Below are 72089 nucleotides of genomic sequence, written 5' to 3' on the forward strand. Positions count from 1 at the left end.
TCTATGGAAAAGAAACAGATTGTGGAATTATACAGAAAGTGAAAAAGGCAGAGCAGGAAGGCAGCTTTTTTTGATAACTCAAGAGGCAGTGCCCTACTTTTTGAAGCTAGATCAGGCTACCTTAGAACACGCAGCTAAAAAAAGAAAATTAATCATGAAGATGACACATGTGTAGTATGGGGTAAATGCACTAAAACAATTGACCATCTTATACTCGAATGAGATGGTATCTATCCGGAAGTCGATGCAGGCGCAGTCACTCTCCCTGAGGCCCTAGGGTTTAGAAATACCAGTTGTCAGGTGAATGCACCTGTGGTGGAAGCTAGCAGAATATGAATGGAAGATTGGTGGCTTAAAAGCAGAAAGGTAACATAATGTTAGTAATGTAGGAACAAAAATTCAATACATAGAATGTAGGATATAGGTAACTGATCTAAAACAATAATTAGGATATAGGGGAAACAAAACGAGCATGATAGCAACTGCTACCACCCCGTTTCAAAGCGGATGCGCCTATATTCCATCCATCCACCAAGCCCGCTAACCGCCTGCGTGTAAAGGTAAACAAACTGGTTTATACCCTTTTCTGTTAGACTGTTACGAACGGAACGAGCTCAACTACATTTTTATAGCGCTGCCCTTTCATGTGAAGCTCATATTTACTCTGACTCTTTTTCCCAACTGTCTATAAGAGATATCTGGTAAATAAGATGTTTGCGTGTACTGTGCGGAACCACGAATCCCGAGCGCTCACTCTTAGCCGTGAGTGGCATCCCCTTGTAGGGAGAAAGGGGAACCCGGTGTTTGAGCCGATTCTGAGCGTTTGGACCGTTAAGGCCTCTCAGCCGAGGCCACACACCACTTTGGCCCCAGTTTTATGTAAACGCCACCACCGAGATGAGCCATTTGGGGATAATCGGCAGTCGCCTTTTGTCCTGCTCTTTATTATTAACTTTCTTGCCCTCTTTCTCTTACCTTTACTTTATTTTTCTCCCTTCGTTTCCTTTTCTTCCAGGCGAAACATGGTGCGGCGAACCACTATGACTTCCACCACATTTATTTACACTTAAGGTTCCTGTTCCGTTGCATTGTTTTGCTTCATGGTGGATGGCTGCCATCGTGACCGAAAAAATACAACTTAACGCTAAATTTCAGATTTAAAACCATGGCCCTCAGAACAAAAAGGGGCAGGCTGAAGCTGCTTGCCAGTTTTTTCCACAAAAAGAAGGAAGGGCTCCCCAAGTATCACGTTGTCCCCAGTGAGCATCAAGAACAGCCTGCAAACTTAATAGCTCCTTTCTTAATATTGAAATGCCTCACGAGTGCCCTTGGCTTAGGCTACTAAATTACTAAGTTAGCCAGTGAGAAACTTCTGTAAATGCTTGACAAAGCTCAGGATTCTAAATTATCAGGCATTGGATTATTCGGTGATAGCCCAATTTCTGTGACACCTCACAGGTCTCTGAACAAAGTACGCGGCATCATCTCTGACAACGATTTCCAATATTTAAGAGAAGAATAAATGCTGGAAAATCTTTCTGAAAGGAACGTAACTTATGTCGACAGAATAAACATCAGCAAAGACAATTAAGATATTCCGGAAAAACATTTCGTCCTCACTTTTGCCTCCTGTACAAGGCATGAATTTATTGAAGCAGGACAAGCCAAAATCTCCAACCATGCCTACGTACCGAATCCCCGCCATTGCTTCAGATGCCAATGCAATGATCTGGCCACAGGGCTAGAAGTTGCCGAAGCCGTTAAACATGCTTAAAATGGACAACGAAAAACCATAAGAAAGAGCGCTACTCTCAACTGATTTTATTAGAGAAGAAGCAGTTTTTATACACAGACCCCATGTGAAGAAATCTGGGTACACGACAAGAAAGTGTACATGCGCACAAGTCAAAGAGGCTGTTGATAACACACCCTACTCAGATAGCTTATTTAAAAACTTGTACTCGTTAGAATACAGTTTCACCGAAGGGCTACTCACAGAATCAGACCCCTTATTACTCATGTGGAACGCCTTATTTAACAGCCGCGATAACACATCATTGCCTCTTCCGACAACCCGTGTCAGATTTAGCAACGGCGCACATGTCCCCAGCCGACCACATGACTTACAATAGACAAGCAAGTTTGTCCCGGTCAGAATTAGGCCATTCCGATAATCTGTGACCGGATATGGAATTGACATGTGCATACACCCACTTCCGATGTCAGCTGTCACATGAGAGATATCTAAATCACATCGAAGAGGATGGAGTGGGTCAAGCATTGCCACTTGCACAAATCCTCGGAGAGTCTTTCGGCCGGCTCATATAACTTCGACAGTGTTTATAGTCAGCGCGTTGCACGAGTAACAGGTTGAATAAGACGTTTTGCGATGTGCAAGCGTTTCTGAACGCCAGAGCAAGTAAATTGACACTCAGGCGGGGTATGCTGCAGGACTCACCCCGCAGCGACAAATATGTTGTGCAACAGAAAAATTATTGTGCCTTGAAGCCAGGCGGAGTACAAAATAAAGCCACGTTCTAGAGACATATACTGAATGCACGTCCGCCAATACATCGACAAGTGACGTTTCTTTTATTATTTTTAGCACTCGTTTTGATCTTCCTTTTTTATTTCTAGGACATGCTGCGGACTGTCTTGACGCGGTAGCAGCTACAAACGCAAGCCTGGCGGTGTGTGGTATATGTTTGATGGCTATACTTGATTTTCGTCTTGTTTGTCGCACAGATCACTGTCGCAAGGCTTAGCTACGGTAGGTGTACCTTATGGACCTGTTTGTTTACATTACCAGAGATTCAAACTTATTTTGCCTAATGTGTCGAGGTATTAGACATTGCATATTTATTTATAGTTTCAACTTCTGCAACCCACAAAAGACATCGGAAGCGAGACTGCTAGCGGACTTCGCTCAAAACAAGAACACGAACGGTGTCGAAAACGGCGAAGTGCTCACACCAAGAGGAGTACGCCTCATTCATTCCACTGAAGTTGGCTTTCGGCTGCGCGCGCGGGCTTTCGGTGAGCTGCTCTCTGTCAGGGACGCTCGATTGGAAAGTTTTGGATCAATTTAGACAACCTCTTGTCTTTTACCCTATCCTAGCGTCGCACAATACACGGGAGTTTATGAATTTCAGCTCCATCATAACGAGGCCACCATGAGCGAGTTAATATCCTGCGACCTATAGTCGGATACAATTCTTCTGCTAGCGGCAACCACCCAACACAAATCCTGTGCAAGCATTTTGAAATTAAACCAGGATCATGTCAAACGTCTAAGTAAAAAGCTATGCATCAGACGCGATTACAACGCTGCTCAAGAACTTCGATGGCTCTACTTGTTCAGCGGAGCCAAATTAAAAAAAAAAACGATTTGGTTTACTGTTTTGCAGAGTGAATTATACACAGGTCAGGTACTATAGCCAATATAATAATATAGGAACTACTGCTTCTTCTTTTTTCTTCAAGTTATGTTCCACTAGCGGCCAGTAGACAAAACCCCGAAACAGTAAACGTTAGCGGCGTTCACTGAAAAGACGTTCTCCATCTCTTACAGTCGAGCGCCCTAGTTGTTGAAGTCACAGAGCAGCTTTTTGCGCTTTATTAAATTAGGGACTCATTTCCGCCACTATAGAAGCTACAAGAGAAATGCGTTCATTTCCTTTGTTAAAAAATAAAAATCAGCAAAACATCGTCGAACATTGGCGAGAAACTGGGGGAGGGGTGTGCACTAAGCCTTTCATTATTAAGTTTTATGACAGCGTTAATGCCTGCGGTCTGCGGGCTTCCCTTGTGGACCCTCGTTATCGTACATGCGCTCACCAAATCCGTAAATTCCTTAATTTGTGGCTGTATCATTTCGCAGAAACCCATTAGCACACAGTCCTAAGTTACCTTGTGCTAACCTTATGTTTGTTAAAGGTTGAATCGTGCTAGTAGTTGGTGTAGACAGCACGTTCAGAACCGCAAGCTCTCGACAGAATTCATGATCTGTTTGTGTTTGCCAGGTATATAACGTATGCGGTTTTGTTTGCAGTTCAGTCCCGCGAATTGCCTGCTTTGTTGTGCCGGCTGCAGGTGCGATGAAGTTGCTTCTCACTAGTAATGTGCGCTTGTGGTTTGCACTGTTTTTACGTAGTAGATAGGCAGATATGCTTCGAGATATGCTGATAATGTAGAGGTACTGCGTGGATGTTGGATCACCTGTATTTGGGTCTTTCAATTTCCAAGCCATGATCACAATGCGTGCTGAACACAAGATGGTGGCATGCTAGCAGTTATTTCTAAAAGAAAAATGTTCAGGCAGCTAATGCATGTTCATGAAGATTATGTGTGCATTTCCTGCCTACAGCTATAGCCAGTAAGTATTGAGAGGCCAGCGGGTGACTTAGTGGCCTGGGCTGTTGAGTTGACGTTGAAACCCTGCTTTTACACAGACATGCAAATGTATCTGCCGCACGGCTGACTCCGGAACAAAGGGTCTTGGAAGCTTCATTGCAATCCCACTCCCACACTTAAAATCAGCTACATAGATTGGCTGCTTTCCTCTTTCTCATATCATGCGGTGTCATTAGGTCGGACAGCCGACCCGTAGGTGATTGCCAGCCTATCTCCTACTACCACTTGCGGACCCGTGGCAATGAGCTTTTGCTCACGCCGACACTGGAGTTTTGGAGACCGGGGCCTTTAATGCTATAAAACCATTCTGCAAGGCTAGTGCAGAAATACAGAAGAACTTGTTCGGTATCGTGTCAGATTTAGTGTCCCAGTACAGGCGGAACTAGCTTCACTTGACAAATCGAGGCCTTCGATTTCTGTCCACCTTTCTAGGCTTCGAAGAGATGCCAAATTGGTTGGAGACCTCTAGTACAAAAATATCATAAAATTGATATCACTAGAGTTCCTTTTGTTGAGAGTACTTTGAATGTGGAAGGGTTTAGCGCCATTCATTTGCAATGTTTCTCTTTCCGTGCAGAAACAACCTTGTTATGCACCAAGAGAACAATCTCAATCTATCTTGCTTAGTTTGATGTTGCTCTGCAGCAATCCTTCAACCTGAGTTAGGCTAGTAAGTTTTTCTACTGTGCATATGAAATATTGTTTCGTCAATTGCGCTGCGCCGCGCGGTGTATCCCATGTGAAAGAAAAGGATGAACTGAATGCGCGAAGACTGGACTTGGCACATTCCCCACACCTCCACCAAGTTGTTACGGACGGTGGGGGGGGGGGGATGGGGGGAGGGTTATTATTTACAAAATAGGCGGAGTATGCGTAAAAGCCAGGAACAGTAAGAGCAAGGCTTGTCCCAGAGCCAGTCCGCTTGCATTCAAATCATCCCCTTGAAACTGAAAACCCGGCTGCTAGTATGATGTTATTGTCATTACATTGCGCTACTCGCAGCTTCACTTTGTCGTTATTAAGTCAAGGGAAGTTTGGCTACGGTGCATTAGTGAAATTAATTTCTTTTTCAGGAATCTGCACCAAATAAAGTCCATGCCACAGCGAATTTATTTGCGTTATGTCCTTACACGCAAAAAGTTCTTGTAGCATTTTCAGGCTGAGTAGAGAAAGCGACGCTGATGTTGGATTCTGTATTTGTACTTGCAGTTGCTGTTCAGTGCAAAACTGCAATGGTGGGTATCATCACTCGACTTCCGCCTTGGACGCCATTCGCGACCACAAGTGTGCCACGGAAAGAAACCCACTCACCGGCCGTTAACTTTGACACGACTATTCCTTCTCGTGCAAATCTGAATGAAAAACACATAAGGAATGCATATGGCTACTTTTATATGGATAATTGCAGCAGCTTGTTATTTAATTTATAAACTATTTTTGACTGAAATAATTTTCATTTTGAATCTAAGACGCAGCTGTAGCCGCCATGCGAAAGCGTGACCAAATGTGCTTTACTTGGTGTACTGTATATTTTCTAGTACTCTTTTTTACTTCCTTTAACAAGCAGGACCCATTGCCTGCAAATGATCATGCAATTTAGGTATAAGTTAATATAATCGCACAATACCATTTGTGCATCAAGTGCACACTTTTATCAAAAAGCTAAACATTCATCCCGAAGATCGCAACTGTTTTATATCACATTCATATATAGCCACTTGAGCAAGGCTGCCTAATGTTAGAAGTGGCTTTTAGGCTGATTATGTATTGTTGCAGGCAAGAGCTGCAACGACTGAGCACTTGGATAAGTGCTCAGTCGTTGCCAAGAGTAGAAATAAGCTAACTCGTGAGATTGTGGAGGCTGCACAGATTAGTGCTCAGTCGTTGCCAAGAACCGAGATAAGCTAACTCGCGAGATTGTGGAAGCTGCACAAATTGCTGCTTGGCAAGATAACTGTGCTAGTACACCATCAATTTCCTTGCCTAAACAAGAGCTGGCCTTATTGGGTTCAAAACATTCCTTATTTTCCTTTTTTTACGCATCTGTTTTTTAATTTATTTTATTAGCTACTTTTACTCAGGCTCCGTTCGACATGGTTGTTTTTGGCTTTCTTCGTCAGTCGCAAGTTAACGCCCGTCTTGAGGTGTGTGTTCTCTCCCCTTTTGTCCGTCGTCCTGGTGTTACGCTTCTTTTATGGTATAGAACACTTATCTGCAGAGGTTTGTCAGCGTACTCACAACTCTAAATTACAGAAATGCAGTCATACCACTGCTTGGTAATATATATTGTCACCACTCAAGTCACAGGGAGCCGTGAAGGTACACGTAGCCGAGGACCCGAGAATAAGGTCGGCTTATAGTTTCGATCACAGAGTCCAGCACCAGCGCTCCGCTCGTGCCAACAACCGCTTCGTCGCCGTCGGCACCAAACACGGCTGTCGCGCGGCGCTAGGCACGCGGCAATATACACATTATAACAAGGATCTTAACTAGACAACATAACATAGCATTCGGTTGGATTCCGCGTCACATAGCATTGACGGAAATGAGACAGCGAACCCGTGCGCTGCTCAAGCTCGTAGAAAAAAGAAAGAGAGAAAATAAACATGGCACAAAAATAATGCGTGACGTTATTACAGCGTAGACAGGAGAACACGTAACAGTGTATGAGGAATAACCAGGTAAATAATAAATTAAGTGTCGTAAAGCCCATGAAATGAGAATGGAAATCGAGCACATGTACACATTACGAACATTTCATGAAAGTGATAGTATGCTGTCGTTTTATTGGACCCACGAATCCTACCCACAATGTTTTACTAATGAAACATGATAACCCAACCTGCGAAGAATGCAGAGAGGTGTTCACACTCAACCACGGCTTACATTCCGAAACTGCATACATACGGAGGAAGCAGACTACTGCTTTTTTACAATCATGCCATCCCATTCCGCCCCAGCCTTCATTTAGGTGAAAAATCAATCCCACATTTCTCACGTGTTTTACTTTCAAAACAGAAGGACACTTTCTCCGCACGGTAGTGTTTCCAACACACTGATTTTTCTTATGACTAAAAGAGCTCCTTCTAACCTTTTCTTGACGTGTGATACATTTAGCTACTTATTCAGCAGCAAAAATATAAAGTCCAGCAAGTTCAAACATCTTTTTCCCAGTTGATTTCAGCGCAAGAACTAGGCCGAGTGCAAGGAGCTTAAAATTCTTTTTGCCTTTACTTGACCACCGTTCAGAGTCTTTCCCCTTTCTAGGTAGGTGGCTTCTCTTCCATATACTTGCAGCAACTAATCGCATTTGAGTATGGTGGGCCTATCTCCTAGTGGCGACTTACAACAGAAGTGATCCAGCGACCGCGTAATCACACCTCACCCTCTCCACCGCGCGCCAAATATATACATCGCGTTTTTCATCCCTGGCGCTATTCCGCCACCGCCTACATAGGAGAAGAAAGCTGCGTTCCACTGTTTGTCGCCATGCCCATCGTCCTTTACAATTTATATGGCAGCCCGCCGTGTGGCTTTGTTCGATCTCTAGCCCAAGAAATCGGTGTGGAGCTTACTCTGAAAAACATGGATTACGCGAACAAAGAACACCTCTCTGTGAAATTCATCAAGGCAAGTACAACGCATTCAAAGCGTGCACTTTACCTTCTTTTAGCTGTGGCTGCTATTTTTTTGCTCTCATGGCTGTCTGTACAAACAATCAGCATACCTTTAACAAGCTATTGCAGAAGGGCTATTTGCACAGGGGACTGGAGAGAGAGAGAAGTTTTTTTTTTCTTTTTTTTTTTGTAAGCCAGATAATTTACCAGGGTTTAGGATTCGCTAAACTGGAACCATAACTTGGATAGGTCCGCCGTGTAAAATATTACACTAGTTATTCGAATGATTATCAGTCCCCATAACTAAGTTTTTTTGGCTTGGATTAGGTGGTGGAAGTGACATTATTTCCTTTTCATTATTTCCACGGTAGCTCATAGGGAAGATAGTGTATTAAAATAATTGCTATGTCGGCTTTTTTTACTGCTCATGCATGTCTAGCTAGGCTGGTTGATGTAGCTAGCTCATCCATTCCCACTGGGGGCCATCAATGCAATGTGGGTAAAATGTGCCTACGCATAGAGCACGGTCAAATATTTAGTGGAATCCCTCAAGGGGAAGTAGATTTGTAATAAGAGGGTAATTACTCATTGACATCCACCAAGCGCAACCATACAGCTACAAAATAATGCCATACAGCTTCCTCAGAAACTTCGTAGTGAAAGAAAAATTCGTTCTGGTCCGGGGAGCAAACCCGGGAGAACCGTCTTACCGGGGCAGTCGCTCTACCAAAAGAGCTGACCAGGACGGCCAGCAGAACACGTAGTAGGGCGAGAGCAAATTGATCTACAACTCTAAGTAGGAATGGTGTTGGTCAAATATTTAGGGGAATCCCACAAGGCGGAGTAGATTTGTATCAAGGGAGTAATTACTCATTGGTATCAACCTGACTGCGCTTGGATGGGTGTCAATGAATAATTACTCCTTTATTAAAGAGCATGGTAACGGAGAAATATTTTTGCTTCATTACTATCGACATAAACTTTGACGTGGATCGCAATGTCTGCTGTATACAGTGCCGCCACTAAAATTTTGCCGCGAAACCCAGTAGGCCTACAAGACAAAGAGCGAACATCTGAATGTCTAAAAAACGATTATTTAAGAATAAAAGGCAGATCACAACAGGTGTATATTTTCCGAAAGCCAAACCAGACCTAAAGAGCTGAGTGTTCCTAGGTTTTCGGTACAATTTGTCACAATCGTGTAATGAATTGGGATTGTGTCATAATAAAAATGCTAATCATCAGATCAATAAATCCAATGCTGGTAAACGTGCTTACCATATCGCTCTGATTAACTATTTTTTGTGATAGTTAAAGTCACACAGTTCACAAAATTGCCTCCTAACATTAGCCGCATTCCTGAATCTGCTGCTCCCTGCTATGCGTGAAGTCTATTGAGTTGTCCTAAACATCAGTTATCTAGCCTTCGTTCAAAGCCATGCTCATGCGTATTTCTTCTTCACTTTGGCTGTTATGTCTATAATTCGTTCACAGACATACTTTACACTTTTCCGTCTTTCAACGTTATCCTATTCTTTCTTCTGTGCATAGTTCCGTTCGCTGTTCTCATTTTATTCTCGGTCCTTCCTGTAAGTTGCTAAGCTTCAATCTGTAGGTGAGCACTCTGAAGGTACATCCCTATATAATTCTGTTAGATGGTTAATTGCAAACTGCCATCACATATCCTAGCATCCCGGGCGCAACCTCTGACTCATGCTTATTCTCCTTGTTGTTGCATACTCCTGGCCTAATCTGATCTCTAGACTTTCTTAAATAGAAACATTCCCTTCTACTCCAGATGCGTCCTCACCATAGTAAACTGCATTTCTTCTCCGTTTGCTTCAGCGTCAGGTTAGATTTTTTAAATTAATTTATACCTGGCTTTCTTCTTTCCCTATTCAGGTTATCGTCATGCTTTGATATTCGTTGCTCACCAAGAAAATATCATCGGAACATTGGAAAACGCTTAAGTAGACCCCTTTAAAAATTTTATCAAGTACTGCTGTCCATTTCTCTCAATACTATCAATAAATAAGCGGTGAATAATACAGCAGGAATCGCGTCTGCCTCATTGGCGTCCTTTATTCAGGAATATAGGCGCTGTAATAAATTTATATCAAGACAATGCACTCCACCCGTCTTGTTGCTGTCACATCGCAACTGTTATTTTCAATAATTTAGAGGCTCGCTTCAATGTTCTAAACCTCCATTTAGCTGTTCTGCAAATTGCATCGTGCTTACAAATGCACAGGGCTCTAGAGATGGTAAAAACTATTTTTGTTTTGAGTTGGTGATTTATCCCGATTGCAATGTCTGATATACGTCCTATACAGTTTTCTTCACACTATGCAAAAAAAAAATCAAGTTTTATTATCCCACTCTCATGCTGGGTACGCCTCAAGGGGGGTGGGGGGGCGTGGACTTCTCAAGCCGCAGGTACGCGGCATTTTCCTCTGCCTCCTTCTGTTTTTCTCGTGAAAAACAACAGCGCAAGTGTGCGTATTTGTGTAAGTGCGAAGCTGTAGGTCGATGTGGTGGCATTTCCTCGAAAGTACGTGTGGTCATTGTTCGGAAGCCTCTTGATATTATTTCTATTCTTGCCCCCATCTCTGTTTGTCAGACCCTTCGGCAGCGGGGCAAAGATTGCACGTGTAACTAGCTGATAATTGGACGAGACGAGATAAAGGTCAAGCATGTGTCCCGCCAGTTTCTGTGTACCATGCACTCGGTGTGTGCCGTTGAAAAAATGACAATGCAGACTTTCCGGACAGCGCGGGGAATATCACCGAACCATAGAACAATACGCGCCCCATGTGGGCCTACGTCCGCGAATAGCAGAGAAAAAACCTGGCAACTGCAGGTCCTATAGGTACTGAATACTACCAATTAAATGCCAAGAGCCACATAAGTGCAAGTTATGCCAAGCTCTGCAATAATCAAGGTGTCCACGAGTGAAAAGGGATGCGGGAGCTCGGTTGGCTATTGCAGTAATAATTAAATGAGGTTTTAGCAATGAGTGAGGTGCGAGTTCGCGACACTAAGGGATACTGGCCAAATTTCTCGTGTGTGCACAATGACTCCGAGCTTTATAGACCGTTTTATCATGGGTACCATTTTGTGTATGTGTCGCCATCTAACGGCTAAAGCGAGAACAACCGCCATGCCGGTATGTGCGGTCGCGTCCGCGAAACAGGAGAGAAGTAGTGCGCATCGGCAATTCGAAGTTTCGAATTAAGTTTTATGCGTTTTTAAATACATGACAGAAAATAAGACTCAGTATCAGCCAAGGCATTAGGTCAAAAATGGCCGGGATTTATTTATTTATTTACGAATACCTCAAAGGCCCCATTAAAGGGGTATTACATGAGGGAGTGGTACAATCAGCACATTAAATTTTCTATTGATGATCTCAATGATGATGGGTCGGTGTCGTTCACGATAGCATCTGGAAGGGCATTCAATCCCTAGCTGACTTGACAATCGGGCCTTATCGGGCTGAGGACTACAAGCCTGAATAAGGTATAAAGTGTGCAACTGTCATGGGGCACAAAGGGGAGGTGCTGCCTCACTTGCGTCGAGGGCGGTAAAGCAAGCAATTCAAGGCAGTTTTCTACCTACGTTTTACCGTCGAATGGCTAATGTAGACTAACATTTTGAGCAATGAAAGCAAGCGAATGGAGCCAATTTAGCCATTTCAAGATATTTTATGAGCAATGCTAATCGCGCCACATTTGTGCCCCCGAGGGAGCACAACAGCAGGGTTAGCAGAGCCTCTCCCAAACGCACACCCCTGAAAGAGCCGGGCGCCAGACCGGGGGACGTTTGTACCCAATTTTACCGGTGGGTGTACGGCGGCTACTGCATGAAAATCTCGCATTCTCGCACCCCTTCTGGGTTTCTGTTCATAAGGATCTGTTTTCCATATCGGATCCATTTACTATACCCCAAGCCACTGTTTTTGGGTGGCAAATCGCTCAAGTGTCGTAGCATTGGCTATCTGGCGATGTGGTTTCAGCATTGTCTCGATGTTTCAGCCACCGGTTTACCAATGTGAGTGGAAAGTGGCGGAGACTATTGTCGAACTGTGAACTGTGACTGGCCGCTAGTGGCGTTCGTCTGATGCTGCCGTCATGCTGATGTCCGGCCTGCAGAAACAGAAAATCGACAGTTGATCTAAATGACCTTATTGAATAATGTCCCATAATGACCTCAACGAAAGTTGCTTTTATGAAAATTATTTTATAGCTCATTTGGGGTCGCAAACTTTGCTTACTTTAAAGAATGGCTGACGTTCCCATGACGATATTCACAGTTATTATCGGTAGCAAAAGCTTGCGAAATGTGTGTTTAAAAAAAATTTGTAATGTAGTTTCACTGAATAATAAGCTGATAATCATTATAGTAGGCCCCGTTGTAAACAAATCGCAAGGCAATGCGGTGAAATAGTTTGTTTTCGCTTTACGGCATCTCGTTAATTTTTACCACAAAGAAAATCATCCGCTTGTTAAGTTTTTCCTGTACCTTATTTACAAAGGCAGTGTTCAGGGCTGACACGAAAGGGTGTCAAGGCGAAACACTATCGGTTGGAGGAGGAGGAGGAAGAACATTTATTTCTGCCGAATATGGTGCAGCAGCCACCTACGGGTCCGCAGGCGTCCGGGGAGGCAGTCTGTCGCACCGCGGCCAGAGGACACCCGGCCTCGTCTAGGAGAAGAGGTCTTCAGCCTCGGCCGCCAGGAGGACGGCGAATCGCTGCGTTTTTTCATCGGAGCTTCTTAGCGTGGTCTCCCATTCATCGCTAGTTTTAATCACGTTGCGCCCTGGGGCACGAACGCAACTCCATATTATATGATGTAATGTTGCCACATGGCCGCAAAATTTACAAATTTCGGTTTCTGCACCGTCCCTCTTCCGCCCTCTGGCACCCGTCCAACTCCTCCACAGGGGCGAAAAGAAATTTCGAGCTTGGAGTCTTCTCCAGTCGTACGATTCCTTCTTACTCGGGGATCTAACCGGTGGCGGATATATCCTCCGGTCTTTCTTCAGGTTGTCGGTTACATCCCTAAAGGTACCAATACATTCTTTGGTTTTAGATGTTGTGGAGGCGTCCGCAGCACCCCGAGGTAGCGAGGAGCGGGCGAGCATGTGGGCAGCCTCGTTACCGGCGAGACCGGCGTGTGCTGGGGTCCACATTACGGTCACGTTTTCGGCGAGAGACGACTCGTTCAGAAGTTTTGCAGCACGATTGCTGACTCTACCCTTGCTAAAATTTCTAACCGCCGCTTTGCTATCCCTGATGACGTGTTTCACGCCTGGTCGTGCAATGGCTATTGCAATCTCCTCCGCCTCTACCGGCGGTAGATCTCGGTTTCTTTCTATTCCTATGGTGATCCCAGTGTCTAATAGGGCGACCGAGGTTACGTCACCTTCTTTCCCGATCGCTGCATCGGTGTAGGCGACCGATCCCGGCGGGAGTTTGTCCAGTTTGTTAGCGAGGTGCTTAGCTCTGCTTTTCCTCCTCCCTTCGTCGTGTACGGGGTGCATGTTCTTCGGTATGGGCGAGACTATCGGTTGGTGCTTGAAATTCAGAGGTTGATCGTTATCGCCCGACTGAAATAGTTGGAACCTACAGCGACAAACGTTCATACTGCCGCTGTTCATTTTTTCTCTTCGGTTAATCATTTATTTATTTTCGGCTGTTCATCACTTGTTAATTCGAATGGCACAGTTGGTTGGTTGGTTCACAGGAGGGGAAAGGCGCAGTATCTGTCACACTTGCTCTGTGGACACCTGAACCGCGCCGTAAGGGAAGGGATGAGGGTGGGAGTGAAAGTGGAAAGAGAGAAAAGGGAGCCGTAGTGGAGGGCTACGGAGTAATGTCGACCAGCTGGGAATCTTTAACGTGCGCTGACATCGCACAGCACACGGACGCCTCTTCGTTTCGTATCCATCGAAACGCGGCCGCCGAGGTCGGGTTCGAAACCGGGTATTCCGGACATATAATATGGTGAGGCTTCCCCAAAAAAAAACAAAATATTTTGCCTCTGCCCGTGCCAGTAGTTGGGCGTCTTACCACTGCACCATCCCGGCGGGGCGAATGGCACAGTAAAGGCACAGTAAAGAAAAAGATTTTGGTAGCCGCGGCCCATGTTGTTAGCCGCTGAGCTGCTGCTGGCGGAAATGAAACAAACAGGGAGGAAAACGAAAGGCATCTAAAAGCATACATAATATAAAGAACAATAAAAATAGCGCACCGCTCATATCAGTCGACGAGCGTAGTCACTGTTCAGCTATTTAAGACGATTTGTGTGCAAAATACTGGGCAGCGCGCGTGCTTTCTGCTCAGTATGCCATGCCTCCTCCGCTGCTACCCCGCGTCCGTGCATTCCAGAGAGGAGGACTGAGGCTGCACGCTCCGGTTCGAGGCTATTTTCCTCCTCACCGCGATAACGGTCTATAAAGAACCTCGCGCCAAATTAAGGAATAATACCTACATTACTGCCCGGCACCTAATAACACGATGTAGTGCCCTACGAAATAGTGATTTTTCTCGCTACAGCTCCACTTCAGCTATCAGCGGCATACGGGTATATTTATCTCTGGTTATTAATAGGCTGGGCGACTGTATCGTAATGCCCTTTAAGAAGGAATAGGCATTAGCATTATTTTTCCAGAAACGAATATTACGGCTTTTCCAAAGACTACAACTGCAATAGTGACGTCGATATGCTATATATAAACACATCCTGTTCTGAGTAACTAAACCAAAAAGTGTTATACCAATTCTTGCATGCTTTCAATTGCAAAACATGCTCGATAAGAATTCTGGGACCGATAGCTCCTCAAATGGGTGAAGGAAATAAAGAATTGGGGACCACGACATCGAAGGCTGGCTGAAGCAAAGACCAATGAAGCGCTTATTCCATTGATTTTATATTCATTTTTCTCTAGATTTATATCACATTACCCTAAAGGCCCAACGCTGCAAAGTGGTCGCACTCTCTGTAATATCAATCCGGTTACCTCACTCGTGTGCTCTTTCTGAAAATAATAATAATAATTGGTTCAAAGCAGGGGAAAGGCGCCGTATCTGTCACACTTGCTCTGTGGACACCTGAACTGATTAAACTGATTTATTTATAGGAAGGGAAAGGCGCGGTAACTGTCTCACTTGTTTTCTTGTGACACCGCAACCGCGCCGTTGGGGAAGGGAGGAAGGTGGGAGTGAAAGTTGAAGGAGAGAAAGAAGAGCCGTAGTGAAGGGCTACTGAGCAATTTCGACCACTTGGGGATCTTAACGTGCGCTGACATCGCACAGCACACGGACGCCACTTCGTTTCGCCTGCATCGAAACGCAGCCGCCGTGGTCGGATTCGAGCCCGGGAACTCCGGCACAGTAGTCGGCCGTCTTACCACTGCACCACCCCGGCGGGCATTGCAAATGTGATATAAAACCAACTATACGAGGAGTTCGATATTACCAAGCAATCAATATTTTTTTGTATTCCTCAACGCCTGAAGATTTGGAGCAATGTCTGCATTGAACTCAATGCGACATGCTGGTTGTATTTTTTATCGCTGAATCTGACCAATACGTAAACACACTGTCAACAGAATAAAACAACTGTTACAGAAACCTAGCAATCGCCTCAAGAAAACTGCTGTATACTGTACAATAGTGTATATATATCTTTTATTTTTACCTACCCTTTTCTTTCTCCCTATCACTCACCTCTGATTTCCTCTACCTTTTCCTCGCTATCCCTTTATTTCCGCCGCCCCAGTTCAGGTGCTTCAGATATCAGATAGCAGATACTGGGGCTGGCAAGCATCTTTTCTTTCCCTTTGTATATAAAATAAGTAACCACTACCACCACAACCACTGAAAAGAAAGTATGCATCTTAACGGTTTCACTGGATGCGTGCGCATATTTCAGCCTACCTTACTCTGTGTGCTCACTGGCAATGGAGCAGTTTTGTGTATTACGAAGACCACCACCCTTAGACTAAACATAAGAAACACCCAAACAATTTCCAAGGCAGACTAAATAAAAAAACATCATTGCTAAATCCCTTCCCCCTTACCACAAACACTCATAAACGATTAAATTCCACTGCAGAGATATCCACTCTGCAGGCGCATTTTCTCCACAAGTCACCGCAGACTCTGAGTTAATTTTGTTGTAAGCCAGGTTTCGGGATATAGGTCTACGTTATACTTCTGGATACATAGCATCCCTTCTAAGATTCAGTTACTTGAGGACAATTATTTCACGCCTGGCACGGTGAGCAAGTGGCGAGCAGGACCGAGGTCAATTACTTCAGCTCTACTAGGGAAAGGAGGGAGAGGCCGGAATGTGGCCCCTGAGAATAGAGACTAGAAATTTGGCGGAGCGGAAGGACGGAGGCGGACGAAAACGTAACGTGAGGGTGGTTTTGTGACAGACTGCGAAGCTATAAGGACAGGCTGAAGTTATAAAAGTTCAGGGTGATTCGTGCATAAAGCCATTAAGCGCACTCCTGCTAACTGCATAGGAGTTAACACATGAGCTAGTTGTTAGTTGATTGATCTGAATAACCTGTTAGTATGCCTACTAACTGCTTTTACTTCACTTTCTTCATTCCAGATCAATCCCTTCCACATGGTTCCCACGATTGACGACGATGGCTTCGTAGTTTACGAGAGGTGCAGTCACGTCATCCATATTTTTTTTCATTTGCAACCTAATAAGTGATTGGAGCAAACCAATATTGCATGCCCTTTCTTGGTGGGACCAAAGCGCGCCAAGTGTAGGTTGTGTCATAATGCTGGAGGCACTCATGTGCTAAACTAGTTCCAAATTTTTCTGGCTAATTAATGTTCGAGCTGTAAGCGCTCACAAGACTGTTCACATTAACCTGCAGTTGCGGCGATCTTCGGTTCTTAGCAGCAGCAGGGCCTTCCAACATTCATTTCGATATCTTATAAAATTTACTTGTTTCTTTGAACACCGCGAGTATTCGGTAAAAAGAAATCTATTGATGTAATACGCATGAATAGGAAGGCGAAATTGGTTTGCAAGAATTTATCGTGCACCTTAAGACCATCGCGAAGGAAGCGAACGTCATAGGAGACAGGCAAAACAGCGGCCTGTTCTTTCCTCGATGTCTCGGTTTTTATCACTGGATTTATTTTTCCATGAATAGGCAACTGCTCAGCATTTGCCAAGTGAGTGCAAAATTATTCTTGGCAAGCTGTGGGCACGACGCCTGCTTCTTGGCTAAACTGTAGCTTACACCGAGTCGAAAAAGGCTAAACCGGGTTAAAATAAGTGAATATATTCTACAGTCCTGTCGTACTGTGTTGCAGTCAGGGAGGAATTTTATGTAGTTCTTTACTGTAGCCTGTAGTTCTGCAGAACTTTTCCGCTCTAGCTATTCAAAATCATCATTTCACAACAATATTCAATTGTCAGCTGAGATTTAGTGTCAAACACCGCAAGTAAATAGAGGTCTGACAGCAGAAAATATTGTGCAGTTTTTTCGACACTGCGTGTACCTCTAAAGTGCACATGCCCCGCCAGGGTGGTGCAGTGGCAAGACGCCCGACTACTGTGCCGAAATTCCCCTGTTCGAACCCGACCACGGCGGCTGCGTTTCGAAGGAGGCGAGACTACGTGGCGTCCATGTGCTGTGAGATGTCAGCGCACGTTAAAGATCCCCAGGGGCTCGAAATTGTAGACCGAGCAATGCCGCCCAGCCTCACCGATCCCCTTTCATTAAATGCAGACACTGTTACATAAGCAAGTAATAGTTATTTCCTGTTCAGTGAATTGTAATTTACACACGAAGGCTCTTCGGATTTACTAAAGATTTTTACTTCGCTATATACACTCGACCGCCAAAAGTTCTCACTGTCCTTTCAGAGCCAGAGCAAGGGGGATCCTATGCCTGCCTCTATACTCGAGAAGCATATACTCAGTGTCATCGGAAGGGGACTGCCGCCGTCTCGAATAACCTGCAAAATGTGTTTTTTTTTTTCATTTCACTTCTTGATATCAAAAATAAGTGACAAATAAGCGCAGCTATGCAGATTACTGTTTCGTGGCCATTATGGCTTTCGTTCGACTTTTGACCTAGCCGAGGTAAGCCAAAAAACCGTCCGCCGAACGGTGTTGCTTCCTTGAAACACCGTCACATTACAACGATGGCTGGCCCTTTATCGCCTGGCAAACTGTTTCGGCCTAATAGTAAAACTTGTGACTCAACCACGATATCCACTGATCAACTTAATGAACGCTGGCTGGTCTGCTTTCACGAAAAAGGTCTTGTGTCATCTACTGCTGCGCTACCGATGAGTCTCCATCGTAGTAGCATATCAGGACCCTTTGTAGAGACTTCGATTCTCTATGTTCATTCTCTTTCTATTCCCCCGTGTATCAGATGGAGTGTTTTTTTCTTAAGGTAGTCCACTAAGTCACCCATATCTGTACATTGCTGAATCATTGAAGCCGCAACAATATATCTTTTGAGCATTTTCTGCTTTTCAATGCTTTGTTTTGACTGCCACTTATTAAGAAGGAATACCATTTTATGACCCTTTATGGCTTGAGGACTAGGCGCCTCAGCGAATTTAAGCAGTATTTTTTGGCTATTTACGGCATTCCATGGTAATGTATGTATTTTGCAGCCTCAGCAAATTCGCACTATCTGACGTAGGTAAGCACTGGTCGTTCATAGTTCGAAAAACAAATGCTAGTGATTAAGCAATGTGGGCAAATATTTACAGAATTACGATATTTTGCCCATGTGTTGTGTATAAATGACGTCTTTGGGTTTTCACGAACTGCAGTTCATATACCCTGTACCTACAAATAAGCGGAAAGTTCATCGCCAATGGCACAACATGCATGAAATTGCGATTTTTGCTGAGCGTGTGAAATCTACCGAACAAGATGTTTATGTCCAATAATAAACCGCAGAACAAAAATATGAAGTGAGTATTGGGCCATTTACATACATTTCCCAATGCAGCTTTCTGCCACTGCAGTATGTTTTATTTTTAAAAGCTCCGGAATTCACTTCTTTCTATTGAAACCGACGTGTTTCATGTCGTTCAAATATCAGGGCAGTGAACAATTTTTCAGCTTAGTCCAATAGGTGCAGAATCTATATAAAAACTTAAATCTTACCTTTTTTTCTTCGCTGTATATCTACGGTGTAACGAAAAATTTGATGGAAGTTTGCGCTCACAATGTCTCTGAGTTGTGCACAAGCCTTCTATTAACATGATAGAACTATAGATAAGAAGAGCAGAGTTGCGCGTTACACAGCTGCCATTGACTTAATCTTGTTCATTCGATGTCCGGGTAATCTCATCATCGTCATTCCATCCGTTTGCCACGCGAATGGATAGGCACAGTGGTAGCAGCAGTCCGCGCGAAGTATAGAACATATACTGGAGGCAACAGCTAATAACACTGTTCCAGCGTCCAACAAAGAACAAGCAGCGTGGAAGCAAGAAGAAGAAGAGCGTTTATTCCAGATTGCATGCTGGTATTTATAGCCTACAAGCGGCTGCATGATAACGGCTAGAGCGCATGCGCGACTGATACATTACATCTTCCTCGGTGTAATCTTTAAAAGTCTGAGAGCACAATACGCGACACTTGTTGGAAATTCTGGTCGTAGTGAAAACGACTGGGCTGTCTCTCTTGTCGGGTGGATCGCCTTGGCACAAATTGAATGGGCTGTATTCTAGACTGCGACGCTTCCACGCTTTCCTGGGAAATGTCTTCGCTGCCAGAGTCATCTTCCGTTAAGTCGCTTCGGAATGGCTCACGTGTGGCTGTAAGATGTCGGTTGCGTCGAAGCACTTTGTTGTCCTCTGCAAGGACGCGATAGGACCTTGGTGCTACCAGGCCCATGACTCAAGCCATGCAGTCCCATGCATTCCCTCGTACTCTTACAGCTACATCTTTTTTTAGTTCAGGCATATTTTTCCCTTTTGAGGGCCTTTGCTGGCGTGGTTGGCGCCGGCATTTCTGTTGACTAGAGCATGACACGAAGTCTGGTAGCCGAGTGCATAACTTTCTGCCTTGAAGAAACTCTCCAGGGGACCGGCCTTCGGCTGGTAGAGCAGAGCGATAAGCGAGAAGGCCCAACCAGAAGTCCTCGTTGAGTTTGCCAGTCTTCTTCATTATTCTTTTCACAATTTAGACTTCCCTCCCGGCGAGGCCATTGGACCGTGGGAATCACGAACTGGACGTGACATGCTTGAAGTTGTATCTAGAGGCGAACAAAGCAAATTCATGTTATGAAAACTGAGGACCGTTGTCGGTGCAGATTTCCAACGGAATCCCATACCGTGCAAAAATTGAGCTAAGCTTAGCAATGACAGTGCATGTCGTTGTGTCAGTAAGCTTTTCGACTTCAGGGAAGTTTGAAAACGCATCGAACACGCACAGGTAGGAGTTTCCGCCGTACATAAAGTTGTCAACACCCACCCTGTACCAGGCATGGCCTGGGATCGGCCTAAGCAGCACTGGTTCGGTTTCTTGTTTGTAAGCATATTTCTGACAAACAGAACAGGTCTTCACCAATGTTTCCATGTCCGTATTCAGTCTCGGCCAGATACCAAGCGACGGGCTCTCGCTTTGCACTTATTTATGCCTAAGTGACCTTCATGAATACGACCCAGTATTTCAGCTCTCATATTCTTCGGAATGACGACCTTTGTCCCCTTCATAATAATACCCTTAACTTCTGATAACTCAGGACCAAAAGGTTTCATCGAGCCTTCAATTTCTTCTCCATTCCTTAGTTGCCGCAACACTGTTTGCAAGTCTGGGTCAGAGGCTGACGCTTCTGCCAGTCGATCAAACATTTTCTTGCTCACCAGCTCTAAAATCACGCTCACTGCATGAACGTCGACGTCTTCAGTGAAGTCATCACGTTCGCTTGGAACGGCTGGCGACGATCTTGAAAGCATATCAGCCAGGAACAGCTGTTTGCCTGGAACAAAGTGAAGAACGTAATCATATCTTAGCAAGCGCAGGAAAAATCGTCGCAGTCTTGGTGGCATGTCACCAATAGCTTTCGAAGCAATTGCTATCAACGGTCTGTGGTCTGTTTCGATGCGAACTTGCGGCCGTAAACGAAATGAAAAAATTTTTCACAGCCGAAAGTAATGGGCATTGCTTCTTTCTCGATTTGCGCGTATCTTTGTCCTGCCTCCGTCATTGTGCGTGATGCATAGGCGACCGGCCGCCAACTACCACCGTAGTTCTGAAGAAGGGCAGCACCAATCCCATTTTTCGAACCATCAGCAACGACCTTGGTCTCTTTAGCAGGATCGAAAATGGCTAGCAAAGGAGGACCACCCAGTGCGTCACAGACAGCTTGCCATTCCTCACAGTGGTTTGCAGACCATTCAAAAAGGGCGTCGTTTTTAATGAGGCTCCGTAGAAGCGTCGTCCTTTCCGCTAGATGCGGTATATACTTTCCTAAGTAGTTCAGTACCCCGAGCATTCTGTGAACGCCGGCTTTGTCCTTTGGCTGAGGCATTTCACTTAATGGTACGATCAGTGCGGGGTTAGGTCTTATTCCGTCTTTGTTTATGATGTCACCCAAAAAGTTAATTTCCGTGACACCGAATTTGCATTTCGCCGCATTGAGTGTCATGCCGGCCTTTTTGGCTAGTTGCAATGCGGTGCGGAGGCGAGTATCGTGCTCTTCCCTTGTGCTCCCCCATATCAATATGTCATCGACAAAGATTCGGACCCCTGGACCCTGGTCGAATATTTCATTCATAGTTCTCTGGAAAACCTCAGGCGCCGAAGCAATGCCGAAGGGAAGTCGCAAGAAACGGTAGCGTCCGAAGGGTGTTCCGACTGTGCATACCTTTGATGTAGCTTCATCTAAGGGGATTTGGTGGAACCCCGAATGCCGTCGATGCGAGAGAAAAGGAGGCCCCGGCAAGCTCAGCCTCAATGTCATCTCGCTTAGGCATTTGATAATGTTCTCGCTTTAGGCACTCGTTAATTCGTCTGGGGACAGTACCTATGCGCAGTTTCCCAACCTTTTTTCTTGCTGCAACAAACGGACTCACCCAATCAGTGGGTTCGGTGACTTTGGCCACGATTCCAGCCCGCTCCATCTGATCCAACTTCTCGCAGGGGCTCGAGCATCGCCAAGGGCACCCGTCGCACCGGCTGGACTACCAGTGTTGCATCCTCGCGCAGAACCATGTGGTAAGGGCGTGCTAGGCAGCTGATGCCCTGAAACAACTCGGGAAATTCCTTAACAACTTTGTCAGTGCTGTTCATGTGCACAGTGTTCACAGAATGCGACAACAGACCTAACGCTTCACCTGCAGACAGTCCCAATACGGCCTGGTTGCCCTTTTTTTACAATGAAGAAGTCGAAGTACCCACTTTGGTCGTTCACAACCACTTGGAGCGTAGCCACGCCGATGCGCTTTATAACGTCACCGGTGTATGAGCGGAGGACGTAGGGGCTTGCTCGTAAACCAGACTTCGCTTTGAGCCTTTGAAAAACTGAGTAAGGCAATAAATTCGCTTGCGAGCCTGTGTCTACTTTCAGAGACACTACTTGGGAAGCCACTCTCGCGTGAATGACCCAACCAGCTCTGCTGCCTAAGTAGACGTCGAGTATTTCAAAACCTTCCTGCTCGCCGCGTACTTCGCTTACTTGAGACACGTTTTCGCAACAGGCCGAAAAATGGTTAGCGCCACGGCACCGGAAGCATGTTTTGCCGAACGCTGGGCATCTGCCGCGTTCGTGGACAGGGTTGCACTTGGAGCATTTGAACTGCCGGTGTGTTTTTATACGAGTTGCAACTTCCTGTTCTCGTTGAGCCTCGTCCTGCTCTGAACATTCTGCACACTGTTCACAGGCTGAAAAGGTGCCTTGCTGGCGCGTTTCAATTCGTGCTACTTGCTTCTCCGCTTGAGCCCATGTATTGTTTTGTTCGGCGCATACCGCTTCAGACTTGCAAATTTCCTCCGCCCTCACTAAAGTAAGGTCCTTAACTTTCAGCATCTTTTCGCGCAATTTCGGATTATTTGTGCCAACGACAACCTGGTCCCTGACCATGGAGTCACACAAGGTTCCAAAATTGCAGTTTCGTGCAAGTCTCTTCAAGTCCCGTGAAAAGCGGTGGAAGGGTTTGCCCTCAGCTTGCAGTTCTTGAACGAAAGACATAGCGTTCGTACACTTCGTTTTGCTGCTCTTTGCAGTATTCCTCGAACTTCTTTGTAACAGTTTGATAATCTTCCTTGCTTTCGTTCTCTGAAAACAAAAAGTTGTTGAATACCTCTAGGGCGTCTTCCCCGGCTAGGGTGAGCAGCAGTGCGGTTTTGGCTCCTTCCGTCCGTGGTTCTTTCGCCGACTCAGTGGCCTGCAGGAACAGCTCGAACCGCTGCTTGAAGAGGCTCCAGCTCTCCGCGGTGCTACCGGACAGCACCAGCGGCTGCGGTGGCTTCACTAAATCCATCGTGCAGTGCACAGTGACACCACCGCTTCGATCAGCGCATTACTGCATACGTGAACGCGATCCTACTTCTGACACCATGTTCCAGCGTCCAACAACGAACAAGCAGCGTGGAAGCAAGAAGAAGAAGAGCGTTTATTCGAGATTGCATGCTGGTATTTATAGCTTACAAGCGGCTGCATGATAACGGCCAGAGCGCATGCGCGACTGATACATTACAAACACAACCACAAGTCAGTAACATACTCAACAGGCCACTTACTGCCTTTGACACCGGGCACCTAGAGAAGAGCTTTTTGTGGTAGCCAATCACTTTGAGGCCACCGTGGAATGCTGCAGAATAATGCTATGCACATAGTGATGGTTATGGTCAGAGGTTAAGGCTCATAGGAAAATGTTATTCCAAAGGCCTTTGCTGCGCTGGCACCGAGTAGTAAAAGCTGCAGCAGAAAACCCATCTACTGCGTCCCTGAAATCATTTTTGAGGCAGGTATAAAATATTATCACTTTGATGAATGTGTTATAAGAATCCAATATGCAGAAAATGTTTCATTCTGAAGTTTGTTTCGCGTTAACAGTGAGTAATTAAGACTTTTATAAAGAATCGATGGGGTTAGTTTTGAAATTATATAGAAAAAGAAATTAGCCTGGAGAGAAAGGTTGTGTGCAGATATCCTATTTTATAAAATATGTAAATAGGCTATGTGAAAAAAACTCAAAATTTATCCAAATGGTGTAGGAAAATAATATATGCGTATACACGGACATGCCCGATCCCAGATTAATCATTTTCGACACTTACATGATACCTGAAACTATGCATCAAACAAAACTCCTGAGAATCAATATATCCACTCCCCTGAAATGATAAGATGGGTGACTTATTCTTTTGGTTTGCTGTGATTTATAAGAAATGAAAGGCGTAGTATCTTTCACACGTCGATGCACACAGGAGCCGTACCTTAAGGGAAAAGAAGGAGTTGAAAAGGGAACGAGGTAGCGTAATAGAGGGCTTCGGAATAATTTCGCATATTTAGCATATTTAGCATATAGCACCTAGCATATTTATCTTGCACTGTAATCGCAGCCCATAGAACCTATCGCGTGTCGCCTCCATCATGACCGCTATGGTCCGGTTTGAACCCGGGTGCTGTGGTTAATTATTCGAGTGTCCTAACCACTGAGCCACCGTAGCGAATGCTAATTTTGTGACTACATCGCTAGCTACTATTAACGAGAGATATAACCTTAAAGGTCATCTTTGTTCTCTCGGCTAGCGTACGTAATTCAATTTTGTGCAAGTTCTCAACAAAGCAGCATAGTTTCAGAAATTCCCACAGCAGTCGCAATACTTCTACCTATACACTGTAACTACAGCTTTCATAATATTTGTGCGCTCTCGCAATGCAGCAATGCCATTGCCTACTACCTACTTCGGAAATACGCACCGACATCCAACCTCTATCCATCTAGCATCGAGGATCGCGCTCGTATCGACCAGGTGCTGGGCTCAGCTTCCTGCAGCATTCAACCTCACCTCGTCACCTTCCTAGTGAGCAGCTTTTGTTACCTATAGTGTGACTACTATATTTTTATACCATTATTTGTTTGTTTTTCTTGTTACGAGTTGGGTGTATGTCCAGTGTGCAAATGCATTTTCTCGAGAGAAGGTACGCTAAGTTAAAAAATTGCTGACAAATCAGCTTACTATGTGGTACGTATAACGAACATACTAAGGTAATCGCTAACAGAATGAGGACAACCTGAGACTTCAATCAAACAGAAGACCAAGAAGGTTTTCAAAAAGGGTACTCTGCTTTCGATCGTATCCATACTATCACCACGTGATAGAAAAATGCTCGGAAAAAAGCCAGTCCTTATAAAAAGCAGTAATTGATTACGAAGGAGCATTTTATTCAGTAGAAACCTCGGCGGTAATGCAGGAATTGCGAAATCAGGGTGTAGACGAGCCGTATGTTAAAGTACTGGATGACATACGTTGTGGCTGCACAGCTACGACACGTCTACATAGCGTAATAAAAATGATATAAAGAAAGGCGTTAGGTAGGAGACACGCTCTTTCTAGTACATTTCACAGCTTGTTTAGAGGAAGTATTCAGGCCCTTGGAATGGAAGCAGTTAGGGATACGTGTAGACGAAGAATACCTCAATATTGTGCGATTCGCTGTTGAGATTGCGTTGCTAAGTAGCTCTGGGGATTATCTGCGCAGAATGATTGATGACCTAGAAAGGAAAAGTAGAAAGGTAGGCTTGAAAATTAATATGCCGAAGACTAAGGCAAACTTCAACAGCCTCGGGAAGAAGGAATAGCAGTTTATGTTAGGTAGCGAAGCACTGAAAGTAGTAGGCGAATATGTCTACTTAGAACAGGTAGTAAGCGCAGATTCGGACAGTGAACGGGAATTATCAAGGAGAATAAGATTGGGATGGAGCGCGTTTGGCAAGTAATCGCAGATAAGGACTAGCAGCTTATTGTTATCGCGCAAGAAGAAGGCATATAATGGTTGCATCTTATCTGTACTCATCTATGCATGTGCTGAAACGTGGAGGCTCCGAAAAGGAATCTACTTATGTTGAGGATAACGCAGAGGGCTATGGAACGAAAAATGATTGGGGTAACGTTAAGAGATAGGAAGCGTGCAGAGTAGGTCAGACAAATAACTCAAGTTACTAAATTCAAACATCAAGAAATCAAGGTGAAGAAATGGGGATGTGGAAGACATGTAGTGCGAAGAGGGGATAACAGATGGTCGCTTAGAGTAACAAACTGGATTCCAAGAGAAAAAGGCGTAGCAGGTGGCGGCAGAGAGTTAGGTGGGCGGATGAGTTTAAAAAGTTTGCAGATGTCAATTGAATGCAGCTAGCACAGGACTGGGTTAGCTGGAGGAATATGGGAGAGGTCTTCGAATGCAGTGGGTATAGTCCGGCTGAGTGTGATGATGGTGATGATGATAAACACATGCGTTCTTTGACTACTAGTAGGCAATTCTTCGTAGACAGTTTATAGACTAATGGCGTTTATGCCAATAGACTTTAGAACATTATTATGCAATCTGTAGATTTGTGCCATTTACTTTAAGTATAATTATTCCTATAGATTGTCCACGTGCAAATGTCTATGACATCAGTAGGTTTCTGTCCATTGACAGGTTATATGAACAGTCTATGCATCTCAAACTTGTCTTCAGACTTTATGCAAAATGGTTGCCATCTATCGACCGCCGCACGCGTTTCCGCCACGTTTGAGGGCAGCTAGATTGAGGAGCGGCATGTGACATATAGAGGGTAGAGTGGCCGGCTGATTTATTATTCGTTGTCGCCGATAATGCCGATATACTGTTGTGTCACTTGTACGCACAATAAATAAGGATGATAAAGAAAAGCAGAAAATTATATATCTTCTGATTTTGTTTTGTGACCTTGAGGTAATCTGCTGTCGTGTGGTTGTAGCGCTGTAGGCGCACTTTTGATCAACGGCACTCCTGAATTGTAAAATGTGGTTGTAGGGCGGTGCATGTCGTTGTGGTGAAAAAAGGAGGAGGGAATGCAGCAACGTGAGCATATGTCGGCGCTGGGCGAGGTGCAGGAGGGTCAGGTGCGACTCTTCTTTAATAATGATGCGGAGGCTGGCGTCATTAGAAGGAGAAGAGTGATCGCACCCGTGCCAGCAGAAAGGGCTGAGGGATTAGAGCTCCTCGCGGATTATCGCTCGGATTAGGGCTCGTAGATCGAGGTCGGTAGAGGGCGGGCCAGTAGAGAAGCCGGGCTGCAATCGGGAGGACTGCAGCTGTTCGAGGCGTTGGCAGGTCTAGTAATGGAATCAACACTTGATGGATTCTGAGCAAGTAGGGTGTTATAAGCTATATAATTGATTCCTTTCATGACATAGTGTACGCGTTCAGGTTCCGGCATGGTGGGACTAATACGCCGGCAAAGTGCAAGTATGGCCTCTATGTAAGACGCATATATATACGACTCATCGGGACCTTGAAGGCGGGAAGCGAGCTTATTCTTCGCGATCTCAGTCCGAACTGCCGGGTCGGCGAAGTATTGGTGGAACTGCAGTTTGAAGGTGAGCCAGTTAGTGGCGTGGGGCTCGCGGTTGATAAACCAATTCCTAGCGACCTCAATCAGGTAGAATGAAACGTTGAGGAATTTTAAAGCGTCATCCCACCGGTTGTAGGCACTTCAGAGTTCATAAGTGTCAAGCCAGTCATCCACGTCTTCGTTGCGACGACCAGCCAACAGAGGCGGGTCGCGTTGTCGTGTGGGCACAGTGGGCACACTGGAAAGCGGCGGAGTAGCCGAGGTAGAAGGCCCGGCCGGGTCAGGACTGCTCTCGGTCAACATAACGCTGGTGGATGTTGCCAAACGGCGACTGGAACGTGGCTCCAGCGAGAGGCAGGGCACAAGGCAGCAAGGGGATCAATTTTCACCTAGACCACTTCTGAAAGAAGGCCAGGTCGAGACAGCAAAGTAGTGACGGCAAGGCAATTACGCCGTGTCAGTGTCTGATGGTGAACCCAGGTGCGTACCGAAGCCGACGCCGCGGGACGATGACTATGGTATGTAGAAAAGAAAGAAGAAGATTATGGTATGTACAAATGAAAGGAGATCCGTGGAGGGCTCACCGTATTTATTTAGCCTGCTTTGAAATATTGCAAATTCATACTCGATGCCAAGCCCGACGAAATATATTATTCATAGTATGTTACATTCTTCTGTAGATGTACTGCGCATCGGCTTTTCGAGTAAAAAATCTGCAGGGGTGTTGCTCCTGATATTCTTGTTGCGTCAGTTCATCTCAGCTTTCAGAGTTTCATGCATACAAACTGTAAACATATGTTCTACATCAGGTACACGTTCAGGCATTCAGATAGAATACGTTGCGGCACATAAAGGCGCTAGACTGAAGCATTCAATTCATCGATGAATCTAATATAGCCTACTATGCCAAGGCTTCAGTTATTAAGGTGCGTATCCAGAGCACAACTTGCAAAGTGTATGACGCAAAGTAAACGTGGTAGCAACTGCTTCTACCATTCAACTGCTCGTCTAGCTCGAGTTCGCATGATTGTTGCTGCTGTGACGGCGATCATCGCGCTGTATAATTTTGATTTATTAGTGCTAGATTTTTTTCTCATTTTTCAATGGGTTATGTGAGATACATCGAAAAAGTGTTCCGTTTATTATTTTGGACCACGTCGATTTTGTTTTCACTCATCCGTAAAGCTGAATAATGCCGTTTTTTCTTTAACCTTCATGACGCGTTATCAAAGCAGTATATATGAGGTAAAGATTGAAACTGTCACCCATTTGCCGCTACCGACAGAGCAATAGAGGACCTTCAATACAGGACCGCGGAAAGTGCGTGACAATATTTTATAGAGAGCCTTATCGTGTTTACCACTTGTTGTGAGGATTGCTATATTGCTTCTACCATAGCAGGATAAACAGGAACGAGCGCACATATGTGTCTTACAACTTTTATTTGTCTAAAAATACCCAGGCCTATAAATACATGCAGGACATTTTCTGTACGCGCAATGCTTGGTACACTGTACTACTTCATTGAATTGCTGCTGCAAATAATGTTTGTTGTTTTGCAGTATTGCAAAAAAACTTCATGCATTGCAACTCCCCAATGATGATATTACGGTTATTTTAAGCGTCAACCACGGCGTTCCTCATAAATTCGGACTATGCAAAATATGTTCGACAGCCATAAAAAAAAATCCGCCATTCAACATTGGACAGCCCGTATGTGTTCGCTACGTCTTTAGAAAAGAATTTCATGTGTATTGCTAGTGTAGGATATGGCAGGCGAATGCATTGCTATCAGTTTTTGCATAAAAAAGCTTCAGAAGAAACGAAAGGCACTTAAACCTCATTCGACCCCTCCCCCCCCCCCCCCAACCCGAAATATAGAAGGCTAAAGCCAACTTTTCTTCAATGCTAGAAACTAGTACAGACTCTGAGTAGGCTCCAATGTTTGATGCCTGCTTCACTACTGGGCCCGCCTATGGAATGGCCAATGAAAAAAATTATTGAAGCACTTCAATTCCGTCAAGAATTAAGGCAAATAAATATGAAAGGCAGGACTGGAGAGAAGATTGGCTACCCTGACCAAACTGCGCGTTTCACAACAACTGCTCGAATACGCATCCGCAGAGGCGCTTGACATTGCGTCTGGGTATAAAGCAGACCACTGCGATGTGATTAACAGGCAGCAGTACGTATATTATAATTATAACAACAATATTAATACATAAATGACAAATACATGGTCAGAAATAATAAAACGCATATAAAAATAAAGTGTAAATGATTATAACAACCTGTTATGATGAAAAACGTTTTGTTTCTCGAAGAAAAGTTTGTACGGCACAGCATACATTCCCATCCCAGTCCCAGCATAGCAGCGCCAAGATACAGACAAACCGCTGACGACAAGTGCAAGCTAAGTTTCTGTAATGGCATTAACAACAGTCTCCTCAAAAGTAAACACCGCTCCCGGAATTGGATCCTGCATGCGCGCGTACACCAGTCGACCGTCATAATCACTGTACTACTACGGCGAGTAAAAGGTAATATATCACAAGACAGGTCAAAAGGCGAAAAGCGTACCACGCACAGAAAGAAACAATACTGCAGAACGGATACTTTAAGTGAGTACTATTAGCGTATTTAAATAGAATGCGTCATAAATTGATGTGATGAATGTGCCAAGGCCTCTGTGGACTCATCTCGGCTGGAAAAGAATCAAACTAGACATTCGTTCGACTACAATTAATGAAGATTTTGTGGTGGTGATTTATGTACGCTTATAATTCTGTAAGTTGCGCTGGAAGTTTCCGTCTATAAAAATATCTTGAAATAATACTTTATTTAGGATATTTTAGAATTTTAGATCAGCTAAATTAAGGTCAGATTTGATGAATAAAACACTGCTTGAAAAAGAATAATTGGAAGCTAAAAAGCTAGAAGATGCATTATTATGGCTATCAGAAAAGCATGACGAGCAGGCTCTCAGATTGCTGATGCATACTTAAACATTGAAAGAACCAGATAATGATACAATTTTAGTTTGGGGTGTAAAAGAGATAGAAAACATTTTGCCTAAGGTAGCCGAAGAGTTAAGTTCACATTTTGTATGGTGTAAAATGTGACGTGAATACTTCAAGAGGTGTCTCTGAATATGTGGAGTCCCAAGTTTTTATATGAATTAACATAATATAAAGGACCATCATTAATTTGGTATTCTAATATTTTGGCAGAAACTGAACGACGAGATAATGTCAAGTGCCTGAATTTCTGATAATACAAGTATATAGCCATCTTCTGCACCAATTTGAAAGAATATTGCGGTTGGCCTGTCGAAGACGACGTTCCAGAGGGGTAGTTACTGCGCGCTAAAGAATGCCGTCGTCAGCCAACTGTTAAATGTTAGTATTAGCACCTCAGGGAGGTCATTTATATATATATATATATATATATATATATATATATATATATATATATATATATATATATATACACACATAAATACATACATATGGTGCACGAATGCACCTGTCACGTGATAATTTTTGCATTTCGCAGGCTTTCATAAAGGCTTGGAAAAACGATACACGTGAGGCTTTCTTTATCGAAAATAGATGGAAATGTGGTTTTAGAAGATGCTCTCCAACTCAGAAAATCACAGTATAATTTCTAAACGCAATAGTTCGCAAATTAAAAATGTCTTAATTACTAATGAGTTAAATATACACACACACACACACACACACACACACACATGTATATATATGAAGGAAAGAAGCCAACAGTCGGCAAGGCCATTTTTGATTGTACTTCGTCTTTTTTATTACTTCGATAATCAGATAAATGAGTAGTGTAATCTGTTTAGGGGAAAGTTAATAAACGCAAAGTAGAAGGAAAAACGACGTGCCGATGGTGGGAACCGAACCCACGACCTCCCAATATCGCGTCCGGTGTTCTTCCAACAAAGCTACATCGGCCGCTGTCCCACCTGCTACTTTCATGGCTATTAATGTTGTCTGTATACGAACCTTGAGAGTGTACACCAGCGCCACCCTCTCTCTCTCTCTCTCTCTCTATATATATATATATATATATATATATATATATATATATATAGTCTGCAGGTGTCCGCGTGAAGGCTCTCTGTTCGGCTCTTTATTTTTACTCACACACACACACACAAACATATATATATATATATATATATATATATATATATATATATATATACATATATATATATAGCCTGCAGGTGTCCGCGTGAAGGCTCTCTATTCGGCTCTTTATTTTTACTCACACACACACACACACACTACTATATATATATATATGTGTGTGTGTGTGTGTGTGTGTGTGTGTGTAAAAATAAAGAACCAAATAGAGAGCCTTCACGGACACGTGCAGACTTTACTAACCAAGATGCCTAGGTACTGACCTTTCCCTATTATCTATTGAGAAAGGCTTGTATAAAAGGCATTTAATCCATTTTACTATATTAGTATGGGTGTTTGGCATACTTACATTTATTAATATTAAGTAATGAAGAACAATTCTAAGCCCTTTTAACAAATCGTGAAAATGTTGTCAGCAAGCTGATCACAATTAGGTGCTGAAGCATGCGTAAAAAAAGTTGTGTTTCATTGCAGCTGTTTTTGCGAAGCCCATGTTGGGTGGAGCAATAACAAATGGTTTCGAGAAAAGAGACAAGGTAATGGTAGATTATATGCGCTAAAATTTTCCAATGAGTACTATTTACGGGGATCTGTCGGTAATTAAGCGATGATTTCGGGCAGCCTGATTTATATATCGCAACCGCTTTCCCCCACTTTTCATTTTTACGGCCAAATGAAAATGCGTGAGAAATGCGTGAAAACGACAAATGCGTGTTTGCGTGAAAATATGCGATGATGAATAACAGAAGCTGGTAATTAAATTTATTGCAGCCAAACAGCATGTGTGTTTTAGTTCACTTCCGAAAAGGAACACAGCGGCTGCGGATTGTATCCACAACATGCTGAATGCGAAACAGACCACAAGTCCACTGATTCGGTCAATATCGCAGTTACCCTAAAAGCCTTTTGGGCCGAGGAGCCATGGCTCTTGAATTCTGATCACTGTGAAAGCCTAATGTGAGCGCCAGGCTCAGAGTTTGGGCGCGGAAAGCACGTTTTAGCTACCAGGCACAAAAATCAGTTTGCGAGTTGCGAGCGCGCGTACTGGAACTTGCAAGGGAAGCTGCAGACACGAGTCATTACCGCTCCTTGTGTCCTCACTCCCAAATGCATGTTCATGTTTTGTTTGCCCAATATAAAGAACCTATATAAAGAACACAGAGAAGCAGTAGTGGTAGCGGCATAAATAAAGTAGTTGACTGCACTGCTGACTTCAACTACGGGTAAGAGACCCGAAATAATTATGTTGAATCACTGATATTCAAGTGTGCCCAATGAAAAATTGCAATTCTTTGTTGACAGCGAAGGCGAAAGAACAGCACTACTGCAATAGAATTGATGAGAGCGAAGGGAACAATGAAGCTTAGGCTTCTAAGCATGCCAGGAGATACAGATTGGTGAACCTATCTTAACCCAGACTGTCGGCTGGTCCAGCCTTGAAGGTTCTTTAATAAGAGCACCAAGAAATTTCCAAAGAAATGGCCCCCGCTGCTTAACAGTTGCTCCTGCCCAGAGCGATTGCAGCCGTGTGGTGTGTGACGTGGTTTTTAAACGAATTATTAGAAAAAACAACTGTGCGTCCTAACTGAACATGGAGTTTTTCATTCAAAAACTATGCCAAAACTCAATATTATACAAGATCTTTCTGAGTCTTCTCGAAAGTGTGCTAATTTGTTCGTCCACCGAATCGACTCGGGGCATATATTCTCCATTTGAAAATTTCGAGTACGCTCTGACTCTCAGTACCAATGGATTTTACCTCCTACCCCTCAAGAGATATTTCTATGTTAGCAGCCACACTTTCGCCAAAACCTAGCCAAAGTCTCATAGTACAAAAGTTCCTCAAAGCAGCATACACCAGCCGTGGAAGTTAAAGTTAATGCTTTAGCTAACTTAAAATACGTGGGAAATATTAGGGGGACGTTTCACACTAGCCACGCGGCAGACGTACTGCTGCGTCCACGCAAGTTCATTGACCGATTAATTTGTTGAATGAGTGGCCTCGGGATTACCCTTCTATTAAATTGATGACATTCTGGTTGAGATCAATATTTCAAACGAAGGTATTTTACGAGAACAAATAGTGCACATGTTGGAGGGTTGCACTGTTGCAAAAAATAATTTCCCGCATGCTCCCTTGGCGCGATAGCTGTTTTCTAATAATTGTCGCCAGAAACGTGTGCCGTTAATATTTTGGCTAGCCCTGTTTATACGAAGTGTAAGCGCAAGAAATGATTATAATCAATAGCTTGTTTTGCAAACAATGCGAAGCCCCTACCATGGATATGGTCAGACTAGGATCTTGGAATATATAGCAATGTTTCAGAAAGAAGAAAAATGAGATGTACAAAAAATTGACGTCACCTTTTATCGGCAGGTGAATAATTATGCATGTGTGCCCCGCTCTTGTCATTATAATTCTGACATTATTGACTTCACGAATGTAACTGTGGACATTCACATAATTTTTGAACCTCATTAGTGGCACCTTTTCTTTGTTGCTCTTTTTCGATTTCTTTGATTAGGGCTGGATTATACAATTAAATCAATAGCGCATTCAGAGCGTTGCTTTCTTTATGGTCCGGTTTTTAAACAGCGCAGGCACAAAATTTGAGGCGTGAGTAAATCTTCTGCGTTTCTTCACCGTCAAATGTGCATAAGTATGTACTAGTGCCAATGTGGGAAAGTAAGCTGTGATCCGTGTGGTGCTTTCTTTGAGACTATTTCTGCATTAAAGACTTATTTCCTTGTAGCGCCCTCGATTCTGGGAAAAGACCGAGCCAACCCCGGAAGAGGTCAACAGCTTTGAGATAAACGTGCTGAAAGGGTTGGAGAACCTTATCGGTGATACAAAGTTTGCCGTAGGAGACAACATCACTCTCGCCGACCTTTCTCTAATCGGACACCTGATTATCGCCCTCGAGGTAAGCGCTCATGCCATAACTCACTGTGGCTATCAGGCGCTGATGGGCACAAAATCACAGTCAGTACAAAGGCACAAATAATGAAAATTACGACGGCCTTGCCGCTATCTATAGTGTGAATAAATAAATGAATTGGATTAATTTTTATGCTTCCAAATTGAAGCGAATGTTATATGCTAGAAATTCGAAATTCTATAAAACCCTGAAATTCATGATCTTGCTCCGACTTAGCTGAGTGCTTTCTTTGTTTCTTTTCATAATTATTTCCATTTCATTGCCCATATTTGTTTGGGGTGCTGCTTTTTTCAAAACCTACAGTAATTGCTTTAATTAGTATTTTGCCGCATTTAATGCGATTTCTATTACATGTCGACTTAAGAACCCATGATAAGCACCGTTGCTATACAATCGACTTCTGCTTCCTTCATGCGTTATGATTAAAGTATGAACGCAACAAAATGGCACCCAATGTTTTGAATGCAGATTTTAGACACCGTACTGTGACTGAATACCACGGTACGGTTCAGTATTTTTAATTGAACTCTTAAACTTTTTTCCGCACGCCCGTGTGTTCACTGAACGTTAAAGTAAAAAAGTTCAGTGGGCTGCCAAGTAAGGTTACTTTTAGTTTAATTGCGCTCAGCCCTGTTTATACGAGCTTTTTTCTGGTATCTCAGCAGAAAATAAGTGCGGTGGACTTATTTTCGAAAAACAGGGTAATATTTACCGCAGTAGCAAGTGAAGTGGATAACGATATACTCTTGCCGTAGAAACAGTTTGTTGCCCGGAAAAAAAAAAACAGAATTAATAGGTACTTTCTTCTGGGCGCATTGGTTCATATTAGCCAAAGGAAATAAACACGCAAAAAGTAGAAGAAAGCGACGTGCGCTCTGCCTTGAGGTCACGTCTCTTCTTTTTGCGCAAGTTTATTTTCTTTTGCTAACAGAATTAACTTCGCGGGTTTTTGAAAACGCTGAATAGTGAACTAAATTGCTTTGGATATTTAGGTATGAATCATTATTGAACGAAATTGCGCATCAAATTACAAAATATTTAGCGTTTGGTACATAACATATTGATTGACTTAGTTAAATGCTCTGGTCAAACTTTTACATCGCTAGAAAGAGAAGGCTTTCTGCAAATGGCCGAATTGCTCGCATTTTGTTAGCATCGGCTTCATGATGTAATTAAATTGCACGAAATCAAATTCGCGAATAATAGACAACGTTGACTATTCAAATTATTTGCCCTTGAGTGAATTGTTACTTCTCTCACAGTGTACTTACTCCTCCATGGCCCAGAAATTCAACATTGAAGAATTATCTCTACCGCAGCTGTAGCTAGGCAGGTGCCTGCTCACATAAAGCCGCCCTAATTCACTGCCCTACCCACCCTCGTCTCCAATCTTCAGTGGCGACATCCGCCACCAATCCGCCACACTACCCTCTTCATAAAACCAACTCGCAACTTCTCTACAAAAGGTCTACTATCACAAGAGCGCCATGAGCAGCGCAACAAAAACGTTAAAGCGAAATTCATTTTATACACGCAATGAGAAATCAAGCTGCCTTCTAAGAGGACCACCTTCCACCGACCACAGCCTTTCCTAGGGGCTGTGTACGTGCACCTACAAACCGCTACTACTGACTATTTTTGCCTAACTTCGCCCTCGAGAAAATCTCGTCACCCATGGGAAGACTCCGCTTGCTGTGCAAACATTGGGGGATGGAAAATAGGTCTGGTTATTGCAAAATTTTTACCAGATATTCAATTACTAGGAATTTAATTTTAGTTTTCTTCCTCTATTTTGGAATTTTCGATTTCTTTTTCAGCAATGTTTAGTTTAAAAGTAAGAACTAATTCTTCAATGTCTGCCTCCACTCAGCGACCACAGGACTATCGTCTTGGTAGGAACCGATAGTGTCCAAATACGGCAACCTAATGCTGCCCCTTGTATATGCCAGATGGCTTCTCTTTTCTAAAAGATGCCGAGTATATTTATTTTCTTTGAAAAACGCGCAAGTAATGGATTGGGAGCACCTGCTGAAATCATAAGCTGGGACACAATCTGCCGTACATAAAGACCCACTAAACCAACGCAACCGGCTCTGAGAGGTTGGAGTAGGTAATAGCGCCTGAAGAGCCCTATTGAGCCCCTTTCTGAAAGAAAAAGAAAGGTAATTGAGAGTAACCATACAGCGATGAATATAAAAGATAGCCGAACGCTCGAACTCTAAGAGGTAACGAATTTTTATAGCTTGACTAATGTTCCAAACCAATGTCAGCAGGAATATTGACAGGCAGTGTGGACCGTAGGACCGAGCATGTCCTTGTAGAGTCGATGCAGATCAGCTGATCTTTTGGGTAATACCAGTTGGGAAGCTTCGTTTCAAAACGTGACTATTTTTGTATGTCTTTTTCGGGTGTCTATGAATTGTCGAGCCATCTAGAAACGGACCATAAATGCTTTCTGCTATTGCCGTCATTGACTTTTGGAAATCACTTTTTTCTCTTTCTTCATTTCCATTGAAATAATCATACGGCTGCTATCTCGACGAATGTTTGCTTTTGCAAATCTGGAACTCAATCCAAGGGCGCGCATTTAACAACAATATAAAAGTTTGCAACTTAGACGTAGTCTTTTATTGGCCGAAAGCGCCGCCACATTCGTATACAACCGAAGTTTGACCATTAAAAACCGCAGTTTTTTTTTTATACATAGGCCCTATGGGAAGTTTCGCAAGTGGTAATATCAACGAGCTCCGGAGTCGATGTGCATTTGTTCGTAGAGGTTGTGTGGTGCTTCCACGCACCAAGCTACCTGAAGGGCACTGATGTCCATGCAACACAAACATACTCAGATGGCCTAGAACCCGTAATACAAATAATAGACGACTGCTGTTTAAGGCGTTCTCGGCGCTCCAGAAAATGACCAAGTCTTCACACAAGCGAACAGCTTAATTCTCACTTAGGGTTTATGAGGATCATATCAATAAACCATCAGGATACTGCATTTGGCTTTCTTGGTTGGTGTAAAAATGCGGATAGCAGGATAAAATCGGAGCTTTATTGAAATGTCTCGTTGTCTTTTACGCAAGTCTGTGTGTATTTAGAGAGGAGCAAGAGCTGTTATAGCCTCATGGTATTAAGGGAGCGCTCAGGTGCACCCTAATGTTTGTATATGTTCCTCCAGGAACTCAGGTTTGGAAGGCAGCAATATTTTATTTGTTGCTAAAGAATATTAACCAGCTAAAGTTGAGGACACTAAAGCAATGGCGTCAAGAAAACACAAAAACAACTCTCGCACATTCAATAAAACGCGCGTTTTATCAGTACCTTCATTACAAAAATATGTTTGCACTTCGATATGTGATCAATCTTGTCGTCCTATCAGAAATATTCGATTTCTATCAGACTTTTGTCAATGCACTTTTGTTTCACATATGTTGTATTGAGTGGTACCAATTGTGCCTATCTGTGCTCCTTCTTTCACAGAATCACTCTATTCAAAAGGACAATTTCCCCAAGTTGGCTGCCTACTACGACCGTCTGAAGTCTGCACTTCCTTACTTCGACGAGGTTCACGGCCCTGCAATCGAGTTTGTGAAACAAATATGGGCTAGCCTTAAGTAGACTTTAGAACTTGTCGCCCTCGAGAAAAAGCACAACGTTCTTGTCGGCAAACTGGCTCACTTGGATGTTATGTGCACATCGCGAAGAGGACTACGGCAGGAGAAATAGAAGCCCCAACACATCATGGGCGTGGCACTCATTCTTCGTTGCTGTATCCACATTGCTCTGAGGTTATCTTTCATTGACTTTAATGTCACACCATAGCGCTTTTTCTGGTTTCTTCTTGCTTTCTGTTATACGTTCCACGTTGTCACCCCACGTGCGTTACTCCATTCATATTAGTTTCCTTTTTTTCCCTTTAGTTTGAAGTGTTGGTACTGAAGTCCAAGGGTCCTGCTTATTGACTGCTTTTTTCCTTCAGTTTGTCCTTATACTTTCTTGCAACTTTTGGTTTCAGATCATCTGCAAACATCGATTAAATAAATGCTTCTGTGCTACCTTTCTATCAATTATTGTTTGAATGGCTGAAGTTTTTGTGTGCTTTTTTTTGCAGCAATGGCTGAAGCTTTTGTGTGCTTTTTTTGTCGCATATATGACATGAAGGTTTCTCCTGAATAAACGTTTGGAAGAACAGTGGCTGCGATGCTGCGTCCGTTTCTGTTTCTTCTCGTCGTCCGATTTAAACAGTAAAAGCCTTCTTGAGAGAAAGCACTAGCAGATAGTGATCTTCAAATATAGCCTCTATAATCAGGAGCTTCAGTTTTCTAGAGGTTCACAGGTCAAAAAGGCACATTTCTGCGCACAGAGATCAATGGTGAAGCCAGAGCCAGAGAAAGGAATATTTTGGTACGGTTATTACCATAGTGGACGAGTGACACCCCAGCATCCTTAGTCCCCCTTTTCATTTTCACTGCTTGTTCGAGATGGGAGCGCCGAACTTAGAACAACAGGAAGAACAAATTTATCTTCTGGGCTACCTCTAAAAAGAATTCATAAGTAATATCAATTTTCAGAACACGCTGAAATTAGGCGCATCCTGTAAAGATAGGTCAACACAGAAAAACTGTGTCTCGAACTCGCAGAATTCTGAGGCCGCTATCCACCCCTTGTGGGCTTTCCCATCGGTAAAGTCAAATGAAGTTCGGCACCTGAAATGAGCGGATCTCCTACTGAAAACTCCGTCATCTTACATTGTTAGGGGGCAGGGGCTACATCATCGCTCCTTCTTGAAGTTCATTAGTTCGGCCAAAATATGGTATTCATTTAATACCCATGTTCTCGTTTTTATAAATTTATGCCTTGAGCCAACAAACAAGATTAGGAAAAACATCTGTATCAGGACTACGTTCACTACAATGCCGTTAAATATAACTTGTGCAATTTTATAACCATATATTATGTTTTCAAGGTAGCGCTGGGGACGTTGACCGATATGTTTACATCAGATGGCCACGCTTGTTTTAGCAGGCACGGCGTTCTGTAGTGCTACGGGTATTTTCAACAACAGGTGCCTTTGACACGCAATGAAATATGCCAGCGCAGGAGCATAGTTGCCGTTCTCTCTCATCATGATGATTCAACCGATACGCTCAGAATGTATCTCGCCACCAGAACTTAGTAGTGCTTGAGTCCGGAGGTCACGCATCTGCGTCGTTCTTTAGTTTCCCTGCATTCTGATAATACAGAAAGGACGGTCTATCAGCGAGACTGCCAGTTATAAATGACACGCATCCTGCTGCACTTCACACCATCCTCAATGTTACTCTATTGCGACCTGCTTTGCCACTCATCAAGTAACAGTTAGTATTGTTTACAAGATGAAGTTAGTTCTTCGATGATAATGGCCTTTTTGCGGTGCCTACCACATACCTTCATGGATCACTGCCTTGTCGTGGCGGAGGGGCTTGCGAAACTCGATGAAGTCGTGAGCTCTGCTGTTTAGGCCCACCCAAGTTAGACAGGTCACGGCAGAGAGTTCTGACAAAATGGGATTCACTGGAGAAGCTAATGGAAAGCCACTCCAGTATTTCCTGCCAAGAAACCTTATGGCCAGTCACAATACCATTAAAGATACGACGCCCGAAGATGAGCCCCCCAGGTTGGAAGGCGTCCCACATGTTACTGGGGATGAACCAAGGGTGATTCCTAGTAGCTCCAGGACGAATGAAGCGGCTGGGCTAAAGCCAAAAGGACGCTCAGTTGTGGATGTGCCGGGAATCGATCGGAAAGTCCGATGTTGCAAGAAGATATATCACATAGCAACATGGCATGTAAGATCTATGACGCAAGGTAAACTGAATGTCGTCAAGCGAGAAATGAACAGATTGAACATTGATATCTTGGGTACCAGCGAGCTCAAGTGGACCGAAGTTGGAGAATTTAACTCCGGCGACCATTAGGTCTTTTATTGTGGGCACGAATCCAAGAGACGGAATGGGGTCGCTCTCATAGTAAACAGAAGAATGGGCTAAGCAGTGCTAGGGTACAACCCCAAAAACGACCGAATGATTTGCACTTCGGATCCAAGGTCACCCTTTCAACGTAACAGTTATCCAAGTCTATGCACCAACCACTACTGCTGAAGAAGCTGACGTTGAGAGATTTTATGCTGCCCTGCAATGCCTTTTAGACCGCACTCCATCATCAGACGTCGTTTTTCTCATGGGAGCCTGGAACGCTAAGGTCTGGAGTGAAGAAATATCTGGAATTACATGCAAGTTCGGTCATGGTGAGCCAAATGAAGCTGGGCAGAGGCTAGTAGAGTTTTGTCCAGAAAACAACCTGACCATAGCGAATACTCACTTTCAACAGCACAAGAGGCGCCTGTACACATGGACTTCACCGGACGGTCTGTACAGGAATCAGATCGATTATATTCTTTGCCGGCAGAGATGAAGAACCGCTATACAAGCAGTAAAAACAAGGCCTGGGGCCGATTGTGGCGCCGATCATCGGCTTCTTGTTGCCAAAATTAAGCTTCGATTGAGGAAAACGCCGAAAACTAGAAGGCCTTTCAGGTATGATCTGGATCGAATTCCATTAGAATATGCTGTGGAAGTGAGGAATCGATTTCAAGAATAAGATCTAGAAGACAGAGAGCCCGAAGAGATGTGGACTGATGTTCGTGATATAATAGAAGAAGTTGATACTAAGGTAGTTCCAAAGCAAAAGAAATGCAAGAAAGCAAACTGGTTATCTGAAGAGGCTTTGCAAATGGCTGAGGAAAGGAGGATGGCAAACGTTATGGGGGAAAGAGAAAGATAATAGGTTCTCAATGCGGATTTTCAGAAAATAGCAAGGAGAGATAAGAGTGCCTTCCTGAACATACAGTGTCAAGCCGTTGAGGACAACAGCCAATTAAGGAACACAAGAGCTCTGTATAAGACAATCAAAGATATCAAAGGAAGCTTCAGTGCTAAGCTGGGCGTGATAAAGGACAAACGAGGCAAGGACCTCACTGAAGCCTCAGAGATAAAGAAGAGGTGGCAGGAATACACAGAAAAACTGTACAAGAAGGACCCGAATGTGCAAACCCAACATAAGACGGTTGTGATTACTGATCTCGAGCCGGGCATCCTGAAGAGTGAAGTTGAATGGGCCTTAGCCAGCCTTGCTAAGAACAAAGCTAGCGGAATTGATGGCATTCCCGCTGAGTTGCTTCAAAACCTCAACCATGACGCTGTTAACATTCTGAATATATTATGTCAGAAGATTTGGACAACCCTGCAGTGGCCACAGGATTTGAAGAGGTCAGTTTACTTCCCCATTCCAAAGAAAGGCAGTGCCAAAGATTGTTCCAACTACCGCACGATCGCGCTTAATTTCGCATGCTAGCAAGGTGATGTTGAAAATCCTCCAAGGAAGGCTGCAGCAGTACGTCGATAGGGAGCTTCCGGACGTGCAAGCTGGGTTTCGCAAGGGCAGAGGAACTAGAGGCCAAATTGCCAACCTTCGCTGGATCATGGAAAAAGTAAGGAGTTCCAGAAACCCATCTCAGTTCAGTTCAGTCGTTCAGTCGTGACCGACTCTTCGTGACCCTATGGACCGTTTCACGCCACGCTTTCCGGTCTCTCACTATCTTCCTAACATCACATAACTTCATCTGCAGTGCCTCGAGGATGCCATCTAACCATCGCGTTCGCTGCCTACCCCTTCTCCGGCGACCGTCAACCTTTCCCAACATCAAATCTTTCTCCAGCGACTCCTGTCTTCTCATCAGATGACCAAAGTAGCTGAGTTTTAACTTTAGAATTTGACCCTCCAATGAGCAGTCAGGGTTTAAGGTCGACAATATCGACTGATTTGATCTTCTGGCAGTCCAAGGAACTCTCTAGAGTCTTCGCCAGCACAACAATTAAAACGCGTCAATTCTTCGGCGGTCAGCCTTTTTCACAGTCCAACTCTCGCATCCATACATCACAACTGGAAAGACCACAGCACGAGTTATACGGATCTTGGTTGGCAGAGTAATGTCTCTGCTCTTTACTAGGTGGTCAAGGCTAACCATTGCTCTATTTCCCGGAAGCAGGCGTCTCCTAATTTCATGGCTGCAGTCTCCTTCCGAGGTAATCTTGGAGCCCAAGAAGAGAAAATCTGTCACAGCTTCCACTTCTTGTCCATTGATGCTCCAGGACTTGATAGGGCAAGACGCCATGATCTTTGTCTTTTTGATGTTCAGTTTAAGCCCAAACTTCTCACTCTCTTCTTGTACGCGCATCAGAAGTCTCTTGAGTTCCACTTCACTTTCTGCCGTTAAAGTGGTATCATCCGCATATCTAAGGTTGTTGATACGTTTTCCAGCAATCTTCACTCCATATGAAGACTCGTCCAGACCGGCCTTCCTCATGATGCACTCTGCATATAGGTTAAATAGGCAGGGCGACAGTATGCAGCCTTGCCTCACTCCTTTCTTAATCGGAAACCAATCGGTAAGACCATGCCCAGTTCTGACTGTGGCCACTTGTCCTTCATACAGGTTCCTGAGGAGACAGATGAGGTGAATTGGAGCTCCCATCTCTTGGAGAGCTTGCCACAATCTGCTGTGATCTACGCAGTCAAACGCTTTCGTATAATCAATAAAGCAGAAGTAGATGGCTTTCTGGAACTTTCTTGCTTTTTCCATGATCCAGCGGAGGTTGGCAATTTGGTCTCTAGTTCCTCTGCCCTTGCGAAACCCAGCTTGCACGTCCGGAAGCTCCCGATCAATATAATGCTACAGCCTACCTTGGAGGATTTTCAACATCACCTTGCTAGCATGCGAAATAAGTGCGATCGCGCGGTAGTTGGAACAATCTTTGGCACTGCCTTTCTTTGGAATGGGGATGTAAACTGACCTCCTCCAATCCTGTGGCCACTGCAGGATTGTCCAAATCTTCTGACATAATGTATGCAGAATGCTAACAGCGTCATGGTTGAGGTTTTGAAGCAACTCAGCTGGAATGCCATCACTTCCGCTGGCTTTCTTCTTAGCAAGACTGGCTAAGGCCCATTCAACTTCACTCTTCAGGATGCCCGGCTCGAGATCAGTAATCACAACCGTCTTATGTTGGGTTTGCACATTCGGGTCCTTCTTGTACAGTTCTACTGTGTATTCCTGCCACCTCTTCTTTATCTCTGAGGCTTCAGTGAGGTCCTTGCCTCGTTTGTCCTTTATCACGCCCAGCTTAGCACAGAAGCTTCCTTTGATATCTTTGATTGTCTTGTACAGAGCTCTTGTGTTCCTTAATTGGCTGTTGTCCTCAACTGCTTGGCACTGTATGTTCAGGAAGGCATTCTTATCTCTCCTTGCTATTTTCTGAAAATCCGCATTTAGAACCTTGTATCTTTCTCTTTCCCCCATAACTTTTGCCATCCTCCTTTCCTCAGCTATTTGCAAAGCCTCTTCAGATAACCAGTTTGCTTTCTTGCATTTCTTTTGCTTTGGAACTACCTTAGTAGCAACTTCTTGTATTATATCACGAACATCAGTCCACATCTCTTCGGGCTCTCTGTCTTCTAGATCTAATTCTTGAAATCGATTGCTCACTTCCACAGCATATTCTAATGGAATTTGATCCAGATCATATCTAAAAGGCCTTCTAGTTTTCTGAGTTTTCCTCAATCGAAGCTTAATTTTGGCAACAAGAAGCTCATGATCGGTGCCACAATCGGCCCCAGGCCTTGTTTTTACTGCTTGTATAGCGCTTCTCCATCTCTGCCGGCGAAGAATATAATCGGTCTGATTCCTGTACAGACCGTCCGGTGAAGTCCATGTGTACAGGCGCCTCTTGTGCTGTTGAAAATGAGTATTCGCTATGGTCAGGTTGTTTTCTTGACAAAACTCTACTAGCCTCTGTCCAGCTTCATTTGACTCGCCAAGACCGAACTTGCCTACAATTCCGGATATTTCTTCACTCCCGACATTAGCATTCCAGTCTCCTACGAGAAAAACGACGTCTGATGATGGGGTGCGGTCTAAAAGGCATTGTAAGTCCGCATAAAATCTCTCAACGTCAGCTTCTTCAGCAGTAGTGGCCGGTGCATAGACTTGGATAACTGTTATGTTGAGAGGGTGACCTTGGATCCGAAGTGAAATCATTCTGTCGTTTTTGGGGTTGTACCCTAGCACTGCTTTACCCATTCTTCTGTTTACTATTAGAGCGACTCCATTCCTTCTCTTGGATTCGTGCCCACAATAAAAGACATAATGGTCGCCGGAGTTAAATTCTCCCATTCCGGTCCACTTGAGATCGTTGATACACAAGATATCAATGTTCAATCGGGTCATTTCTCGCTTGACGACATCCAGTTTACCTTGCGTCATAGATCTTACATTCCATGTTGCCATGTGATATATCTCCTTGCAACATCGGACTTTCCGGTCGCTTCCCGACACATCCACAACTGAGCGTCCTTTTGGCTTTAGCCCAGCCGCTTCATTCGTCCTGGAGCTACTAGGAATCGCCCTTTGTTCATCCTCAGTAACATATGGGACGCCTTCCAACCTGGGGGGCTCATCTTCCGGCGCCATATCATTAATGATATTGTGACTGGCCATAGGGTTTTCTTGGCAGGAAATACTGGAGTGGGTTGCCATTACCTTCTCCAGTGAATCACATTTTGTCAGAACTCTCTGCCGTGACCTGTCTATCTTGGGTGGCCCTACACAGCAGAGTTCACGACTTCATCGAGTTTCGCAATCCCCTTCGCCACGACAAGGCAGTGATCCATGAAGGGGAGAAACCCATCTACTTCTGCTTTATTGATTATGCTGAAGTGTTTGACTGCGTATATCGCAGCAGATTGTGGCAAGCTCTCCAAGAGATGGGAGTTCCAATTCACCTCATCTGTCTTCCCAGGAACCTGTATGAAGGACAAGAGGCCACATTCAGAACTCGGCATGGTCTTACTGATCGGTTTCCGATTGAGAAAGGAGGGAGGCAAGGCTGCATACTGTCGCCCTGTTATATAACCTATATGCAGAGTGCATCATGAGGAAGGCCGGTCTGGACAAGTCTTCAGCTGGAGTGAAGATTGCTGGAAAACATATGAACAACCTTAGATATGCGGATGATGCCACTTTAATGGCAGAACGTGAAGTGGAACTCAAGAGACTTCTGATGCGCGTACTAGAAGAGAGTGAGAAGTTTTGGCTTAAACTGAACATCAAAAAGACAAAGATCATTCCGTCTTGCCCTATCAAGCCCTGGAGCATCAATGGACAAGAAGTGGACGCTGTGACAGATTTTCTCTTCTTGGGCTTCAAGATTACCTCGGAAGGAGACTGCAGCCATGAAATTAGGAGACGCCTGCTTCTGGGAAAGAGAGCAATGGTTAGCCTTGACCGCCTAGTAAAGAGCAGAGGCATTTTGCTGCCAACCAAGATCCGAATTACTCGTGCTATGGTCTTTCTAGTTGTGATGTATGGATGCCAGAGTGGGACTGTGAAAAAGGCTGGACGCCGAATTATTGACGCGTTTGAATTGTGGTGCTGGCGAAGACTCTTGAGAGTTCCTTGAACTGCCAGAAGATCAAATCAGTCGATATTGTCGACCATAAACCCTGACTGCCCATTGGAGGGTCAAATTCTAAAGTTAAAGCTCAGCTACGTTTTTCATCTGATTAGAAGAGAGCAGTCGCTGGAGAAAGATTTGATGTTCGGAAAGGTTGAGGGTCGCCGGAGAAGGGGCAGGCAGCGAACGCATTGGTTAGATGGCATCCTCGAGGCACTGCAGATGAAATTATGTGATGTTAAGAAGATAGTGAGAGACCGGAAAGTGTGGCGCGACATGGTCCACAGGGTCACGAAGAGTCGGACACGACTGAACGACTGAACTGAACTGAACCCCATAGAGGCGTGCAGAAAAAGGAGTTACTCTGAGGCGAGAAATCTGGAAATGAGTTTCCTTGCTATTATGCCAAAAATTTCCGCCTTCATAAGCCATATTTCTGGACGAAATATTTGGAGGATCGCTTATTGTCGGGATACTGATTTTTATGTCGGTTGCTGTCGGGATATCTATACCCCATCTATATACCCGGATTTTTCACCCGCTACCGGGCGTGGCCATTTTTTGCCGATTGGTACGCTGCCATGCGGGCGCCTTTTAGGGCCGCGGTATAGCCGCGGCCTCGCCTGCACTGTGGACACGTTTCGCTAACTTTCGGGTGCTAGAGAACAGCGCTGAATATATTTTTACCGAACGTTTGTGTTATGCTCATTCTTCTTGTCGTAGAGCTAAACTCGACTCGTTACTTTTAGCTTCATTTCGTTTGTAAGGTTTAGCATCCCAGAACGACTCAGACTATGAGAGACGCCGTAGTGAAGGGCTCCGGAAGTTTCGACTACCAGGGTTTGCTTAGCGTGCACTGACAACGCACAGCACATGGGCGCCTTGCTTTTCGTCTCCACGGAAAAGCGGCCGCTGAGGCCGGGATTGGATCCCGCATCCTTACCCTACTGAAAAATCCTGTATAAAATTCGTATAGGAAATCGTATACAGGTTTACTGTACAGGATCTGGGATACAGGATAGGGGGCAATTTCAGGAAATTCCTGTACTGCCCTGGAAAGTCCGGAATGAAACCGCGCGAAGCTCTGATACCGGAATGGCCTGTATAGCTGATGGCCCTCGTTTCCGGAAAGAAACGCGTCGCCAGGGTGGAAAAAGCATGCAACAATATAAAATAAAACGACTACATTTAAAATAATAAAATAAAAAAAAAATAAAAACAACTTCAATACCGAATGTGGAATCGAACCTCGGTCCTTATGGTCTTCAGACGGGCACCTTAACCACTACGCTACGGCGGATTATTGTTACAGTGGTAATTCTTCAGTATATGTAGCTACTTTTGCTCTTTCGTACTTCATATTTTCCTTGCCAGTAGAATTTGTGGCCGTAATTCACCGATCGCCCTTTCAACACGCTGAATATCTTTGCAGGCTATCACGAGGGTTCACAAATGTGCCGTATCTTTATAATACGTCGCTTTATTGAAGGCAAACCACACGATATCATAATTTACTAATGCTGATGCGTTTTTCATGGTCTACGAACGCTTGTAAGTTTTCCTACATACAGAGATATCCGGTGCACTAATAGTTGCAATACTGGGCGTTCTAGCTTCACGTGCTACCAGCGGAGCATCGATTTCAATGAATACACTTCCGACTGAGAGGTTTCAATATGAAACATTCGAGAACGCGTCGCCCGGTGTGCGGCTATCTGCGCATCCTTCGATGGTCAGCGATGTTTGTTTATTTTTTCTCGAACAGTTTTTTGTCACCGCTAGCGAAACGATACGTTCGTGCTTCTACTTTCGTGTTGTAGGCGGCAGATCTTCAGTCGCAGATATGAAGACGCACCGCAAGATCGTACGAGCTGCAGCGACTGTTGTACGCGCAAAAGCGACTCGACGCGCGTATATGCTTGCTAGCGCACACTTCGACGGCTTCGCATTTTCGAGGTATTTGGGAAACGAAGCGTGTCCTTTATATACAGAACAGTTGTATAATATGTTTGGTATCATGCTTGTTTAGTGCGCTGGCGTGTCCGGCATGGTCATTCTGGTTGAGCTTTGTCGATCGGCCCGGCTTCTGTTCAGAAGCGGAATACTCTGCCCGGTATCAGTTCCAGAAATGACGCGTTCGTCCGGTTTCTGGTTAATTGATACAGGCTGAACACTACAAAACACCACTACATTTGAAAAAGAAAAAAAGAAAAGGAAAAGAAACAAAAAGAAAATAGGAAAGGAAAAAAATTTACATGTGATTTGAACTTTGGTCTCTTCAGCCAGCAAGCACGCACTTTAACCACTACACCACGGCAGGACACGGCGATGGTGGTTATATATGTGCTTATGTAGTCGAGGTTGCTCTTTTGTAGTTTGTGTATTTTTGTAGGGTGTAGAAGTTGTGGTCGTAATTCAACGATCGCCCTTTAAACACGCTGCATCTTTTTCCTGGCTATCACGAAGGGTTATCCGTGTCCCGCATCTCTACAATGTATCGCTTTCTTACAGACAAACCTCCGAATGTCACAATTTACTAGTGCTGATGTGTTTTGTCATCGTCTTCGAACGCATGCAATTTTTGCTACATATAGATATATGCCGTGCACCAACACTTGTAATACTGCTTGTTTTAGCTTCACCTGCTGCCAGCGGAGCAGTGACGTATATGAATTTATTTCTGACCAAGTGTTTTGCATGCGTCCGGCTGACCTGTGCATATTTCGATGGTCAGCGATGTTTCATTTATTCTCGAGCGTATTTTATCCGCGCTAACGAAACGCTACGTTCTTGCTTGCGCTTTCGCGTTGAGGGTGGCAGATCTTCAGTCGCAGATTATGAAGATGCCCCGCAATATCGTACAAGCTGCAGCGACTGTTGCACACGAAAAAACAAAACCCGATGCATGTATGTACTTGCTAGCGCACACTTCCACGGCTTCATATTTTCTAGGTATGTACGAAACAACGCGTACTCCACATATACAGAAAAGTTTTAACGTATATTATGTATGGTTTCATGCTTATTTAGCGTTCAGGCATGTTCCGTGGTGGTCATTCTGGCTGAGCTTCACGATCCACCCGAGTTGTACTGAGAAGCGGAAATACTCGGTCCCGTGTCAGTTTCATTCATTCGGATTTGTCCGGTTGCTGTTAAACCGGACATGACCTGTCCTGTATATGAGCTCAATACAGGCCTGGTCCGCACTGTTTCATATCCATACCGGACTGGGATGTCATGTATAAGTTGTATGGTCTACCCTGTATTAACTCGATACCGGACTGAGTCGTCCGGATTGAGATTCATACCGGACATGATCTGTCGATGTAAACCCGTTTAAGCTTCATACAGGACTGGTCCCCCATGTTTCATATCCATACCGGACTGGGACGTCATATATAAGATGCATTCTGGAAATGGTCTGCCCTGTGTTAACTCTATACCGGACTGGACCGTCCGGATTGAGAATCATAACGGACATGACCTGTCCGATATAAACCCGTTTAAGCTTCATACAGGACTGGTCACATCGATATCAAATTTATACGGGATAATACAGGACCGGTTCAAACGAGTTTGTCGCGATACGGGATTTTTCACTAGGGTAGTAACAGTAGTTTGTGAACAGTTGAAAACGTTTGTGAACAATTGTAAACATTAATCTTGCTTGTATGTTCCATGGCTATACTTGATTTTCTTCTTGTTTGTCGCACAGATCACTGTCGCAAGGTTTCGCTATGGTAGGTGTGCCTTAGGGAACTGTTTTTTTAAATTACTAGAGAAGCAAACTTATTTTGCCTAATGTCTCGAATTATTAGACATTGCATGCTTATTTATTGTTTGAACTTCTGCAACCCACAAAAGAAATCGGAAGCGAGACTGCTAGTGGTCTTCGCTCAAAACAAGAACATGAATGGTGTCGAAAACGGCGAAGTGCTCACATCAAGAGGAGTATGTCGGATTCATCCCACTGGAGTTGGATTTCGGCTGTGCGCGCGGGCCTTCAGTGAGCTGCTATCTGTCAGGAACGCTCGACTGGAAAGCTTTGGATTAATTTAGATAAACTCTTATATTTTACCCTATTCTAGCGTCGCACAATAATCGGGAGTTTATGAATTTCATCTCCATCGTAACGAAGTCACCATGAGCGAGTTCGTATCCTGCGACCTATAGTCGGATACAATTCGTCTGCTTGCGGCAGCCACCCAATACAAATCCTTTGCAAGCATTTTGAAGTTAAACATGTCAAACATGTTTAACTCATGTCAAACAGCTCATGTCAAAGATCATGTCAAATCATGTCATGTAAGATCATGTCAAACAGCCTAAATAAAAAGCTATGCATCAGACGCGATTACCACGCTGCTCAAGAACTTCGATGTCTCTACATGTTCAGCGGAGCCAAATTTAAAAACCTGATTTAGTTTACTGTTTCCCGGAGTAATTAATACACAGGTCAGGTACTGTAGCCCATATAATAATATAGGAAATGCTGTTTTTATTTTCAAGTTCTGTTTCACTAGCGGCCAGTAGAGAAAAACCCGAAACAGTAAACGTTAGCGGCGTCCCCTGAAAAGGCGTTCGCCGCCTCTCACAGTCGAGCGTCCTAGTTGTTGAAGTCACAGAGCATATTTTTGCGCTTTATTAACTTTGGGACTCGTTTCCGCAACTATAGAAGCTACAAAAGAAATGCGTTCATTTCCTTTAATTAAAAAATAAAAATCAGCAAAACATCATCGAAAATAGCGAGAAACTGGCGGACAGGTGTGCACTAAGCCTTTCATTATTACGTTTTATGTCTCCGGTCTGCGGGCTTCCCTTGTGGACTGTCGTTCTCGTACATGCGCTCACCAAATAAATAGATTCCTTAATTTGGGGCTATATTACTTCGCAGATACCCATTAGAACACAGTCCTAAGTTAACTTGTGCTAAACATATGTTAGTTCAAGGCTGGAGCTATAGGACAGCGCTGAATCCTGCTAGTAGTTGGTGTAGACAGCGCGTTCAGAACCGCAAGCTCTCGTCAAAATTCATGATCTCTTTTTGTTTGCCAGGTAATAAGGTAGGCGGTTTTGATCTCAGTTCAGTCCTTGGAATTGCCTGCTTTGTTGTGCCGGCTGCAGGTGTGATGAAGTTGCTTCTCATCAGTAATGTGTGCTTGTGGTTTGCACTGTTTTTACGTAGTAGATAGGCAGATATGCTTCGAGATATGCTGATAATGTAGAGGTACTGCGTGGATGTTGGATCACCTGTATTTGGTTCGTTAAATTTCTAAGCCCTGATCCCAATGCTTGCAGAACACAAGATGCTGGCATGCAAGCAGTCATTTCAAAAAGAAAAATGTTCAGGCAGCTAATGCATGTTCATGAAGATTGTGTGTGTATGTCCTGCCAACAGCTATAGCCAGCAAGTATTGAGAGGCTAGCGGATGACGTGGCTTGGGCTGTTGCGTTGACTTTGAAACCCTGCTTTTACCCAGACATACAAATGTGTCTGCCGCACGGCTGACTCCGGAACCAAGGATCTTGGAAGCTTCATTCCAATCCCACTCCCACACTTAAAATCAGCTACATAGATTGGCTGCTTTTCTCTTTCTCATATCATGTGGTGTCATTAGGCCAGACAGCCGACCCGTAAGTGATTGCCAGCCTATTTCCTAGTACCACTTGCGGAACCATTGCAATGAGTTTTTGCTCACTCGGGCACAGGAGTTTTCGAGAACGGGGTCTTTAATGCAATAAAACCATCCCGCAAGGCTAGTGCAGAAATACAGCAGAGTTTGTTCGGTATCGTGCCAGATTTAGTGCCCCATTGCAGGCGGACCTAGCTTCACTTGACAAATCGAGGCCTTCGGTTTCTGTCCGCTTTTCTAGTCTTGGAAGAGATGCCTGACTGGTAGGAGACCTCTGGTACAAAAATGTCATAAAATTGATATCGCTAGAGTTTTTGTTGTTGTGAGTACTTTGAATATGGAAGGGTTTAGGAACATTCATTTGCAATGTTTTTCTTTCCGCGCAGAAACAACCTTGTTATGCACCAAGAGAACAATCTCAATCTATCTTGCTTAGTTTGATGTTGCCCTGCAGCAATCCTTACCATCAATCAGGTGATAGAAAAATGCTCTGAATATAGCCAGCCCTTATACATAGCATTCATTGATTACGAAAAAGCATTTGACTCAGTTGAAACCTCGGCGGTGATGCAGGCATTGCAAAATCAGGGGGTAGACGAGCCGTACGTGAAAGTGCTGGAAGATATATACAGTGGCTGCACAGCAACCATAGTTCTGCATAAAGAAAGTAACAAAATTCCCATAAAGAAAGGTGTTAGGCAAGGAGACACAATCTCCCCAGTACTATTCACAGCTTGTTTAGAGGAAGTATTCAGAGACTTGGAATGGGAGCACTTAGGGATAAGGGTAGATGGAGAATACCTCAGTAATCTGCGATTTGCTGATGACATTGCCTTGCTAAGCAACTCTGAGGATGAACTGCAAATAATGATTGATGACCTAGACAGAGAAAGTAGAAAGGTAGGCTTGAAAATCAATATGCAGAAGACTAAGGCAATGTTCAACAGCCTCGGGAAGGAACAGCAATTTACATTAGGTAGCGAAATACTGGAAGTAGTAGGCGAATATGTTTACTTAGGACAGGTAGTAACCGCAGATCCGGACCATGAAAAGGAAATAACAAGAAGAATAGGATTGGGATGGAGCGCATTTGGCAAGCACTCGCAGAATATGACTAGCAGCTTACCGGTATCGCTCAAGAGGAAAGTATACAACAATTGCATCTTGCCTGTACTCACCTACGGGGCTGAAACGTGGAGGCTAACCAAGACAGTTCTACTTAAGTTGAGGACAACCCAGAGGGCTATGGAACGAAAAATAGTAGGTGTAACATTAAGAGATAGAAAGCGTGCAGAGTGGCTCAGAGAAAAAGCTCAAGTTCCCGACATTCTAGTAGAAATTAAGAAGAAGAAATGGACATGGGCAGGACATGTAGTGCGAAGAGAGGATAACCGATGGTCGCTGAGGGTAACAAACTGGATTCCAAGGGAAGGAAAGCGTAGCAGGGGGCGGCAGAAAGTTAGTATGCGGATGAGATTAAGAAGTTCGCAGGGGTCAAGTGGATGCAGCTAGCACAGAACAGGGTTAAGTGGAGAAATATGTGAGAGGCCTTCGCCCTGCAGTGGGTATAATCAGGCTGATGATGATGATGATGACTTTGGGGCAGGGGAAGGAGCGGGTTTGTAGCTGGCGCCAGAGTATCTCCTGGGCTTTGCTAATGAATTATGTGGGGGAGGAAAGATGCGCCTTCCCAGGCTAAAATGGCGAGTTATATCATGTAACGAGACCAAGCCATCCCTCGCGCCCGCGGGAAATGAGGAGAGAGAGAGAACTTTATTGTCCTCAGGTGTGGGCCGCAAGCCCGGCCAGGCGCGGCCTCGCTGCACTGTCGCTGCAGCGTTGCAGAATATCCGCGGCCCGCGTGATGGCGGCCTTCTGCCGATGCGGGTCCGTGGCGCGCAGCAAGGCCTCCCATTCATCCCAGGTGGAGAGCTCTGAGCCCGGTGGGGGAGGATCAGCCGGGCACTTCATCAGGTATGTGTGAGTGTAGCGGTGGGATGAAATCACAAGGAACAAGATGGGGGGAAGGCACCTGGGTGCATGCGGGATAGTAAGACGTGGGGAGGGTTTTGGTTTGTAGACGGCGCACTAGGATTTGGTGGTGGATAGTAAGGGATAGGGGGGTGGGGTAGAGCTGACGCCCGGTTCAATAGGCCTGCGTCAGCTCGCTGAAGGTATGCATGCGCTCTCTCGAGTCGTCCAGGCCAGAGTCTGACGCCGCCCTGTTTCGAAGTCATCGGGTGCGGACATTGATGGTCTCGTTACTAGGATTTCCTGAGTGCGCAGGCACTCAGCTTCATTTGGCGGGAAGGTTCAGCGGGAGAAATCGATTATAGCATGCGGAATGCGGTTTCATGAATCGTGCCTCTGGCGAAATTTAGCAACGCAGTTTTGGAATCGGAAAGAATGTGCCGGCTTCAGTGTGAGCAATGGCAGCAGCTATTGCAGCTTCCGCTGTTGATTCTGGAGTGGAAGTGGGTGGGAGGAAGATAGAGATTAGTGGGCACCCCGTGTTATCCACAACCGCCACTGCAGAGCACGTGCCCGCGCAAGCCGCGTCCACCCATACGGCGTCCTCCTAGGAACCGCAGTATTTTTGGAGGGCGCGTGCGCAGGCCGCTCGCTCTACGTGCGGTGTGATAATCGGGATGTGTGTTGCGTGGGAATGGTTTGACTAGGAGGCTACGGAATATGAGTTTAGGGAGTGGGAGAAGCTGGTTGTTGGCGTGTATGGATACGCAGTCTATCAAGTAAGTGTCTACCTGTAGCAGTTTTAGTGAGTCGTAGGTATTGAGCTTGTCTGTGAGCTTCAACAAGCTTGTATATAGTGTTTGGAGTCGTAGTTGTAGGAGTTTTGAGGTTTGTGTATGAGGGGGGAGATAGAGAGCGGTTTCGTATGCTTTCCTGAGGAGGGCTTCTAAGGTGTCTATTTCCGGTATAGTTTTAGATATGAAACTGTATGCAAAAAACGGGTCAGTTAGAAGGCGTAGATGAGGAGGCAGATGTCATCTTCTTTAAGCCTATAGTGTTTGGTAAAAACCCGCCAGATGAGTTGTGCCAGTGCAGTTGTTGTGCTTTTAAGCTTTTCGATAGTGAAACTATTGTGCCCAGTGTTTTGCAAGTGGAGCCCAAGGATACGTGTGGTGTTTACCTCTGGTATAGGCTGGCCCTCCAGAGTTATGTTGATGAATGTTGTAGGGAGGGTTCGAGGTTTTGGTCGTATGATTAGGAGTTCTGATTTGGTTAAGGAGCAGGTGAGGCCAGTATTGCGAGCGTATTGTTTTATGTGGGTAGCTGCCTGCTGGAAAGTGTCTTCTACTTGCCCATCGTTTCCCGTGGTGGTCCACAGGACGATGTCATCGGCGTATAGTGTGCGTCAGAGGTGCGGCATGTGGTTGAGAGAAGCAGCGAGTGGGATGAGGGCGGCGTTAAATAGAAATGGCAATATTACAGAGCCTTGGCGAGTGCCCACTCCTTGAAGGGTGTACGGGGAGGAGGAATGGGGGCCTATACGAACCTCAGAGGTACGGTTGGTAAGGAAGGCGCGGATGTAAGAATACATTTAATGTCCAATATTTAACAGGGAAAGGGCGGTTATTATGGAGCTGTGATGGATGTTGTCAAAAGCCTTGGAAAGGTCTAAGAGGTGTCTACGTATGTGTATGCTGCTGACATAGTTTTTTTTGCAGCAGCGGGTGACTTATATTCTATTTACAGCATGTTGCAGTCATACTTTGCCCTTGACCAATGGTATACACTTATGCTTTAATATACATTTAGAAATTCCTATTGTTCACCTAGGAATGCCGTTTAAAGTTTCTGTCCCCCTCTCGCTTGGTGCAACCGTCAAAGTATGCCGTAAAACCGGTGTGTGATTTACTTCATTATTGTAATATTGCTACAGGAAGATTTGCTACCGCTGATCTGTCTGGATTATACTTACAAATTTAAAATGCATTTTTTTCCTAAAATAAAAATTCTTACTTCAGTGATTACTATTCCTATCACCTCAATTGTTTTCCAAACTATTTTAGCAACAATAATTCCCAATTAATAAGCTATCTATCATACAGTCTAAATCGACATCATGAATTCTATTCTTACACGTGCAATGAACTCTGGCCAATCCCCCAATGCGAGTATGTGCCATGTGCACCGAGGGAGAAGATGAAGATGAAACAGATTGCGCTTGCCCTCAACCACGTTGAATCCACAAGAGAGTCGGAAGAGGCACTGCCTAAGCACCCTACGCGCTATGACGACCTCCTCGGGTAGCTCAGAGCCGGCCCTCCGCCATTCAAACTCTGAGTTCGTCGCCTGGCTCCCCGTCGCCATGGTAGTGGGCTTGTTCACGTGGGCCTACTATGTGTACACCTTTGTTTTCTGCGGCTCCCTGGTGAAGGATGATACGCAGCGCTTTGCCTTCGGCGCCATGTTCCACCTGCTGCTGCTGCTGTGCCTGTGGTCGTGCTTTGGAGACAGAGTACAGCACACATCATCACCGCACTTCCACAGAAGTGAGTGTCGGTGCTGCTACCGTCAGCGGTAAGTCTTTGTTGCTACCAGAGAGGACGACTGACGCCGCGAGTTCTTTTGTCGGCACGACGGTGATGGCCATCGGGGGAAGAAGGGAGATACTGCCGTAAGGTGGCACCACGTAAGGGGTGAACCTAAGTCCTCCTATCGGGCCCTCAGTGGACGGAATGGGCCTCCGGCACGATGTAAGGACCGCACCAGAGGGACTTGGAAACTCTGCTACCTCGGCCGCCGCGGGCAAAGCTGTGACCGGCACAGAGAGGCTGCGCTTCTCGACCACCACAGAGACAGGAGGAGCGCAAACGTTCCGGTCCGGCTGTAGCCGCGTAGGAAAGTGGGTGCCATCTCCCAGAATAAGCAATGCGATCATTAAGTACTTCTTGCTTTGCTTATTTCAGAGCCCCGCAGCGGGGGTGCAGTGGTAAGACGCCCAGCATTTGTGCCGGAGCAACCGGATTCGATTCCGACAGCGGCAGCTGCGTTTCGATGGAGGCGAAACGAAGAGGCGTCCGAGTGCTTTGCGATGTCAGCGCACGTTAACGATCCCCAGGTGGTACAAATTACTCCGCAGCCCTCCACTACGACTCCTCTTTGTCAATTTCAACTTTTACTCCCACCTTCCTCCCTTCCCTTACGGCGCTGCTCAGGTGCCCACAGAAACAAGTGTGCGCCTTTGCCTTCTTGTGAACAAATTATTACTATTATTGCGGATGATAGTACTAACACATGCGCTTCTTTGGTCGCATTTTTCGTAATTTTGGTAGCTCTAGGTGCTTATACATAAGGATTTCAAACTGCTCATCATGATGACATAGTAACTACTTCGGCTGTCACCAAAAAGGTGAAGCTCACTTGAAAGCGCGCCAAGCCATAAATTGGCAATGCCAATTTTTTCCTACGATGAACTTCTGAAACTAAGCAAGGCGATCATTAAGTACTTCCTACTGTTTCCAAGGATGCGGGATCGAATCCCGGCCTCGGCGGCCGCTTTTCGATGGAGGCGAAAAGCAAGACGCCCGTGTGCTGTGCGATGTCAGTGCACGTTAAAGAACCCCAGGTGGTCGAAATTTCCTGAGTCCTCCACTACGGCGTCTCTCATAGCCTGAGTCGCTTTGGGACGTTAAACCCCACAAACCAACCAACCATTAAGTACTTCTCAAGCATTGAGGAAGTTACGCTTTTTGCTCTGGTAGGTAGTCTATGCAGTGTGAAGCTTTTCACCGTAGCACAAAATAAAACAAACATGTAGCCATGGGGCATTACTAAAATATTTAACTTGTTCCTTTACTAAGTAAATTATAGAATTGAGAAGCGCTCTCACCTGGCCAGTACGTTGTTTTTAGGTCTATAATTGTATAATTTACATTTTTTCCCGTTGGCTAGATGTATATCATTCGTTGCTGAAGTCGTTCAGCTGACCTACACTGGCGACTGGTACCGTGACTTTGACCTCCTGTTGGAGTTCGGCATATGCACGGAAATGAGACTCGTTATGACATGGGAAGGAAGCTAACAGTGACCAAAAACTTGGTTTATGTTGCTGTCGGCTTCCTTCATATGCCTGTGATGCGGTAATAATAATAATAATAATAATAATAATTGGTTCACAGGAACGGAAAGGCGCAGTATCTGTCACACTTTCTCTGTGGACACCTGAACCGTGCCGTAAGGGAAGGGATGAAGGTGGGAGTGAAAGTGGAAACAGATAAAGGGGATCCGTAGTGGAGGGCTGCGGAGTAATTTAGACCACCTGGGGATCTATACCGTGCGCTGACATCGCACAGCACAAGGAAGCCATTTCGTTTCGCCTCCATCGAAAGGCAGCCGCCGTGGTCGGGTTCGAACCCGGGAACTCCGGACAGTAGTCGGGCGTCTTACCACTGCACCCCACCGGCGGGGCACTGTGATGCGGTATATTCCGAAATTACAGCAGGCTTTTTGCTGACATTTATGACGCGGCTAATGAGAACTTCTGTGTTTCTCGCAAGGAAGTGCTGCCATCGAGTTACCCACGTCCCCGAGTCTCCAGCTCGAGAAGCACAGCGTGTCTTGGCTGACCCTCATGTGTGCGCTCGTTCTCTCCGTCATTGTCGTGGCTGCGTTGGTGGCCCTCGTCGCCCAGCATCTGGCATCACGTGAACAGCGACAACATCTGCTCCTCAGAGGAATGTGTCAGTAACGGGCAGGCCCTCCTCGCTGGTCTCAACCTGTCCGTCGACCCCTGCGTCAACTTCTACCAATACGCCTGTGGTGATGTACGCATCCTTTATTGTTGCTCGGTTATCGCGGAGCAAAGTGAATGGAAAACTGTTTTAGGTTGTCAAAGTGCGCGACAACAGTGTATGCACGCCTTGGTAGAGAATGACTAGTGAAAAAAGTTTGGAGGTGGTTGTGGAGAGTCAACTTTGAGGATAAATACACGCACTGAGTACTTTCTCGAACCGGAGCTTCGTGAGACTTGAAGAGACGATACCATAACTAAATTACTAGCCACTGCAGAACGTTTGCAGGTCGTGTACTGGCTAAACGGGATCATGACCAACACGTCAGGTGCATTATACCGTGGACGCTCATAGCGGCCTTTCGCTTCACTGTGCCGTCCGTCCGTGCTCGTTTTGTGCAGATTTCATATCCGCTGTAAAAAGATTTGATTGCAGTAACTCTGATGTTTTGTTCATCGGTTGCGCACGCTGCCAACTGGCCGTAAAATTCTCAGGGTTCTCAAGACTCCGACGAAGACAGGGTCTCAAGAATGTACGCCTCAAAGGTGGAGGATTACATGCGCTACCGCAGCAGATCCAACAATGACAACCAAGGCACTGGGGCACGCATCGAGTCCATGCTCACAGCAGCCTTCAAACTGTGCCTGAAAAGGCCGGTTGAGGCGGATCCCGCACCATTCGTCGAGTTTATGCGTGAACGGGGGCTAACATGGCCATATGGTCCGGAATCGCCAAATAACAGGACTGACGATACAGGTGTGTTAACTTTTTGAAGGTGGTGGTAAGAACGTTTATTGCCTTCAAAGACAAGGAGTTACGTGGAGGTTTCTCTGGACTTAGGCTTAGTGTCCTTCCCTTCACAAACACTAGGTGGAGTCCCTGGTACGGGACCACAGTGACGTCCGCTGCCACCATTGCTTACTTGACCGTCGCCTTTTGTGCCTTCAGGTCGGAGAAGGCGAGTAGGGTCGCCTTCCAGTCCTCCGGGGTGGGGCTTAGGTTGGGTGTGAGGGCAGGGTTGGAGATACACGGGACCATTAGATTTTCACTTGCTATTTTGGAATAGACATGTAGATGACGAAGGCATCCAGAGAGAGAGAGAGAACAACTTTTATTTAAAATGCCTGCAGAATCGGTTAGGCTCCCTCCAAGCAGGGAGGACAAGCTTTTACCGTGACGCGGCCACTACGTCAGTCTCGTGCGTTGTGCTCCTTGAGGTCTTGTTACGTCCCTCGCTACTTCCGCGAGTTCGAGAGGGCCGCCGCCCCCTTTTTGGGGGTGCTGCCCCCCCTCTCCTCGGTTTCGCTCGGTCGCTGCCTCTCTAGAGCTGCCGAGACCTGCTGGACGGCCTTGAGTTGTGTCTCTTGATCACAGCTCCTCGTTGCAGCCTCTAGCTGCGGCGGGATCGTCGTCTTCTCGCTGGCTTCGCGCGGATTTACGCTACAGTCCCGAAGGATGTGAGCCGCGGTGGCTCTCTCCTTCGCGCACAGTCTACACATGTCGCTCGCGTGCACACTCGGCCACATGTGCTTAGCTAGCACCGGGGTGAGCAGGGACCCCGTCTGTAACTGTCTGTATAACACTGCCTCCTTCCGGGTAAGCCCCGGGTGAGGTGGCGGCATAGTCTGTCTGCTCAGTCTGTACCATTTCATTATTTCGTTGAAGGTGGTCATCTTGTCCTTGGCACTGCGCCGCGACCAAGACTCCAAGTCGGCCGTGCTTGCAGCCGCGCGGTTGGTTAGGCCTCGCGCGGTCGAGTTGGCCGTCTCGTTGTGGTTCACGTTTCCGCGTTCCGACACGTCACTGCCCATATGGGCCGGAAACCACTTGATCACCACAGGACTTTTGCGTCCGATGTCTTCGGCCTTGCGCAGTATGCGCGCGGCCTCACTACATACCCTACCCTTGGCGTAGTTCTTCACTGCCGTTCTAGAGTCACACAACACTGTAGTGCATCCGGGGTCGGAAACGGCCAAGGCGATGGCCACCTCCTCCGCCCGGTGCGCTTCTCGAGTCCGGACGCTCACCGCGGTCTTCGTTGCACCCGTCGATGCCCCGACAACCACCGCCGCGTATGCGTTGGTGTTCCCTCGATACTCCGCCGCATCCACGTAGGCGGCGCCTTCTTCTCTGGCGTGGAGGTCTACGAGAGCCCTGGCCCTCGCCAACCTCCGCTCCCTCTTGTGCTCGGGGTTCACGTTCTTCGGGATCGGGAAGACCCTGAGCTTTCTGTTGATGCTATCTGGTATAGGTACGTCTTTCTGCTGCTTGCCTTCCCTCGGTTCGAGGCCAAGGTCCCGCAGTATCTGTCTTCCGGTTCTCGTTTCAGAGAGACGCTCGAGTTGCGCCATCCTCTGTGCTTCGGCTATTTCGTACAGCGTGTTGTCGACTCCCAGCGCCATGAATTTTTCGGTGCTCGTGCCCCCGAGGAGACCGAGTGCCGCCTTATACGCCTTGCGTATGGTGGCGTCTATCTTGTTACGTTCACTCGGCCTCCAGTTGTGGAAGGCGGCCACGTACGTTATGTGGCTAACTGCGAAGGATTGAACGAGCCTAGTCAGGCTCTCCTCCTTCATCCCCGCTTTTCTGTTGGACACCCTCTTGATGAGTCTCATTGCCGCAGCCGCTTTGCCCGCGAGCTTGTTGACTATTTCACCGTTGGCTCGGATTCGCTGGATGAGCAGCCCGAGTACTCGAATCTTCTCGACCTCCGGTATTACTTGTCCTCCCGCCGTCTTGACCGTGATCTTGGGACGCTCGTACTTGACTTCCATACTCTTTCTTTTCCTGCCCGATCCTTTCGGGGGAATCACCAGCAGTTCTGACTTGGCCGGAGAGCAAACGAGTCCAGACCCGTCCAGCTGCTCCTCGATAGCGTTGACCGCTTCTTGCAGCGTTGTCTCGATGTGTCCGTCGCTTCCTCCCGGTACCCATAGCGTAACGTCGTCGGCGTAGATGGTGTGCCGGACTCCCGCTACTCTTTCTAGCCGGGTGGCCACCCCGATCATCACGAGGTTGAAGAGTAGCGGGGAGATTACCGACCCCTGCGGAGTTCCGACGCTGCCCAGCTTCTTCTATTCGAGCTACAGGTCTCCCGCACAGATTTCGGTGGTCCGTTCCGTCAGGAAGTCTTTGATGTACTGGTATGTCCTCCTGCCCATGTTTAGCCTGGATACTTGGGCCAGGATAGCCGAGTGCCTCACTTTATCAAAGGCGCTCTGCAAGTCCAGCCCGAGTACGGCTCTGTTGTCCTTGGTGCCCGTCGTATCGTCGATGATCTCGTTCTTCAGTAAGATCATGGCGTCTTGCGTCCCGAGTTTGTTCCGAAACCCGATGATGGAATTTGGGTAAAACTCCGATTCTTCCAGGTAACGCTGCCACCTGTTCATGAGAACGTGCTCGAGGACCTTTCCCACGCACGAAGTGAACGAGATCGGCCTGAGGTTCTCTATGTTGGGCGGCCTGCCAGGCTTGGGGATGAGGATCGTCTTGGCTGCTTTCCATTGCTTGGGTAGCCTTCCATTTGCCAGCACTTGTTGTAGAAGTTCGTGAGCGTTTCGATGGCCGCTTCGTTGAGGTTCTTGAGCGCCCTGTTGGTCACTCGATCGGGACCCGCGGCAGACCTTCCATTGAGATCCTGCAGGGCAACTCTGACTTCCCAGGTCTGGATGTCGCGATCTAGCGTCTCGTTCTCTTTGCCTTGGTAATCCGGGTGTCTTTCCGTGGGGGTGGTCGGCAGGTACTTGGCGTCCAAGCGCCGCTTGACCTCGTCTTCCCCGTGTTCGCAGATTGCCTTGTGTAGGATCCTGGCCAGGTTGTTGTGTTGGTGGCCCTTGGTCTTGGTTTCGTCGAGGAGGTGCCGCAGCATGTTCCACGTCTTGCCCTTGTGCATCTGTCCGTCGGCTTCGTTGCAGGCCTCGTTCCACTGTTGGGTGCATAGCACCCTGCAGTGGACCTCGATCTGCCTGTTGAGCTCGGCGATCTTCTTCCTTAGACTTCGGTTGGTTCGTCGCTTCTGCCACCTCGCCTTTATGGACTGCTTGGCTTCTATCAGGTGGGCCAGCCGACTGTCCATCTTGTCTATCCGTTCGTCCGTCTCTAGCTCTTTGGTGGCTCCTTCCGTCGTCTCAACGACGTTGGCCGCCCATTGCTCGATGTCCGTAATGTCCACTGCACCGCGGATAGCGCCTTTCGAAAGGCGTCCCAGTCCGTAATGCGATGCTTCCTTATGCCAGTGTTGCCTTGGCCTTCGAGCGGTACGACGACCTCCACGATGTAGTGATCGCTGCCCAGCTCTTGGCCCGTGTTTCTCCATTTCGCTTCTCTTGATCCTCCGTCAGTTTTGACGAAGGTAAGTTCCGGAGTTGTGTCTCTCGTAACAGATGTGCCGATCCTGGTGGGAAAGGCCGGATCCGTGATTAGGTTCAGTCCGACGTCGGTAGCGTCTTGCATCAGCTCTCTCCCCTTGACCGCCGTTCTGTGGTAGCCCCAGTCTTGGCTCGGAGCGTTAAAATCTCCGCACACTACGAGCGTATTGCTCCCCGCGACTGAAGTTGCCTTGTGGAGCAGTGCCTTGAATTTCTGTTGTCCGTGGGACGGATTGCTCTAGACGTTCACCAGGAAAGTGCTCTCCTTCCTCTTCTTGCCCGTGATTACTTCCACCGTGCAGTGTTCGATGGCGCTTCTGCCGATCATTTCGTGTTCCACGAAGGTGATCCCTTTCCTAGCGAAGGTGCAGACCCCTCTGCCCTTGCCCTTGGACGTGTCCCTTTTGCTCGGCGGGCTGTCGTGCGATCGGTAGCCCGGCAGTCTCGGCGTCTCTTCGCTGTGTGTTTCTTGAATCATTATGACGTCTGGTTTCCTCGTTAGTTGCTGCAAGTGTTGTTGCAGCACCGCTCTCTTGCCGGTAAAGCCGTTGCAGTTCCAGTGCCAGACCAAGAGGTCTCTCACTGGTGTTGTGGATGTTGCTGTATGTGCTGTCCCGTCCATGATTGCTGCAGTTTGGCGATGATCTGTGCTTCCATACCTTGTATTTGTGCCTGTATCTGAGTCTGCAGCTGTGCTTGCGTTTGCGCCATCATGTTCTGGATCGTGCTCTGTATGTTCGTTGTCATCTGCTGAACCGTTTGCGTGAGCGCAGTAAGGTTTTCGTTGGTTACCTTGCTGATCGTCTCGAGACGGTCAAGTCTGTCGTCCTGTTTTTCGATTCTCTCCATTGTCTTTCGTTCCTTGGCGCCCTCTATGGCTCTCCTCTTGGGAGCCGGTCCCGCCGCTTTCGTGGCTCTCGGGTCCACCTCGACCTCTGGTTCGTCCTCGCTTATCTCTTCTTGTTTCCTCTCTTGTGCGGGCTTCGGCAGCAGCTGCTGCTTTTGCTGCATCGCAATTAATGTCGTTAGCTTCGCGTTGATTTCCTTGATGGTTGCGTCCTGTTCGGCGATTCTCTGCTTTAGCTTCTCGTTCTCGTCTCTTAGGGCTTTTATTACCACCCCGTTCTCTTCTTGGAACTTCTTCGTGGCGTTTTGCGCCGGTGGTTGTCTCTTCTCTGCCATGTTTGCCTTGACTGTTACGGCCCTGGCGACTCTTTCCCCCGATTGCGACGGTCTGTGGCGGCTGGCACTCCTGCGTCCCTTGCTGTTGTCCCTCTTGCGGCTGCTGTTGCGCTGCCTCGAATCTCCGCGGGGTCTCTCGGCAGACGGCTCTCGCAGCGGCGGAAAGCTTTTCGGATACAGTTGTTGCTGCCTGGCTTCCATCTTGCGTTCCCGTTGCCGTTTTCTGAGCACATACGGCATCTTGTACTTGTTCTTGCATTCCCTCTCGCCCGTTGGATGCTGTCCCCCGCAGAGCCTGCACTTGGGCTTGCATTCGCGTTTGTGATCCTCGCTGGGATTCGCGATTCCGCAGCCGAAGCATACTCTGGTGTTGGGATTCGGGCATACGTCTCTTCTATGGCCGATCTTGCCGCATTGCCTGCACACGTCAAAGTGCTTGCGGTAAAGCCCGCACCTGACTAATATCGAGCCATACTTGACGTAGTTCGGTACTTTCTCTCCTCCGAAGAGTACTATCACCGTGGTTGTATTGCCGATTCTGTGCGCCTCCACCGCTAGGGGGTTGCACGCGTTCACGATGTTTTCGGCTATCTCCTCCGGGGTGTCGGCTACGGCTATGCCTCGGATGACTCCCTTGACCGTGCCGTCCGGCGCCGTTCGGTAGGCGCTGACTTCGTATGTCCTGTCTCCTACGTTAAAGGTTTTGGCCTTAGAGTACAGCGTGGCACGCCTCTCGTCCGGGGTGCTGACCACGATGATGTTTTGCTGCGCGTTCGTGCAGATGGTGTCTGCTTTGGCTTCTTCCTTCGTTACTCGAGCCGCCGTCATGACGGCCGACATAATTATTGAAACCTCAGTTCTCGCTACGTTGAGACCTCTCCGTGGTCTCATGACTATCTTAGTGTCTTCCTTTGGCATGTCCATCGGCATCCTTGCCGCTTTCGTTACCGAGGCTGCAACTCTCTTAGCAAAGCTGGCCCTAGTCTTGGGTCTAGACTGGCGAGTAATGGCGGCGGACTCACCGTTTTCCTTGTCGGCCATGATCTGCTTGACGCGCTTGCCGGAGGCCGACCAGCCTTCGACTTTTTCCGGTGTAATGTCCTCTCCTTGAACTTCAATGCACGTACGCCCGCTGAGACTGCCGATGCTCGGTGCTGACGTCATGTTGTCTCCCATCGACGTGGCCACTTTCATTTCGGACGCCATCTTGGCCGTACTCGTTGCCACCGGTGGCCGTACTCGTGGTAGGCCGACGTTAGGCTTAGAGAAAAGTCCGCACCGCACCAGAGAAAAGTCCTCGTAAATCGGGAGACTCACGTACCGCTTGGTCAAAACTGGTACCGGTCGATGCCCCGCACCTTCGCGCACACTTTGGTACCAAATATATCGCGGTAACTGTAAATTAACACTGCGGTTATTGGCATAATAGCAGGGGCCGATGAGAAGCACGTCCCCTCCCGTCGGCGACCGCAGCGCCCCTCCGAAGGCATCCAAGCGCCGTCTGTCTGCTGTCTTTTGTCGTCTCTGACCCACTACACGCACTACAATTATTTCCGCAGACTTCAACTTTGGCCCCTTCTTCTTTTTTTTTCCCGTCTACCTTCCTCCCTTGCCTTACAGCGCGAATCATGTGCCCATATAAAATTGTAACGATATTGTGCCTTTACTTTTTTGTATACCAATTGACATTTTTGTAGAACATTTTTGAGAATCTTGAGGCTTGGCTTCTCTAGCCCGCAAAAATGATAGCACACCTAAAGAACGGCTGCCTTTCAAGATGATCTTTAAATTCTGCGTTTGCACTTTTGTTCCTTTAGACCGCGCGTACGGATTTACTGTTAAAATGCCCGACTACTGCACCGGAGTACCCGTGTTCGAACCAGACTGACGGTTGCTGCATTTCGATGGAGGCGAAACTAAGAGGCGTCCGTGTGCTGTGCGATGTCAGCGCACGTTAATGATCCCCAGGTGGTCGAAATTACTCCGTAGCCCTCCACTACGGCTGCTCTTTCTCTCTTTCCACTTTCACTGCCACTTTCCTCCCCTTACGGCGCGGTGTAGTGTCTACAGTACGTATGACAGATAGCGCGTCTTTCCTTCCCTGTGAACCAATTTATTATTATTATTACTTTGTTCCTGAAGCAAATTATTAAAGTATAGTTAATTATTTTTCTAACTTGAAAAAACAAAAAACAAATTCTCTACCTTATATGCCACTTAACTCTGAAAAGCCTTTAACTTTCACTGGGGCTAGGACACTAAGCATTCTTCAAAAGATTATCTACCGTCAGCATGGACTCCAGGTACAAGGATCGCTTTGTCCACTCTGTGGCTTAGATGAAAGGTTTAAGAAACCGATAATATAATAATTTCACAATCGCTGCAAGCTGAATCAACCAGGATATATACGATGCTGTTGTTTATGTGCGTCGTTATTCAGCAGCATCACCACGAAAAGATTACATTTTGTTTGCTTCACTTACGCCACACTCGGGCGAGAAGCTGTCAAAATAAAGTAGCACTGCTGCAGTAGCTTAATAGTTATTCGTTCTTCTGCCGATGCTTAGGTCGCGGGGTCGAGTCTCGGCGGCAACGGTCACTCTTTGATGTGGAAAAAATTAATCTGGTGCCGCCATTTACGACGGCCTTCACAGTCCACGTGTCGCGTTGAGAAATTATACCCCGCACAACATATACCACCTACTGATCTTGGATGAGGTCTCCACGCATCGCTCGAGGTGAAAAGTAACAATGCCTATTGCCTCCGTGCTGTCAGTGCACTTTAGCGTAGCTTAGGCGATCGAAACCAATCTTGGACTCTCTGTTATAGCTTCCCTCATAGCTTTGTAACGTGTAATATGCGTAATTAAGACTGCACACATTAAAACGATATCAGGATTTTAACCAGCCTTCAATAATAGCTGCGTTCTTCTTTGAGAACCACGCATGTGTAGTAGCAATTTTCTTAGAGGAAATTCAGCACCTCACCATTTAGAGCAGCATTGGCTCTAATGTGCTTCTAGACAGATTTGCCACAGCACAGGTGTACAGTTAAAATCAATCGAAAAAGTTCACGTAATGTAGCACATCGAAAAAAAAAATGTGGCTGGCCACAGGTTAACGCATGAGCTATGCTTGTTATAGCAGACACTGGAAAGTGACTGACAGCACTACCATTACTGTTGTTTTGTAGACCTGTAGAAGGCCTGGATGAGGAATAATATCAAAGTAGCTTTTGTGCCTCTTGACGAAGCGCATGCGACCTATCTGGTATACCTCAATTTGCGTCGCCGTGCATATTATGTAAATTTCTGTCATGCTTACGCACGTCAGGCTAGCATTTTGAGCATTTTATGGTAATTCACATCCCCCAGACCTGCTTCCTCTGGCGCGAAGACACGATGCTGTCACAACGCCCCTTGGGAGCATTTCGCAATAGACTTTTGCGCGTTGAACAACCACACCTTACTCGTCTGAGGGAATCGAAAAAGTAAAGAGGCACCCTAATGTTCAAGAAACTGGTGAAGGTGAAGAAAATTAAAAATGTGCTCAATAGCATCCATAGCAAGCGGAGCGCATAGTGTTTCTCATCAAGAGTGATGCAGGTTCGGAAATGATGTTGAGAGTTAAAAAATATGCTTACACATATGCGGTGTGTAGAAATATATCTTTTGGCGAAAATTGTAGTGAATAATAAAATAGATAAATGCCACCCATGTGATCACATTCGCTTCTCCGCTTTTCTGAATGCGGTATTAATTTCAAACAAACTTTGCATCGTGTAGTCCGGTCCGCATTGATGGCGTTAATGCGTACAGTAGCGCATGCATACTTACATGCATAGCAAAATTGCTCGAAATATGAAGGCACCTCCTATTAAACGCGATAAAATTTTACCTTCCTCAGTGTAAGTATTACCTTACCCGCTAAGCAGAACCTTTAAAGTATACGTTTATCCTGCAGAGGAATGCCTACTCATTGCAATTTGATATATTGCGGTGCGGATGTACAGATCCAATGCTCGACATTTCTTTTAAGGTGATCTTGGCTACTCGCTGGCACAAAATGGACTTTTCAGCAAACTCTTGTGAGTATAGCTATGTCAAAATGTTCATTTTATAGCAGCATTAGCTTTGAATATCGTAAAGGATGCGATGCCGCGTGCATTTCTGCCAAGAACAAAGACCTCTCGGCCGTCCTCTAGGCGGGTATAGCCATCTAGCTACTCTGTTCTTGCTCAACAGTAAATGCTTTTCTATTTATTCATCTTCAGGAAATCCAATGTTCCCTCTCCTGCTGGACCTGTCGCTAAATTGGCGCGTCTCTCTCTGGTTCGACGTGAATGTGATTCATTCGGAGACAGACGGAGAGTTCATCATTACCTTAGACGAGCCGGGGCCAGTTCCAGTCTTCCGAATGGAGCAGCTTTGTATGCTCGGAGACGACGCCTACGACCACGTAGTAAAGGAGGTATACAACTAAAGCAGTGGCGCGCTAATACGCAGAAATTCTCGACAAGTGCTGTTTTTTTATAGGTATGTTCCTCATGCGCCAAATGTTTTTTTTCTTCCATGTTTTAAGATTTTATTACAAAAATAAATATACTCGCAGGTCGTCCCTCGGGACAGTTATAGTTTTCTGCTGTTTATTGTTAAAGATGCATGAGATTAATTTTCTGTGGTATTCAACTACTTTGTGTGAGCGAAGGACACAGTCGGATGATTGGACCGTCTTATCAACATTTTTTCATAAAGTTATTTTTCAATATTCCACAGTTGCCTCACGATCGAAACTGATAACCTAGAAAGCGTGACCTCTGCTTGCCAATGAAAAAAAAATTAGTTGTGGTGTAGCTCTGGCTAACCCTAGTTGAATCGCGAAAGCAACAGCGGAAGCTTGTTTTGCCTGGTACATTATTCCCCTATCACGCCCTATCAGTGTAAGGTGCTAGATTATTGGGGACACTTAAGCTCATTCTTTAAGGGTATGACGCGAGAGTGTAAGCTACCAGCCCAAATATAAAGTCACGCTTCAACCAAGCCGTATGGACGTGCCTGCGTGTCGTCGGGGTAACGAGAATGCAAACGGTTCTGGCAGGCTGATTCTGATATCACCCTCCCGTATGAAAGGAGCGATCTGAGTTGGCAGCTCCTGCCCGTGGCATAGGGGTAATGTGAATGCAAATGTCATGGCAGTTGATTTTTATATGAGGAGACCGTAGCTACGCCTCTTCACGGAGTAGCTGCGGCCACCCGAAGTCTCGCTTTTGCTTTCGTAGTATTGCTTTCGCAATAAAACGAAAAAAAAAAACGTTTCAAGCCCTCCACTCTGGTTGGCGCCTGGCGCTGGTGAACAGACACGAGGCTAGGCTTCAGGAAAGCACATGTACATTTTAAATACTAAGGTAAGGCAGTCGTCGTTACGGCTTGGTTGGTAAAGCATTGCACTGGAAACGAAGATGAACGGATTGTACAGCAACGCGTAATTATAGTTTGTAATATTTTCTGCAAATAACTTTGGTAATATGAACGCGTAACTAATTTACATTTATGAACAAATAATACGGCGTCACTTATAGCCTGAGTCGCTTTTGGACGTTAAACCCCGCAAACCAAACCTAACCAAACCTGAATAAATACTAGTTCAAAATTTGTGAATGACAAGGTAATTATAGAAAGTGGTAACACCTTACGTCTCGAAGCCTTGATAAGTATCCCTGATTTTTCGGGCCAGCTTATTTGATAACCCTACCTGATTTGACCGGCTGATGTGTCTGAATCGAATCGTGGTTCATGAAAACGCAGGTGAACATTTGTTATTTTCTTCTTTTTTTTTTTCCTTGTATGCATAGCACTACTCAGGAATGATACCACGCTAGTATTATCAACATTACGTGACCTTAAAAGAAACGCTGAGGACGACTGAATCCGAATGATTTTTTTTCTTGCTAAAATTTTTGTTCACTTGAGCACTGTGCTTTTTTTATTGGCATACGCAGCAAAATACGCCTTCGTATTGAAAAAAAAATCGCTTTTCACATTTCCTGCCAGGTCATTTAAGCTCCCGACGGGGACAGCTAAAATACTCCCCAACCAAATCGCCCCTGAGACTCGCAGTCATACCGTGGTTTGTTTCTGAGGTCTGCCTGGATGTGTGTGTCACTTGTGTCCTAATAATGATCATCATCTACCAGACTATACCCACGTCGGGGCGAATGCCTCTCCCATGTTTCCCCAATTACCTTTTAACATTTTATACATCTCGTTTAAAACATTCTTCTACATCCGAAAAGCATCATCTTTCATTAGGAAAACTTTCAGTTTTCTTTCCATGCCGACTTATTTGAAGACCTGTACTTATAAAGACAAAGTCAATAATGACTACAGTCCTGAACCACTTATCTTTTTTCTTCGATAAAGGCACGGCTCCGAACTCATGGCATTCAGTGGATTGGGATTCGGGATTGCTCAAAGCCTGGTTCGAGCTCTGGACGACCGTGGCCGGATGCTGAACGAAGAGGGCGTTCCTGGATCAGCGTGGGAGCGTGAGCGCAACTGTTCCATCGATTTCGCAACCACTGGGCGGGAGAAGCGCGATCTGGCCGAGCGGTTTGCGCTGAATGTGAGCGCCCGGGCTCTCGAAGACAGCACGCTTGGCAAACACGACTCCTCCAAGATTCCTTTTCTGGACTTCATGAGTGGAAGGCAGGTTTTCTACGCGAACTACTGCAGTCACTTCTGCGGAGACGAAGAGCGCGCGTCACTGTGCCACGTTGCCATAGAGTTCCGCGATGTTCAGAGACGCCTTTCACTGCAAAGACACAATAGGCCAAAGTCGCACTGCGAGTTTTTGTGACAAAAACTCTTCTTCGTGCGGCTGAAGATAAAATTAAGCGCAGTAACATATTCGTTATCTCACCCAGGATAATAAAAGATACCGTCTAAACCAACGTCTGCATACATGTGGCCTCTCTGGCAAGGGCCATAGGCTTTCGGAAAAAGGGATTAGGGCATTTGAGTCAGTTCCTTTTTCCGCCACTACAATGCTGACGACAAAAGCTGCAAACCCTTTATTGCGACTGCCAGACATGGTAGGAATCTTAGGAAAGGTATGAAGCATCTAGTTGTTAGTTTAATGACCCAAGGGAAACTATAAATCAAAAAGTGCCATAACTATGTTTGACTTTGGGGTATCAGGTCAAAGGGGAAGGAATTATGACTCGCCGTTCGTCAAAAACGACGCTAAAAATGGCAGTGACTTGGCTCAGCTATGCGAGGATATACGCAGTGAAAGGTACGTTTCTCCGACTGAGCTTGCTGGGGTCATGTATGTTTAGAAATGAGAGACATTGCGTATACACAATTTTTATTCATTGAGCGTGACAGAGGCGAACATTTCCCGGTGATCTGTGAAGAGCATGCAGCGGTCTCAATTGTGTCTGTACAGTATTTTTATTTGGAAGAGTAGGGATTATGGCATCTGAGTCAGGCCCCGCCGGAGTGGTGCAGTGGTAAGACGCCCGACTACTGTGCCGGAGCACCCGGGTTCAATCCCGACCGCGGCGGCTAATTTTCGATGGAGGCGAAACGAAGAGGCGTCCGTGTGCTGTGTAATGTCTGCGCACGTTAAAGATACCCAGGTGGTCGAAATTACTCCGTAGCCCTCCACTATGACTCCTCTTTTTCTCTATCCACGTTCGCTCCCACCTTCCTTGCTTGTACGAAGTGCCGTAAATGAAACCATAATTGAAAACGCACATTTCATGCATTTTCTCCGAGCAGTTTACTGTCACGTGCGAAGGAGACGTGCGTCACGATGCCTGCATAGTCTAAGGAGGGGTTGGTTCCCTGATTCAACCCTGATAATAATGCGTTGGGCCAGACTTCGTAAAACCAGCTGTA

The 72089-nt window shown here is 45.8% G+C and overlaps 1 protein-coding gene across 1 annotated transcript; it reads left to right on the top strand.

The window, feature by feature from the left end:
* Positions 1–7863: 7863 nt before the first annotated feature.
* Positions 7864–38749, top strand: LOC146194924 (glutathione S-transferase 1-1-like). The gene is made up of 5 exons (XM_084597587.1): positions 7864–8043; positions 16658–16716; positions 24934–25075; positions 34514–34684; positions 38180–38749. Exons 1-5 carry the CDS (start codon positions 7903–7905, stop codon positions 38315–38317), a joined length of 651 nt encoding a protein of 216 aa, XP_084453713.1. The 5' UTR covers positions 7864–7902; the 3' UTR covers positions 38318–38749.
* The last annotated feature ends 33340 nt before the right edge of the window (positions 38750–72089 follow it).

Source organism: Amblyomma maculatum, chromosome 3 (assembly GCF_055883805.1).
Source record: "Amblyomma maculatum isolate TAMU_Amacu chromosome 3, ASM5588380v1, whole genome shotgun sequence".
NCBI classification, from domain to species: Eukaryota; Metazoa; Arthropoda; class Arachnida; order Ixodida; family Ixodidae; genus Amblyomma; species Amblyomma maculatum.

What these genes read in the sequence shown, in the direction of transcription:
- LOC146194924 (XM_084597587.1), top strand. Translation starts at nt 7,903, where the DNA reads ATGCCCATCGTCCTTTACAATTTATATGGCAGCCCGCCGTGTGGCTTT. An exon ending in GGCTTCGTAGTTTACGAGAG is followed by an intron (nt 16,717 to 24,933) that starts GTGCAGTCACGT and finishes CTCGCAATGCAG; the next exon opens with CAATGCCATTGCCTACTACC. An exon ending in ACCTGATTATCGCCCTCGAG is followed by an intron (nt 34,685 to 38,179) that starts GTAAGCGCTCAT and finishes CTTCTTTCACAG; the next exon opens with AATCACTCTATTCAAAAGGA.